Raw genomic sequence first — 72089 nt, 5'->3', positions numbered from 1 at the left:
ACAGCAGGAGGACAATGTGACTGTACTGTAGGATAACACTACACATAATATACAGCAGAGGACAATGTGACTGTACTGTAGGATAACACTACACATAATATACAGTAGAGGACAATGTGACTGTACTGTAGGATAACACTACACATAATATACAGCAGGAGGACAATGTGACTGTACTGTAGGATAACACTACACATAATATACTGCAGAGGACAATGTGACTGTACTGTAGGATAACACTACACATAATATACAGCAGAGGACAATGTGACTGTACTGTAGGATAACACTGCACATAATATACAGCAGAGGACAACGTGATGGTACTGTAGGATACGACAACACATAATATACAGCAGAGGACAATGTGACTGTACTGTAGTATTAATCTACACATATTATACAGCAGGAGGACAGTGTGACTGTACTGTAGGGTAACACTACACATAATATACAGCAGAGGACAATGTGACTGTACTGTAGGATAACACTACACATAATATACAGCAGATGACAATATGACTGTAATGTAGGATAACACTACACATAATATACAGCAGAGGACAATGTGACTGTACTGTAAGATAACACTACACATAATATACAGCAGAGGAGAATGTGACTGTACTGTAGGATAACACTACACATAATATAAAGCAGGAGGACAATGTGACTGTACTGTAGGATAACACTACACATAATATACTGCAGAGGACAATGTGACTGCACTGTAGGATAACACTACACATAATATACAGCAGGAGGACAATGTGACTTTACTGTAGGATACACATAATATACAGGAGAGGACAATGTGACTGTACTGTAGGATAACACAACACATAATATACAGCAGCGGACAATGTGACTGTACTGTAGGATAACACTACACATAATATACAGCAGAGGACAATGTGACTGTATTGTAGGATAACACTACACATAATATACAGCAGAGGACAATGTGACTGTACTGTAGGATAACACTACACATAATATACAGCAGAGGACAATGTGACTGTACTGTAGGATAACACTACACATAATATACTGCAGAGGACAATGTGACTGTACTGTAGGATAACACTACACATAATATACAGCAGAGAACAATTCAACTGTACTGCAGGATAACACTACACATAATATACAGCAGAGGACAATGTGACTGTACTGTAGGATAACACTACACATAATATACAGCAGAGGACAATGTGACTGTACTGTAGGATAACACTACACATAATATACAGCAGATGACAATGTGACTGTACTGTAGGATAAAACTACACATAATATACAGCAGAGGACAATGTGACTGTACTGTAAGATAACACTACACATAATATACAGCAGAGGACAATGTGACTGTACTGTAGGATAACACTGCACAGAATATACAGCAGAGGACAATGTGACGGTACTGTAGTATTAAACTACAAATATTATACAGCAGGAGGACAATGTGACTGTACTGTAGGATAACACTACACATAATATACAGCAGAGGACAATGTGACTGTACTGTAGGGTAACACTACACATAATATACAGCAGAGGACAATGTGACTGTACTGAAGGATAACACTACACATAATATACAGCAGATGATAATGTGACTGTACTGTAGGATAACACTACACATAATATACAGCAGGAGGACAATGTGACTGTACTGTAGGATAACACTACACATAATATACAGCAGAGGACAATGTGACTGTACTGTAGGATAACATTACACACAATATACAGTAGAGGACAATGTGACTGTACTGTAGGATAACACTACACATAATATACAGCAGGAGGACAATGTGACTGTACTGTAGGATAACACTACACATAATATACTGCAGAGGACAATGTGACTGTACTGTAGGATAACACTACACATAATATACAGCAGAGGACAATGTGACTGTACTGTAGGATAACACTGCACATAATATACAGCAGAGGACAACGTGATGGTACTGTAGGATACGACAACACATAATATACAGCAGAGGACAATGTGACTGTACTGTAGGATAACACTACACATAATATACAGCAGAGGACAATGTGACTGTACTGTAGGGTAACACTACACATAATATACAGCAGAGGACAATGTGACTGTACTGTAGGGTAAAACTACACATAATATACAGCAGGAGGACAATGTGACTGTACTGTAGGATAACACTACACATAATATACTGCAGAGGACAATGTGACTGTACTGTAGGATAACACTACACATAATATACAGCAGAGGACAATGTGACTGTACTGCAGGATAACACTACACATTTTATATACAGCAGAAGACAATGTGACTGTACTGTAGGATAACACTACATATAATATACAGCAGAGGACAATGTGACTGTACTGTAGGACAACATTACACATAATATACAGCAAAGGACAATGTGACTGCACTGTAGGATAAAACTTCACATAATATACAACAGAGGACAATGTGACTGTACTGCAGGATAACACTACACATATTATATACAGCAGAAGACAATGTGACTGTACTGTAGGATAACACTACACATAATATACAGCAGAGGACAATGTGACTGTACTGTAGGATAACACTACACATATTATACAGCAGATGACAATGTGACTGTACTGTAGAATAACACTACACATAATATACATCAAAGGACAAGGTGACTGTACTGTAGGATAACACTACACATAATATACAGCAGAGGACAATGTGACTGTACTGTAGGATAACACTATACATAATATATAGCAGAGGACAATGTGACCGTACTGTAGGATAACACAACACATAATATACAACAGATGACAATGTGATTGTACTGTAGGATAACACTACACATAATATACAGCAGAGGACAATGTGACTGTACTGTAGGATAACACTACACATAATATACAGCAGAGGACAATGTGACTGTACTGTAGGATAACACTACACATAATATACAGCAGATGACAATATGACTGTACTGTAGGATAACACTACACATAATAAACAGCAGAGGACAATGTGACTGTACTGTAAGATAACACTACACATAATATACAGCAGAGGAGAATGTGACTGTACTGTAGGATAACACTACACATAATATAAAGCAGGAGGACAATGTGACTGTACTGTAGGATAACACTACACATAATATACTGCAGAGGACAATGTGACTGCACTGTAGAATAACACTACACATAATATACAACAGGAGGAAAATGTGACTTTACTGTAGGATACACATAATATACAGGAGAGGACAATGTGACTGTACTGTAGGATAACACAACACATAATATACAGCAGCGGACAATGTGACTGTACTGTAGGATAACACTACACATAATATACAGCAGAGGACAATGTGACTGTACTGTAGGATAACACTACACATAATATACAGCAGAGGACAATGTGACTGTACTGTAGGATAACACTACACATAATATACAGCAGAGAACAATGCAACTGTACTGCAGGATAACACTACACATAATATACAGCAGAGGACAATGTGACTGTACTGTAGGATAACACTACACATAATATACAGCAGAGGACAATGTGACTGTACTGTAGGATAACACTACACATAATATACAGCAGATGACAATGTGACTGTACTGTAGGATAAAACTACACATAATATACAGCAGAGGACAATGTGACTGTACTGTAAGATAACACTACACATAATATACAGCAGAGGACAATGTGACTGTACTGTAGGATAACACTGCACAGAATATACAGCAGAGGACAATGTGACGGTACTGTAGTATTAAACTACACATAATATACAGCAGAGGACAATGTGACTGTACTATAGTATTAAACTACAAATATTATACAGCAGGAGGACAATGTGACTGTACTGTAGGATAACACTACACATAATATACAGCAGAGGACAATGTGACTGTACTGTAGGGTAACACTACACATAATATACAGCAGAGGACAATGTGACTGTACTGTAGGATAACACAACACATAATATACACCAGAGGACAATGTGACTGTACTGTAGCATAACACTACACATATTATGCAGCAGATAACAATGTGACTGTACTGTAGGATAACACTACACATAACATACAGCAGAGGACAATGTGACTGTACTGTAGGATAACACTACACATATTATACAGCAGAGGACAATGTGACTATACAGTAGGATAACACTACACATAATATACAGCAGAGGACAATGTGACTGTACTGTAGGATAACACTACACATAATATACAGCAGAGGACAATGTGACTGTACTGTAGGATAACACTACACATTATGTACAGCAGAGGACAATGTGACTGAAATGTAGGATAACACCATACATAATATACAGCAGAGGACAATATGACTGTACGATAGGATAACACTACACATAATATACAGCAGAGGACAATGTGACTGTACTGTAGGATAACACTACACATAATATACAGCAGGAGGACAATGTGATTGTACTGTAGGAAAACACTACACATAATATAAAGCAGAGGACAATGTGACTGTACAGTAGGATAACACTACACATAATATACAGCAGGGGACAATGTGACTGTACTGTAGGATAACACTACACATATTATACAGCAGAGGACAATGTGAATGTACTGTAGGATAACACTACACATAATATACAGCAGAGGACAATGTGACTGTACTGTAGGATAACACTACATATAATATACATCAGGAGGACAATGTGACTGTACTGTAGGATAACACTACACATAATATACGTAGAGGACAATGTGACTGTACTGTAGGACAACACTACACATAATATACCGCAGGAGGACAATGTGACTGTACTGTAGGATAACACTACAAATAATATACAGCAGGAGGACAATGTGACTGTACAGTAGGATAACACTACACATAATATACAGCAGAGGACAATGTGACTGTACTGTAGGATAACACTACACATAATGTACAGCAGAGGACAATGTGACTGTACTGTAGGATAACACTACACATAATATACAGCAGAGGACAATGTGACTGTACTGTAGGATAACACTACACATAATATACTGCAGAGGACAATGTGACTGTACTGTAGGATAACACTACACATAATATAAGGCAGGAGGACAATGTGACTGTACTGTAGGATAACACTATACATAATATACAGCAGAGGACAATGTGAATGTACTGTAGGATAACACTACACATAATATACAGCAGAGGACAATGTGACTGTACTGTAGGATAACACTACATATAATATACATCAGGAGGACAATGTGACTGTACTGTAGGATAACACTACACATAATATATACAGCAGGAGGACAATGTGACTGTACTGTAGGATAACACTACAAATAATATACAGCAGGAGGACAATGTGACTGTACAGTAGGATAACACTACACATAATATACAGCAGAGGACAATGTGACTGTACTGTAGGATAACACTACACATAATATACAGCAGAGTACAATGTGATTGTACTGTAGGATAACACTACACATTATGTACAGCAGAGGACAATGTGACTGAACTGTAGGATAACACCAGACATAATATACAGCAGAGGACAATGTGACTGTACGATAGGATAACACTACACATAATATACAGCAGAGGACAATGTGACTGTACTGTAGGATAACACTACATATAATATACAGCAGAGGACAATGTGACTGTACTGTAGGATAACACTACACATAATATACAGCAGGAGGACAATGTGATTGTACTGTAGGATAACACTACACATAATATACAGCAGAGGACAATGTGACTGTACTGTAGGATAACACTACAAATAATATACAGCAGGAGGACAATGTGACTGTACAGTAGGATAACACTACACATAATATACAGCAGAGGACAATGTGACTGTACTGTTGGATAACACTACACATAATATACAGCAGAGGACAATGTGACTGTACTGTAGGATAACACTACACATAATATACAGCAGAGGACAATGTGACTGTACTGTAGGATAACACTACACATAATATACATCAGGAGGACAATGTGACTGTACTGTAGGATAACACTACACATAATATACTGCAGAGGACAATGTGACTGTACTGTAGGATAACACTACACATAATATAAGGCAGGAGGACAATGTGACTGTACTGTAGGATAACACTACACAAAATATACAGCAGAGGACAATGTGACTGTACTGTAGGATAACACTACACATAATATACAGCAGAGGACAATGTGACTGTACTGTAAGATAACACTACACATAATATATACAGCAGAGGACAATGTGACTGTACTGCAGGATAACACTACAAATAATATACAGCAGGAGGACAATGTGACTGTACTGTAGGATAACACTACACATAATATACAGCAGAGGACAATGTGACTGTACTGTAGGGTAACACTACATATACTGTATTAGAGGACAATGTGACTGTACTGTAGGATAACACTACACATAATATACAGAAGAGGACAATGTGACTGTACTGTAGGATAACACTACACATAATATACAGCAGAAGACATTGTGACTGTACTGTAGGATAACACTACACATATTATATAAAGCAGAGGACAATGTGACTGTACTTTAGGATAACACTACACATAATATACTGCAGAGGACAATGTGACTGTACTGTAGGATAACACTACACATAATATACAGCAGAGGACAATGTGACTGTACTGTAGGATAACACTACACATAATATACAGCAGAGGGCAATGTGACTGTACTGTAGGATAACACTACACATAATATACAGCAGGAGGACAATGTGACTGTACTGTAGGATAACACTACACATAACATACAGCAGGAGGACAATGTGACTGTACTGTAGGATAACACTACACATAATATACAGCAGAGGACAATGTGATTGTACTGTAGGATAACACTACACATAATATACAGCAGAGGACGATGTGACTGTACTGTAGGATAACACTACACATAATATACAGTAGAGGACAATGTGACTGTACTGTAGGATAACACTACACATAATATACAGCAGGAGGACAATGTGACTGTACTGTAGGATAACACTACACATAATATACTGCAGAGGACAATGTGACTGTACTGTAGGAAAACACTACACATAATATACAGCAGGAGGACAATGCGACTGTACTGTATGATAACACTACACATAATATACAGCAGAGGGCAATGTGACTGTACTGTAGGATAACACTACACATAATATACAGCAGAGGACAATGTGACTGTACTGTAGGATAACACTACACATAATATACAGCAGGAGGACAATGTGACTGTACAGTAGGATAACACTACACATAATATACAGCAGAGGACAATGTGACTGTACTGTAGGATAACATCTTACATAATATAAAGCAGAGGACAATGTGACTGTACTGTAGGATAACACTACACATAATATACAGCCGAGGACAATGTGACTGTACTGTAGGATAACACTGCACATAATATACAGCAGAGGACAATGTGACTGTACTGTAGGATAACACTACACATAATATACAGCATATGACAATGTGACTGTACTGTAGGATAACATCTTACATAATATACAGCAGAGGACAATGTGACTGTACTGTAGGATAACACTACACATAATATACAGCAGAGGACAATGTGATTGTACTGTAGGATAAAACTACACATAATATACAGCAGAAGACAAGGTGACTGTACTGTAGGATAACACTACACATAATATACAGCAGAGGACAATGTGACTGTACTGTAGGATAACACTACACAAATTATATAAAGCAGAGGACAATGTGACTGTACTGTAGGATAACACTACGCACAATATACAGCAGAGGGCAATGTGACTGTACTGTAAGATAACACTACACATAATATACAGCAGGAGGACAATGTGACTGTACTGTAGGATAACACTACACATAATATACAGCCAAAGACAATGTGACGGTACTGTAGGATAACACTACACATAATATACAGCAGAGGACAATGTGACTGTACTGTAGGATAACACTACACATAATATACAGCAGAGGACAATGTGACTGTACTGTAGGGTAACACTACATATACTGTATTAGAGGACAATGTGACTGTACTGTAGGATAACACTACACATAATATACAGTAGAAGACAATGTGACTGTACTGTAGGATAACACTACACATAATATACAGCAGGAGGACAATATGACTGTACTGTAGGATAACACTACACATAATATACTGCAGAGGACAATGTGACCGTACTGTAGGATAACAATACACATAATATACAGCAGAGGACAATGTGACTGTACTGTAGGATAACACTACACATAATATACAGCAGGAGGACAATGTGACTGTACTGTATGATAACACTACACATAATATACAGCTTAGGGCAATGTGACTGTACTGTAGGATAACACTACACATAATATACAGCAGAGGACAATGTGACTGTACTGTAGGATAACACTACACATAATATACAGCAGGAGGACAATGTGACTGCACAGTAGGATAACACTACACATAATATACAGCAGAGGACAATGTGACTGTACTGTAGGATAACACTACACATAATATACAGCAGATGACAATGTGACTGTACTGTAGGATAACATCTTACATAATATACAGCAGAGGACAATGTGACTGTACTGTAGGATAACACTACACATAATATACAGCAGAGGACAATGTGACTGTACTGTAGGATAACACTACACATAATATACAGCCGAGGACAATGTGACTGTACTGTAGGATAACACTACACATAATATACAGCCGAGGACAATGAGACTGTACTGTAGGATAACACTACACATAATATACAGCAGAGGACAATGTGACTGTACTGTAGGATAACACTACACATAATATACAGCAGAGGACAATGTGACTGTACTGTAGGATAACATTACACATAATATACAGCAGAGGACAATGAGACTGTACTGTAGGATAACACTACACATAATATACAGCAGAGGACAATGTGATTGTACTGTAGGATAAAACTACACATAATATACAGCAGAAGACAATGTGACTGTACTGTAGGATAACACTACACATAATATACAGCAGAGGACAATGTGACTGTACTGTAGGATAACACTACACAAATTATATAAAGCAGAGGACAATGTGACTGTACTGTAGGATAACACTACGCACAATATACAGCAGAGGGCAATGTGACTGTACTGTAAGATAACACTACACATAATATACAGCAGGAGGACAATGTGACTGTACTGTAGGATAACACTACACATAATATACAGCCGAGGACAATGTGACGGTACTGTAGGATAACACTACACATAATATACAGCAGAGGGCAATGTGACTGTACTGTAGGATAACTCTACACATAATATACAGCAGAGGACAATGTGACTGTACTGTAGGGTAACACTACATATACTGTATTAGAGGACAATGTGACTGTACTGTAGGATAACACTACATATAATATACAGCAGAGGACAATGTGACTGTACTGTAGGATAACACTACACATAATATACAGCAGAGGGCAATGTGACTGTACTGTAGGATAACACTACACATAACATACAGCAGAGGACAATGTGACTGTACTGTAGGATAACACTACACATAATATACAGCAGAGGAGAATGTGATTGTACTGTAGGATAACACTACACATAATATACAGCAGAGGACAATATGACTGTACTGTAGGATAACACTACACATAATATGCAGTAGAGGACAATGTGACTGTACTGTAGGATAACACTACACATAATATACAGCAGGAGGACAATGTGACTGTACTGTAGGATAACACTACACATAATATACTGCAGAGGACCATGTGACTGTACTGTAGGATAACACTACACATAATATACAGCAGGAGGACAATGAGACTGTACTGTAGGATAACATTACACATAATATACAGCAGAGGACAATGTGACTGTACTGTAGGATAACACTACACATAATATACAGCAGAGGACAATGTGACTGTACTGTAGGATAACACTACACATAATATACAGCAGAGGACAATGTGACTGTACTGTAGGATAACACTACACATAATATACAGCGGAGGACAATGTGACTGTACTGTAGGATAACACTACACATAATATACAGCCGAGGACAATGAGACTGTACTGTAGGATAACACTACACATAATATACAGCAGAGGACAATGTGACTGTACTGTAGGATAACACTACACATAATATACAGCAGAGGACAATGTGACTGTACTGTAGGATAACATTACACATAATATACAGCAGAGGACAATGAGACTGTACTGTAGGATAACACTACACATAATATACAGCAGAGGACAATGTGATTGTACTGTAGGATAAAACTACACATAATATACAGCAGAAGACAATGTGACTGTACTGTAGGATAACACTACACATAATATACAGCAGAGGACAATGTGACTGTACTGTAGGATAACACTACACAAATTATATAAAGCAGAGGACAATGTGACTGTACTGTAGGATAACACTACGCACAATATACAGCAGAGGGCAATGTGACTGTACTGTAAGATAACACTACACATAATATACAGCAGGAGGACAATGTGACTGTACTGTAGGATAACACTACACATAATATACAGCCGAGGACAATGTGACGGTACTGTAGGATAACACTACACATAATATACAGCAGAGGGCAATGTGACTGTACTGTAGGATAACACTACACATAATATACAGCAGAGGACAATGTGACTGTACTGTAGGGTAACACTACATATACTGTATTAGAGGAAAATGTGACTGTACTGTAGGATAACACTACATATAATATACAGCAGAGGACAATGTGACTGTACTGTAGGATAACACTACACATAATATACCGCAGAGGGCAATGTGACTGTACTGTAGGATAACACTACACATAACATACAGCAGAGGACAATGTGACTGTACTGTAGGATAACACTACACATAATATACAGCAGAGGAGAATGTGATTGTACTGTAGGATAACACTACACATAATATACAGCAGAGGACAATATGACTGTACTGTAGGATAACACTACACATAATATGCAGTAGAGGACAATGTGACTGTACTGTAGGATAACACTACACATAATATACAGCAGGAGGACAATGTGACTGTACTGTAGGATAACACTACACATAATATACTGCAGAGGACCATGTGACTGTACTGTAGGATAACACTACACATAATATACAGCAGGAGGACAATGAGACTGTACTGTAGGATAACATTACACATAATATACAGCAGAGGACAATGTGACTGTACTGTAGGATAACACTACACATAATATACAGCAGAGGACAATGTGACTGTACTGTAGGATAACACTACACATAATATACAGCAGAGGACAATGTGACAGTACTGTAGGATAACACTACACATAACATATAGTAGAGGACAATGTGACTGTACTGTAGGATAACACTACACATAATATACAGCAGAGGACAATGTGACTGTACTGTAGGATAACACTACACATAACATATAGTAGAGGACAATGTGACTGTACTGTAGGATAACACTACACATAATATACAGCAGAGGACAATGTGACTGTACTGTAGGATAACACTACACATAATATACAGCAGAGGGAAATGTGACTGTACTGTAAGATAACACTACACATAATATACAGCAGGAGGACAATGTGACTGTACTGTAGGATAACACTACACATAATATACAGCCGAGGACAATGTGACGGTACTGTAGGATAACACTACACATAATATACAGCAGAGGGCAATGTGACTGTACTGTAGGATAACACTACACATAATATACAGCAGGAGCACAATGAGACTGTGCTGTAGGATAACATTACACATAATATACAGCAGAGGACAATGTGACTGTACTGTAGGATAACACTACACATAATATAGAGCAGAGGACAATGTGACTGTACTGTAGGATAACACTACACATAATATACAGCAGAGGACAATGTGACTGTACTGTAGGATAACACTGCACATAATATACAGCAGAGGACAACGTGATGGTACTGTAGGATACGACAACACATAATATACAGCAGAGGACAATGTGACTGTACTGTAGTATTAATCTACACATATTATACAGCAGGAGGACAGTGTGACTGTACTGTAGGGTAACACTACACATAATATACAGCAGAGGACAATGTGACTGTACTGTAGGATAACACTACACATAATATACAGCAGATGACAATATGACTGTACTGTAGGATATCACTACACATAATATACAGCAGAGGACAATGTGACTGTACTGTAAGATAACACTACACATAATATACAGCAGAGGAGAATGTGACTGTACTGTAGGATAACACTACACATAATATAAAGCAGGAGGACAATGTGACTGTACTGTAGGATAACACTACACATAATATACTGCAGAGGACAATGTGACTGCACTGTAGGATAACACTACACATAATATACAGCAGGAGGACAATGTGACTTTACTGTAGGATACACATAATATACAGGAGAGGACAATGTGACTGTACTGTAGGATAACACAACACATAATATACAGCAGCGGACAATGTGACTGTACTGTAGGATAACACTACACATAATATACAGCAGAGGACAATGTGACTGTATTGTAGGATAACACTACACATAATATACAGCAGAGGACAATGTGACTGTACTGTAGGATAACACTACACATAATATACAGCAGAGGACAATGTGACTGTACTGTAGGATAACACTACACATAATATACTGCAGAGGACAATGTGACTGTACTGTAGGATAACACTACACATAATATACAGCAGAGAACAATTCAACTGTACTGCAGGATAACACTACACATAATATACAGCAGAGGACAATGTGACTGTACTGTAGGATAACACTACACATAATATACAGCAGAGGACAATGTGACTGTACTGTAGGATAACACTACACATAATATACAGCAGATGACAATGTGACTGTACTGTAGGATAAAACTACACATAATATACAGCAGAGGACAATGTGACTGTACTGTAAGATAACACTACACATAATATACAGCAGAGGACAATGTGACTGTACTGTAGGATAACACTGCACAGAATATACAGCAGAGGACAATGTGACGGTACTGTAGTATTAAACTACAAATATTATACAGCAGGAGGACAATGTGACTGTACTGTAGGATAACACTACACATAATATACAGCAGAGGACAATGTGACTGTACTGTAGGGTAACACTACACATAATATACAGCAGAGGACAATGTGACTGTACTGAAGGATAACACTACACATAATATACAGCAGATGACAATGTGACTGTACTGTAGGATAACACTACACATAATATACAGCAGAGGACAATGTGACTGTACTGTAGGATAACATTACACACAATATACAGTAGAGGACAATGTGACTGTACTGTAGGATAACACTACACATAATATACAGCAGGAGGACAATGTGACTGTACTGTAGGATAACACTACACATAATATACTGCAGAGGACAATGTGACTGTACTGTAGGATAACACTACACATAATATACAGCAGAGGACAATGTGACTGTACTGTAGGATAACACTGCACATAATATACAGCAGAGGACAACGTGATGGTACTGTAGGATACGACAACACATAATATACAGCAGAGGACAATGTGACTGTACTGTAGGATAACACTACACATAATATACAGCAGAGGACAATGTGACTGTACTGTAGGGTAACACTACACATAATATACAGCAGAGGACAATGTGACTGTACTGTAGGGTAAAACTACACATAATATACAGCAGGAGGACAATGTGACTGTACTGTAGGATAACACTACACATAATATACTGCAGAGGACAATGTGACTGTACTGTAGGATAACACTACACATAATATACAGCAGAGGACAATGTGACTGTACTGCAGGATAACACTACACATTTTATATACAGCAGAAGACAATGTGACTGTACTGTAGGATAACACTACATATAATATACAGCAGAGGACAATGTGACTGTACTGTAGGACAACATTACACATAATATACAGCAAAGGACAATGTGACTGCACTGTAGGATAAAACTTCACATAATATACAACAGAGGACAATGTGACTGTACTGCAGGATAACACTACACATATTATATACAGAAGAAGACAATGTGACTGTACTGTAGGATAACACTACACATAATATACAGCAGAGGACAATGTGACTGTACTGTAGGATAACACTACACATATTATACAGCAGATGACAATGTGACTGTACTGTAGAATAACACTACACATAATATACATCAAAGGACAAGGTGACTGTACTGTAGGATAACACTACACATAATATACAGCAGAGGACAATGTGACTGTACTGTAGGATAACACTATACATAATATATAGCAGAGGACAATGTGACCGTACTGTAGGATAACACAACACATAATATACAACAGATGACAATGTGATTGTACTGTAGGATAACACTACACATAATATACAGCAGAGGACAATGTGACTGTACTGTAGGATAACACTACACATAATATACAGCAGAGGACAATGTGACTGTACTGTAGGATAACACTACACATAATATACAGCAGATGACAATATGACTGTACTGTAGGATAACACTACACATAATAAACAGCAGAGGACAATGTGACTGTACTGTAAGATAACACTACACATAATATACAGCAGAGGAGAATGTGACTGTACTGTAGGATAACACTACACATAATATAAAGCAGGAGGACAATGTGACTGTACTGTAGGATAACACTACACATAATATACTGCAGAGGACAATGTGACTGCACTGTAGAATAACACTACACATAATATACAACAGGAGGAAAATGTGACTTTACTGTAGGATACACATAATATACAGGAGAGGACAATGTGACTGTACTGTAGGATAACACAACACATAATATACAGCAGCGGACAATGTGACTGTACTGTAGGATAACACTACACATAATATACAGCAGAGGACAATGTGACTGTACTGTAGGATAACACTACACATAATATACAGCAGAGGACAATGTGACTGTACTGTAGGATAACACTACACATAATATACAGCAGAGAACAATGCAACTGTACTGCAGGATAACACTACACATAATATACAGCAGAGGACAATGTGACTGTACTGTAGGATAACACTACACATAATATACAGCAGAGGACAATGTGACTGTACTGTAGGATAACACTACACATAATATACAGCAGATGACAATGTGACTGTACTGTAGGATAAAACTACACATAATATACAGCAGAGGACAATGTGACTGTACTGTAAGATAACACTACACATAATATACAGCAGAGGACAATGTGACTGTACTGTAGGATAACACTGCACAGAATATACAGCAGAGGACAATGTGACGGTACTGTAGTATTAAACTACACATAATATACAGCAGAGGACAATGTGACTGTACTATAGTATTAAACTACAAATATTATACAGCAGGAGGACAATGTGACTGTACTGTAGGATAACACTACACATAATATACAGCAGAGGACAATGTGACTGTACTGTAGGGTAACACTACACATAATATACAGCAGAGGACAATGTGACTGTACTGTAGGATAACACAACACATAATATACACCAGAGGACAATGTGACTGTACTGTAGCATAACACTACACATAATATACAGCAGAGGGCAATGTGACTGTACTGTAGGATAACACTACACATAATATACAGCAGAGGACAATGTGACTGTACTGTAGGATAACACTACACATAATATACAGCAGGAGGACAATGTGACTGTACAGTAGGATAACACTACACATAATATACAGCAGAGGACAATGTGACTGTACTGTAGGATAACACTACACATAATATACAGCAGAGGACAATGTGACTGTACTGTAGGATAACACTACACATTATGTACAGCAGAGGACAATGTGACTGAAATGTAGGATAACACCATACATAATATACAGCAGAGGACAATATGACTGTACGATAGGATAACACTACACATAATATACAGCAGAGGACAATGTGACTGTACTGTAGGATAACACTACACATAATATACAGCAGGAGGACAATGTGATTGTACTGTAGGAAAACACTACACATAATATAAAGCAGAGGACAATGTGACTGTACAGTAGGATAACACTATACATAATATACAGCAGAGGACAATGTGAATGTACTGTAGGATAACACTACACATAATATACAGCAGAGGACAATGTGACTGTACTGTAGGATAACACTACATATAATATACATCAGGAGGACAATGTGACTGTACTGTAGGATAACACTACACATAATATATACAGCAGGAGGACAATCGAACTAAAGAAGGTAGAAGCAGCACTCCAGTATCAAGTGAAAAAACGGTAAATTTAATCCACCATAGATGCGACGTTTCGCCTGATCATTACAGGCATTTTCAAGCATGCTTGAAAATGCCTGTAATGATCAGGCGAAACGTCGCATCTATGGTGGATTAAATTTACCGTTTTTTCACTTGATACTGGAGTGCTGCTTCTACCTTCTTTAGTTCGATTGTCCTGAGCGTGTCACGTCAGATCCGCTGAGAAGACCTGCACCCGACTTTCTACACGGTGCCGTTCCAACCTGCCTTTTTTCTCTGTACAGCAGGAGGACAATGTGACTGTACTGTAGGATAACACTACAAATAATATACAGCAGGAGGACAATGTGACTGTACAGTAGGATAACACTACACATAATATACAGCAGAGGACAATGTGACTGTACTGTAGGATAACACTACACATAATATACAGCAGAGTACAATGTGATTGTACTGTAGGATAACACTACACATTATGTACAGCAGAGGACAATGTGACTGAACTGTAGGATAACACCAGACATAATATACAGCAGAGGACAATGTGACTGTACGATAGGATAACACTACACATAATATACAGCAGAGGACAATGTGACTGTACTGTAGGATAACACTACATATAATATACAGCAGAGGACAATGTGACTGTACTGTAGGATAACACTACACATAATATACAGCAGGAGGACAATGTGATTGTACTGTAGGATAACACTACACATAATATACAGCAGAGGACAATGTGACTGTACTGTAGGATAACACTACAAATAATATACAGCAGGAGGACAATGTGACTGTACAGTAGGATAACACTACACATAATATACAGCAGAGGACAATGTGACTGTACTGTTGGATAACACTACACATAATATACAGCAGAGGACAATGTGACTGTACTGTAGGATAACACTACACATAATATACAGCAGAGGACAATGTGACTGTACTGTAGGATAACACTACACATAATATACATCAGGAGGACAATGTGACTGTACTGTAGGATAACACTACACATAATATACTGCAGAGGACAATGTGACTGTACTGTAGGATAACACTACACATAATATAAGGCAGGAGGACAATGTGACTGTACTGTAGGATAACACTACACAAAATATACAGCAGAGGACAATGTGACTGTACTGTAGGATAACACTACACATAATATACAGCAGAGGACAATGTGACTGTACTGTAAGATAACACTACACATAATATATACAGCAGAGGACAATGTGACTGTACTGCAGGATAACACTACAAATAATATACAGCAGGAGGACAATGTGACTGTACTGTAGGATAACACTACACATAATATACAGCAGAGGACAATGTGACTGTACTGTAGGGTAACACTACATATACTGTATTAGAGGACAATGTGACTGTACTGTAGGATAACACTACACATAATATACAGAAGAGGACAATGTGACTGTACTGTAGGATAACACTACACATAATATACAGCAGAAGACATTGTGACTGTACTGTAGGATAACACTACACATATTATATAAAGCAGAGGACAATGTGACTGTACTTTAGGATAACACTACACATAATATACTGCAGAGGACAATGTGACTGTACTGTAGGATAACACTACACATAATATACAGCAGAGGACAATGTGACTGTACTGTAGGATAACACTACACATAATATACAGCAGAGGGCAATGTGACTGTACTGTAGGATAACACTACACATAATATACAGCAGGAGGACAATGTGACTGTACTGTAGGATAACACTACACATAACATACAGCAGAGGACAATGTGACTGTACTGTAGGATAACACTACACATAATATACAGCAGAGGACAATGTGATTGTACTGTAGGATAACACTACACATAATATACAGCAGAGGACGATGTGACTGTACTGTAGGATAACACTACACATAATATACAGTAGAGGACAATGTGACTGTACTGTAGGATAACACTACACATAATATACAGCAGGAGGACAATGTGACTGTACTGTAGGATAACACTACACATAATATACTGCAGAGGACAATGTGACTGTACTGTAGGAAAACACTACACATAATATACAGCAGGAGGACAATACTGTAGGATAACATCTTACATAATATAAAGCAGAGGACAATGTGACTGTACTGTAGGATAACACTACACATAATATACAGCCGAGGACAATGTGACTGTACTGTAGGATAACACTGCACATAATATACAGCAGAGGACAATGTGACTGTACTGTAGGATAACACTACACATAATATACAGCATATGACAATGTGACTGTACTGTAGGATAACATCTTACATAATATACAGCAGAGGACAATGTGACTGTACTGTAGGATAACACTACACATAATATACAGCAGAGGACAATGTGATTGTACTGTAGGATAAAACTACACATAATATACAGCAGAAGACAAGGTGACTGTACTGTAGGATAACACTACACATAATATACAGCAGAGGACAATGTGACTGTACTGTAGGATAACACTACACAAATTATATAAAGCAGAGGACAATGTGACTGTACTGTAGGATAACACTACGCACAATATACAGCAGAGGGCAATGTGACTGTACTGTAAGATAACACTACACATAATATACAGCAGGAGGACAATGTGACTGTACTGTAGGATAACACTACACATAATATACAGCCAAAGACAATGTGACGGTACTGTAGGATAACACTACACATAATATACAGCAGAGGACAATGTGACTGTACTGTAGGATAACACTACACATAATATACAGCAGAGGACAATGTGACTGTACTGTAGGGTAACACTACATATACTGTATTAGAGGACAATGTGACTGTACTGTAGGATAACACTACACATAATATACAGTAGAAGACAATGTGACTGTACTGTAGGATAACACTACACATAATATACAGCAGGAGGACAATATGACTGTACTGTAGGATAACACTACACATAATATACTGCAGAGGACAATGTGACCGTACTGTAGGATAACAATACACATAATATACAGCAGAGGACAATGTGACTGTACTGTAGGATAACACTACACATAATATACAGCAGGAGGACAATGTGACTGTACTGTATGATAACACTACACATAATATACAGCTTAGGGCAATGTGACTGTACTGTAGGATAACACTACACATAATATACAGCAGAGGACAATGTGACTGTACTGTAGGATAACACTACACATAATATACAGCAGGAGGACAATGTGACTGCACAGTAGGATAACACTACACATAATATACAGCAGAGGACAATGTGACTGTACTGTAGGATAACACTACACATAATATACAGCAGATGACAATGTGACTGTACTGTAGGATAACATCTTACATAATATACAGCAGAGGACAATGTGACTGTACTGTAGGATAACACTACACATAATATACAGCAGAGGACAATGTGACTGTACTGTAGGATAACACTACACATAATATACAGCCGAGGACAATGTGACTGTACTGTAGGATAACACTACACATAATATACAGCCGAGGACAATGAGACTGTACTGTAGGATAACACTACACATAATATACAGCAGAGGACAATGTGACTGTACTGTAGGATAACACTACACATAATATACAGCAGAGGACAATGTGACTGTACTGTAGGATAACATTACACATAATATACAGCAGAGGACAATGAGACTGTACTGTAGGATAACACTACACATAATATACAGCAGAGGACAATGTGATTGTACTGTAGGATAAAACTACACATAATATACAGCAGAAGACAATGTGACTGTACTGTAGGATAACACTACACATAATATACAGCAGAGGACAATGTGACTGTACTGTAGGATAACACTACACAAATTATATAAAGCAGAGGACAATGTGACTGTACTGTAGGATAACACTACGCACAATATACAGCAGAGGGCAATGTGACTGTACTGTAAGATAACACTACACATAATATACAGCAGGAGGACAATGTGACTGTACTGTAGGATAACACTACACATAATATACAGCCGAGGACAATGTGACGGTACTGTAGGATAACACTACACATAATATACAGCAGAGGGCAATGTGACTGTACTGTAGGATAACTCTACACATAATATACAGCAGAGGACAATGTGACTGTACTGTAGGGTAACACTACATATACTGTATTAGAGGACAATGTGACTGTACTGTAGGATAACACTACATATAATATACAGCAGAGGACAATGTGACTGTACTGTAGGATAACACTACACATAATATACAGCAGAGGGCAATGTGACTGTACTGTAGGATAACACTACACATAACATACAGCAGAGGACAATGTGACTGTACTGTAGGATAACACTACACATAATATACAGCAGAGGAGAATGTGATTGTACTGTAGGATAACACTACACATAATATACAGCAGAGGACAATATGACTGTACTGTAGGATAACACTACACATAATATGCAGTAGAGGACAATGTGACTGTACTGTAGGATAACACTACACATAATATACAGCAGGAGGACAATGTGACTGTACTGTAGGATAACACTACACATAATATACTGCAGAGGACCATGTGACTGTACTGTAGGATAACACTACACATAATATACAGCAGGAGGACAATGAGACTGTACTGTAGGATAACATTACACATAATATACAGCAGAGGACAATGTGACTGTACTGTAGGATAACACTACACATAATATACAGCAGAGGACAATGTGACTGTACTGTAGGATAACACTACACATAATATACAGCAGAGGACAATGTGACTGTACTGTAGGATAACACTACACATAATATACAGCGGAGGACAATGTGACTGTACTGTAGGATAACACTACACATAATATACAGCCGAGGACAATGAGACTGTACTGTAGGATAACACTACACATAATATACAGCAGAGGACAATGTGACTGTACTGTAGGATAACACTACACATAATATACAGCAGAGGACAATGTGACTGTACTGTAGGATAACATTACACATAATATACAGCAGAGGACAATGAGACTGTACTGTAGGATAACACTACACATAATATACAGCAGAGGACAATGTGATTGTACTGTAGGATAAAACTACACATAATATACAGTAGAAGACAATGTGACTGTACTGTAGGATAACACTACACATAATATACAGCAGAGGACAATGTGACTGTACTGTAGGATAACACTACACAAATTATATAAAGCAGAGGACAATGTGACTGTACTGTAGGATAACACTACGCACAATATACAGCAGAGGGCAATGTGACTGTACTGTAAGATAACACTACACATAATATACAGCAGGAGGACAATGTGACTGTACTGTAGGATAACACTACACATAATATACAGCCGAGGACAATGTGACGGTACTGTAGGATAACACTACACATAATATACAGCAGAGGGCAATGTGACTGTACTGTAGGATAACACTACACATAATATACAGCAGAGGACAATGTGACTGTACTGTAGGGTAACACTACATATACTGTATTAGAGGACAATGTGACTGTACTGTAGGATAACACTACATATAATATACAGCAGAGGACAATGTGACTGTACTGTAGGATAACACTACACATAATATACAGCAGAGGGCAATGTGACTGTACTGTAGGATAACACTACACATAACATACAGCAGAGGACAATGTGACTGTACTGTAGGATAACACTACACATAATATACAGCAGAGGAGAATGTGATTGTACTGTAGGATAACACTACACATAATATACAGCAGAGGACAATATGACTGTACTGTAGGATAACACTACACATAATATGCAGTAGAGGACAATGTGACTGTACTGTAGGATAACACTACACATAATATACAGCAGGAGGACAATGTGACTGTACTGTAGGATAACACTACACATAATATACTGCAGAGGACCATGTGACTGTACTGTAGGATAACACTACACATAATATACAGCAGGAGGACAATGAGACTGTACTGTAGGATAACATTACACATAATATACAGCAGAGGACAATGTGACTGTACTGTAGGATAACACTACACATAATATACAGCAGAGGACAATGTGACTGTACTGTAGGATAACACTACACATAATATACAGCAGAGGACAATGTGACAGTACTGTAGGATAACACTACACATAACATATAGTAGAGGACAATGTGACTGTACTGTAGGATAACACTACACATAATATACAGCAGAGGACAATGTGACTGTACTGTAGGATAACACTACACATAACATATAGTAGAGGACAATGTGACTGTACTGTAGGATAACACTACACATAATATACAGCAGAGGACAATGTGACTGTACTGTAGGATAACACTACACATAATATACAGCAGAGGGAAATGTGACTGTACTGTAAGATAACACTACACATAATATACAGCAGGAGGACAATGTGACTGTACTGTAGGATAACACTACACATAATATACAGCCGAGGACAATGTGACGGTACTGTAGGATAACACTACACATAATATACAGCAGAGGGCAATGTGACTTTACTGTAGGATAACACTACACATAATATACAGCAGGAGCACAATGAGACTGTGCTGTAGGATAACATTACACATAATATACAGCAGAGGACAATGTGACTGTACTGTAGGATAACACTACACATAATATAGAGCAGAGGACAATGTGACTGTACTGTAGGATAACACTACACATAATATACAGCAGAGGACAATGTGACTGTACTGTAGGATAACACTACACATAACATATAGTAGAGGACAATGTGACTGTACTGTAGGATAACACTACACATAATATATAGCAGAGGACAATGTGACTGTACTGTAGGATAACACTACACATAATATACAGCAGAGGGCAATGTGACTGTACTGTAGGATAACACTACACATAATATACAACAGGGGACAATGTGACTGTACTGTAGGATAACACTACACATAACATATAGTAGAGGACAATGTGACTGTACTGTAGGATAACACTACACATAATATACAGCAGAAGGACAATGTGACTGTACTGTAGGATAACACTACACATATTATACAGCAGAGGACAATGTGACTGTACTGTAGGATAACACTATACATAATATACAGCAGAGGACAATGTGTCTGTACTGTAGGATAACACTACACATAATATACAGCAGAGGACAATGTGACTGTACTGTAGGATAACACTACATATAATATACATCAGGAGGACAATGTGACTGTACTGTAGGATAACACTACACATAATATACAGCAGAGGACAATGTGACTGTACTGTAGGATAACACTACACATAATATAGAGCAGAGGACAATGTGACTGTACTGTAGGATAACACTACACATAATATACAGCAGAGGACAATGTGACTGTACTGTAGGATAACACTACACATAATATACAGCGGAGGACAATGTGACTGTACTGTAGGATAACACTACACATAATATACAGCCGAGGACAATGAGACTGTACTGTAGGATAACACTACACATAATATACAGCAGAGGACAATGTGACTGTACTGTAGGATAACACTACACATAATATACAGCAGAGGACAATGTGACTGTACTGTAGGATAACATTACACATAATATACAGCAGAGGACAATGAGACTGTACTGTAGGATAACACTACACATAATATACAGCAGAGGACAATGTGATTGTACTGTAGGATAAAACTACACATAATATACAGCAGAAGACAATGTGACTGTACTGTAGGATAACACTACACATAATATACAGCAGAGGACAATGTGACTGTACTGTAGGATAACACTACACAAATTATATAAAGCAGAGGACAATGTGACTGTACTGTAGGATAACACTACGCACAATATACAGCAAAGGGCAATGTGACTGTACTGTAAGATAACACTACACATAATATACAGCAGGAGGACAATGTGACTGTACTGTAGGATAACACTACACATAATATACAGCCGAGGACAATGTGACGGTACTGTAGGATAACACTACACATAATATACAGCAGAGGGCAATGTGACTGTACTGTAGGATAACACTACACATAATATACAGCAGAGGACAATGTGACTGTACTGTAGGGTAACACTACATATACTGTATTAGAGGACAATGTGACTGTACTGTAGGATAACACTACATATAATATACAGCAGAGGACAATGTGACTGTACTGTAGGATAACACTACACATAATATACAGCAGAGGGCAATGTGACTGTACTGTAGGATAACACTACACATAACATACAGCAGAGGACAATGTGACTGTACTGTAGGATAACACTACACATAATATACAGCAGAGGAGAATGTGATTGTACTGTAGGATAACACTACACATAATATACAGCAGAGGACAATATGACTGTACTGTAGGATAACACTACACATAATATGCAGTAGAGGACAATGTGACTGTACTGTAGGATAACACTACACATAATATACAGCAGGAGGACAATGTGACTGTACTGTAGGATAACACTACACATAATATACTGCAGAGGACCATGTGACTGTACTGTAGGATAACACTACACATAATATACAGCAGGAGGACAATGAGACTGTACTGTAGGATAACATTACACATAATATACAGCAGAGGACAATGTGACTGTACTGTAGGATAACACTACACATAATATACAGCAGAGGACAATGTGACTGTACTGTAGGATAACACTACACATAATATACAGCAGAGGACAATGTGACAGTACTGTAAGATAACACTACACATAACATATAGTAGAGGACAATGTGACTGTACTGTAGGATAACACTACACATAATATACAGCAGAGGACAATGTGACTGTACTGTAGGATAACACTACACATAACATATAGTAGAGGACAATGTGACTGTACTGTAGGATAACACTACACATAATATACAGCAGAGGACAATGTGACTGTACTGTAGGATAACACTACACATAATATACAGCAGAGGGAAATGTGACTGTACTGTAAGATAACACTACACATAATATACAGCAGGAGGACAATGTGACTGTACTGTAGGATAACACTACACATAATATACAGCCGAGGACAATGTGACGGTACTGTAGGATAACACTACACATAATATACAGCAGAGGGCAATGTGACTGTACTGTAGGATAACACTACACATAATATACAGCAGGAGCACAATGAGACTGTGCTGTAGGATAACATTACACATAATATACAGCAGAGGACAATGTGACTGTACTGTAGGATAACACTACACATAATATAGAGCAGAGGACAATGTGACTGTACTGTAGGATAACACTACACATAATATACAGCAGAGGACAATGTGACTGTACTGTAGGATAACACTACACATAACATATAGTAGAGGACAATGTGACTGTACTGTAGGATAACACTACACATAATATATAGCAGAGGACAATGTGACTGTACTGTAGGATAACACTACACATAATATACAGCAGAGGGCAATGTGACTGTACTGTAGGATAACACTACACATAATATACAACAGGGGACAATGTGACTGTACTGTAGGATAACACTACACATAACATATAGTAGAGGACAATGTGACTGTACTGTAGGATAACACTACACATAATTTACAGCAGAAGGACAATGTGACTGTACTGTAGGATAACACTACACATATTATACAGCAGAGGACAATGTGACTGTACTGTAGGATAACACTATACATAATATACAGCAGAGGACAATGTGACTGTACTGTAGGATAACACTACACATAATATACAGCAGAGGACAATGTGACTGTACTGTAGGATAACACTACATATAATATACATCAGGAGGACAATGTGACTGTACTGTAGGATAACACTACACATAATATACTGCAGAGGACAATGTGACTGTACTGTAGGATAACACTACACATTATATACAGCAGGAGGACAATGTGACTGTACTGTAGGATAACACTACAAATAATATACAGCAGGAGGACAATGTGACTGTACAGTAGGATAACACTACACATAATATACAGCAGAGGACAATGTGACTGTACTGTAGGATAACACTACACATAATATACAGCAGAGGACAATGTGACTGTACTGTAGGATAACACTACACATAATATACTGCAGAGGACAATGTGACTGTACTGTAGGATAACACTACACATAATATACAGCAGGAGGACAATGTGACTGTACTGTAAGATAACACTACACATATTATATACAGCAGAGGACAATGTGACTGTACTGCAGGATAACACTACACATAATATACAGCAGGAGGACAATGTGACTGTACTGTAGGATAACACTACACATAATATACAGCAGAGGACAATGTGACTGTACTGTAGGGTAACACTACATATACTGTATTAGATGACAATGTGACTGTACTGTAGGATAACACTACACATAATATACAGCAGAGGACAATGTGACTGTACTGTAGGATAACACTACACATAATATACAGCAGAGGGCAATGTGACTGTACTGTAGGATAACACTACACATAATATACAGCAGGAGGACAATGTGACTGTACTGTAGGATAACACTACACATAACATACAGCAGAGGACAATGTCACTGTACTGTAGGATAACATTACACATAATATACAGCAGAGGACAATGTGACTGTACTGTAGGATAACACTACACATAATATACAGCAGGAGGACAATGTGACTGTACTGTAGGATAACACTACACATAACATACAGCAGAGGACAATGTGACTGTACTGTAGTATAACATTACACATAATATACAGCAGAGGACAATGTGACTGTACTGTAGGATAACACTACTCACAATATACAGCAGAGGGCAATGTGACTGTACTGTAGGATAACAATACACATAATATACAGCAGGAGGACAATGTGACTGTACTGTAGGATAACACTACACATAATATACAGCCGAGGACAATGTGACTGTACTGTAGGATAACACTACACATAATATACAGCAGAGGGCAATGTGACTGTACTGTAGGATAACACTACACATAATATACAGCAGAGGACAATGTGACTGTACTGTAGGATAACTATACATATACTGTATTAGAGGACAATGTGACTGTACTGTAGGATAACACTACACATAATATACAGCAGAGGACAATGTGACTGTACTGTAGGATAACACTACACATAATATACAGCAGAGGACAATGTGACTGTACTGTAGGATAACACTACACATAATATACAGCAGAGGACAATGTGACTGTACTGTAGGATAACACTGCACATAATATACAGCAGGAGGACAATGTGACTGTACTGTAGGATAACACTACACATAATATACAGCAGAGGACAATGTGACTGTACTGTAGGATAACACTACACATATTATATAAAGCAGAGGACAATGTGACTGTACTGTAGGATAACACTACTCACAATATACAGCAGAGGGCAATGTGACTGTACTGTAGGATAACAATACACATAATATACAGCAGGAGGACAATGTGACTGTACTGTAGGATAACACTACACATAATATACAGCCGAGGACAATGTGACTGTACTGTAGGATAACACTACACATAATATACAGCAGAGGGCAATGTGACTGTACTGTAGGATAACACTACACATAATATACAGCAGAGGACAATGTGACTGTACTGTAGGATAACTATACATATACTGTATTAGAGGACAATGTGACTGTACTGTAGGATAACACTACACATAATATACAGCAGAGGACAATGTGACTGTACTGTAGGATAACACTACACATAATATACAGCAGAGGACAATGTGACTGTACTGTAGGATAACACTACACATAATATACAGCAGAGGACAATGTGACTGTACTGTAGGATAACACTACACATAATATACAGCAGAGGACAATGTGACCGTACTGTAGGATAACACTACACATAATACACAGCAGAGGACAATGTGACTGTACTGTAGGATAACACTACACATAATATACAGCAGAAGGACAATGTCACTGTACTGTAGGATAACACTACACATAACATACAGCAGAGGACAATGTCACTGTACTGTAGGATAACACTACACATAATATACAGCAGAGGAGAATGTGATTGTACTGTAGGATAACACTACACATAATATACAGCAGAGGACAATGTGACTGTACTGTAGGATAACACAACACATAATATACAGCAGAGGGCAATGTAACTGTACTGTAGGATAACACTACACATAATATACAGCAGGAGGACAATGTGACTGTACTGTAGGATAACACTACACATAATATACAGCAGAGGACAATGTGACTGTACTGTAGGATAACATTACGCATACTATACAGCAGAGGACAATGAGACTGTACTGTAGGATAACACTACACATAATATACAGCAGAGGACAATGTGATTGTACTGTAGGATAACACTACACATAATATACAGCAGAAGACAATGTGACTGTACTGTAGGATAACACTACACATAATATACAGCAGAGGACAATGTGACTGTACTGATAACACTACACATATTATATAAAGCAGAGTACAATGTGACTGTACTGTAGGATAACATTACACATAATATACAGCAGAGGACAATGAGACTGTACTGTAGGATAACACTACACATAATATACAGCAGAGGACAATGTGATTGTACTGTAGGATAACACTACACATAATATACAGCAGAAGACAATGTGACTGTACTGTAGGATAACACTACACATAATATACAGCAGAGGACAATGTGATTGTACTGTAGGATAACACTACACATAATATACAGCAGAGGACAATGTGACTGTACTGTAGGATAACTATACATATACTGTATTAGAGGACAATGTGACTGTACTGTAGGATAACACTACACATAATATACAGCAGAGGACAATGTGACTGTACTGTAGGATAACACTACACATAATATACAGCAGAGGACAATGTGACTGTACTGTAGGATAACACTACACATAATATACAGCAGAGGACAATGTGACTGTACTGTAGGATAACACTACACATAATATACAGCAGAGGGCAATGTGACTGTACTGTAGGATAACACTACACATAACATACAGCAGAGGACAATGTCACTGTACTGTAGGATAACACTACACATAATATACAGCAGAGGAGAATGTGATTGTACTGTAGGATAACACTACACATAATATACAGCAGAGGACAATGTGACTGTACTGTAGGATAACACAACACATAATATACAGCAGAAGACAATGTAACTGTACTGTAGGATAACACTACACATATTATATAAAGCAGAGGACAATGTGACTGTACTGTAGGATAACACTACACATAATAAACAGCAGAGGGCAATGTAACTGTACTGTAGGATAACACTACACATAATATACAGCAGGAGGACAATGTGACTGTACTGTAGGATAACACTACACATAACATACAGCAGAGGACAATGTCACTGTACTGTAGGATAACATTACACATAATATACAGCAGAGGACAATGTGACTGTACTGTAGGATAACATTACGCATACTATACAGCAGAGGACAATGAGACTGTACTGTAGGATAACACTACACATAATATACAGCAGAGGACAATGTGATTGTACTGTAGGATAACACTACACATAATATACAGCAGAAGACAATGTGACTGTACTGTAGGATAACACTACACATAATATACAGCAGAGAACAATGTGACTGTACTGTAGGATAACACTACACATAATATACAGCAGAGGACAATGTGACTGTACTGTAGGATAACACTACACACAATATACAGCAGAGGGCAATGTGACTGCACTGTAGGATAACACTACACATAATATACAGCAGGAGGACAATGTGACTGTACTGTAGGATAACACTACACATAATATACAGCAGAGGACAATGTGACTGTACTGTAGGATAACACTACACATATTATATAAAGCAGAGGACAATGTGACTGTACTGTAGGATAACACTACACATAATATACAGCAGAGGACAATGTGACTGTACTGTAGGATAACACTACACATATTATATAAAGCAGAGGACAATGTGATTGTACTGTAGGATAACACTACACATAATATACAGCAGAGGACAATGTGACTGTACTGTAGGATAACACTACACATAATATACAGCAGGAGGACAATGTGACTGTACTGTAGGATAACACTACACATAATATACAGCAGGAGGATAATGTGACTGTACTGTAGGATAATATTACACATAATATACAGCAGAGGACAATGAGACTGTACTGTAGGATAACACTACACATAATATACAGCAGAGGACAATGTGACTGTACTGTAGGATAACACTACACATAATATACAGCAGAGAACAATGTGATTGTACTGTAGGATAACACTACACAATAGTAATACTGCATACACTGTATATTAGAGGACAATGTGAGAGTGTGGTGTATACACGCCCAGTAGTGGGCGGTCCCCTGGTTGTGTAACGTGAATGTGCTGTGTCACTGGAGCACAGTGGAGGGGTCTGCTGTTCCCGCCTATGAGAGGAGGGGGTCGGGGCGGCAGGTAACGGGAGCGGGAGCTGCTGGTAGGTGACCACTGGCAGCCCCGGGGTAGTGCACTGGCATCAGGGACCTCGGAAGCTTCTGTAGCGTGATAACATCCCTTGTAACCCCGCCCCTCGTCACTCTCTAGAGGGCGGAGCCTCCATTCATAACAAGATGAGTAGCGCCCGGCTGCCAGTCTAGTGCCCGGGCACATCTTACACTGCTGCCCCCCGCCAGCCATGCGCGACTATGATGAGGCGACCTCTTTCCTGGGGGACTGGGGGCCCTTCCAGCTCACCATCTTCTTCCTGCTCAGCGCCAGCACCATCCCGAATGGCTTCAATGGTATGTCTGTAATGTTCCTGGCTGCCACCCCCGAGCACCGCTGCCTGGTGCCCGATAGTGCCAACCTGAGCCAGGCGTGGAGTAATGCCAGCATCCCCTGGGAGGAGAGGGACGGCCAGCGGGTGCAGAGCAGGTGCTGGAGGTACAGGCTGGACATCCTCACCAACTACTCTGCCCGGGGACTCATGCCGGGCGTGCACGTCAATGTCAGCAACATAGAGAAGGAGAAGTGCCTGGACGGCTGGCACTATGATCAGGACGTCTACCAGTCCACCGTGGTCACCGAGGTCAGTCTCTGCACCTACCTACCAATCCATGTATATGCTATCTATCTCTATCTGTCTGTCTATCCACCCATCTAGTTCCAATGAAGAGGCAGCACATAAAAATGTGATAAAAAGAAGGGCAGAACTTTAATTCCATAGCGACGTTTATGAGACAAAAATCACCTTTTTCAAATATGTCACCGAAAAGTCTCTTTGGAATATTAGTTCCACCCTTCCTTTTGATCCCATTTTGCAGCGCAGCCTCTTTATTGGAACTATGAATGGGACCCAAGCCACAGGATCTATGGCTGTGCACCCACTGACTGTTGTGCTGCTCAGGACTTTACTATCTAATGATCTATGATGTAACTCTTATAGAAATGTACCATATCTGAAATAGCACTGTGTGTCAGTCTGCTTGCCCCTTACACATTACTAGTATTTTACTTACTGGCAGTTTTGTAGCTTTTTGGCTGTCATACACGTTGTAGGAAGGCGCTGGCAGAGTCCTACATGTTTATAACCATTATAAAAGACCCAGATAGTAATGGGATTTACACTGTGTGTCTCATTCAAGAGCTGCCCACACCTTCTGACGTTACATATGGCAAAGCTGACATTTCATTGCAAAAGGGGAAGGTGCCTCAGGACAGATCCTGGGTGGTGCCTTGACACCCATGTACAGCAGGAAGATACAGATCTAGTATTACAATATTTGGTTTCTCCCTCCATTTTGCATTGTGCCAACTTCTCTCCAATCTTATTGCTTGATAAACTGCTGCATGGGTACAGGGTCATCTAAGTACAGGGTCATCTAAGGATAGGGCATCTATATTCAGGTCTCATAAGCCCCTATAAAATTTGCGTTCAGTGTCAGATGTGCTTGACATGTTTTGTGATTTTACCACCCATAGATTAATTACACATATTTTTGCGTGCGTTAGGTGTATTTTCTTAAAGTGTCTGTCTTCTTATATTTTTTGGCAGTGGATTAAAGGGAAAAAAGTGGAGCTTCCTCAGTGCGCTGCTACATCGGCTACAATCTAAAGTGTGGCTGATGTGTTGGTGCGGGGTTGGCCCTGGAGAGAGAGGGTTTGCTGCTGCAGTGGAAGGTGGTAAGCCGTGTACCCTGCACCAACACATCAGCCACACTTTAGATTACCACTGCTTTTCAGTCAGCAATATTCCTCCTCCAACTAGATCACGAATATTTAAGAACCTGACAAAGGGAGCGTTGTTCATTAATCGATACTTTGTGAATAAAATGAATTTGTGATCAAACATTGGTTAGGCCTGAAATTGATGTAGCAGCGCACTGAGGAAGCTCCACTTTATTCCCTTTAATCCACTGCCATTTGCAATACGGTCCTTCCAGGAGGAACCGTTAGGAGCACTGTAGCGCTACATCATCTCTTGACATACTCTGAGTAGTTATGCACTGAGTATAACTACCCCAGGTGAGAGCATAAGTAAACCTGATCTTAGACTACATTCACATTGCCACATGGGGGATGTATATACGACATACGTCCGATATACATCCCCCATAGACGGCAATGGGCTCACGGCGCCCTACGGAAGCAGTACCCTGACCCTTCTGTTCCAGCATTTATGGCACCATCTGGCATGCAAACTTCTGCAACCTCTGAAAACTGTGGATCTCTTTGCCCTGGTTACAATACAGAACCTGTATATCCAGTCTTGTATCCAGGCTAGAGATGGTCCCATATTAACCTGGAATCCTCTTTCCATTTCCCCCCAAAATCCTATCCATTCGATGTAATATCTCTCACACATTCCTTTAGATTCCAACAACTTCTCTGCAGCTTATGCAGCTCATCTCCGTACCATGGTGTAGATAACATTGTATACAAGAACATAATAACATACACATGTATGACAGTTATGACATAGTAATAAAATAACACAGACCTGCATGTCACAGTATGACGGCACACAGCATACAGACCACCGGGGCTTTGGATCCCTAATGTACGTTTTGGACAGCTCCTGGGCTCTGTATGCTGCATTGTGTTGTTATACTGTGACATGTGGGTCGGTCACATGTGTGTTTTACTATGTAGCATGCTATTGCATTACAGTGTGTGAAAATATTATGTTGTTTTATTCAATGTTATTTCTAAAAAAAGATTACATGTATGTATTCTATTACAGTCTTATCTTTTTGTTGGTTGAGGTTATATGCTCAGTGTTTTTTGCCCCATAGATAGATGTGTTGTACATCAGTATCAGTGACTCGATGGTAACCAGATAGCTGAGGCCTAGAGCAGGGGACATGGACCATGCTGCGGTGTGGTGGATGTGTTATGTCACTAAGACATGAAGTGCTGAAGACAGGATTTAGACTTTCTGGTTATAATCTCGTACATGACGTTCAATAATTTGGTATGAGACAGTGGATGGAAAAGAATTATTGTTGCGTGTGTATAAAGTATAGAGGGGAACAATGCAATGCCTATAGTTCCTCTGAAATTGTATGGAGAGGGTTGTGTGTCTATGATGTTGCTACACATTGTGTTACATTGTGATACTTGTGACATGACCAACGATGTTACTGTGCAATTGTAATGCTGTAATGTAATTGAGCATGATGTCTTTGTTACCTAAGGGGGTCATAGCCATGACACTCAGTTGCGATTGTGGGACTATTTTCTTGGTAGTGATAGTTATTGGTCGCTTGATGAATGTGTTTCTCCTGTCTTTGGCTTTACTCTAGTTTGCATTTGTTGTCTCTGTCAGGGCATTCAGTTCTATTAGACAGATAGAGAGGCACAACATGAAGCACTATGAAGGGCGCAGCACATGTCCGGCATGTTAGATATAGCACTACACCATGTTTTTTGTTATTCTGCTGCTCTGGTCATAGGAGTAAGGCAGAAAAGTATTGAATCTGCCTTACATAAGGTAATTGTGGACACTTCTCTAGAGATTGTCACATTCCCTGGAGAGAGGACCCAGGTGTGATGACCCCAGTATACATCCAGGTACTCATCACAATTCCAGTAGAATAATATGTCACTTATATCATCCACACCATAGATACAACACCAGGACCCAAAGGACCATATTATAAGTCAGTTGGATGTACCCTAAGTTGCATGAAGTAATAGCAGCCATGTATCCTGCTTCTATGTCAACAGATGTGTGTAATGTGTCTACCGTTACTATGGTTATGTCTTCTAAGATTCTAGATGTTTAAACAGTTGAGTATCCAAAATGAGTCAACAAAAACAGTATAAATTGACAGTTTATAGAGGTAACCCCCTCACAAGAACAATGTTTATGTAAAGAGAACCTAAGGTAGAGATAGCTGTGTTCCATGTTCTGCAGCAATCCCATAGACTTTGCTTTGGGGGGGGCTCAGAACCCTATTATAGTAATTGTTGGGGGATCCCAATCACCAGTCTTCTGGGAGAACCAATTTAAAATGAATAAATAATAAATAGTCTTTTCATAATATCTTATAATATTCATTACTATTTTATTAGGACATATGGTATACGTTATATACATTATAACATTGCTGCACATTTATTATTTATCGGTAATGGATCCAAAGAGTGTGACAGTACAAGGATAACAGATGTACGCTATATAACCAGTAGTACGTGCACACCCCCTGTAATGAATGGCTTCAGCCGCACCCTTTTCTTACAGGTACATATAGCCATGCAGTCACTATATAAATATTAGCAGGAGAACAGCCTGACATAAGATGCAGCTTAACAATACAAACAGTTCATGCAGTTAAGACCTGATAACTAGATCTGTCTAAAGTTCATTAGTATCCAATATGTCCCATACCATCCGTCCAGTACAATGCAGATCTGGTTATCAGGATCTTACTGCAGGCATCTGCTGGATTCGTCACAATGTAATACCTGGCAGAGTTTTCCAGTTTTCTTGGTGCCAGGGTGATGCTTTGTGCCCAATAGCTGCAACATTTTGAGAAGGAATAAAATGAACAGATCTTTACTATAGCAAAGTGGGATCTTAAAGGAACTGTGTCCATACCCCTGCAGGCCCTGCACTGTGTATGTATAGCTCTGTTACCATTGAAGTGAGTAGGAGCAGAGCTGTGGTAACCCAGCACGACCACTATACAGAAGACGGAGCCCTTAGCTTCAGTCTTCAGCTAGTGGTAGAAGTGGGAACAGCTCAATGATGTCATACACTAATACAGGACATACACTGATCACAAAGTGATACCTATCCTTATCAGTATTTATCTTGTCTGGGGGACAGTTGCTTAAAAGCAATACTGTTACCGGGAATGTCATTTTTAGCTGGTGGCAGGTTCCAAGTGCCTATCCTAAGTGCATTCCTTTGTCAGCATTCTGAATCATTTCTGTACTTTATAAAGCTTTATTTCACATTACCTGGCACACCAGCAATTGGTGAAGGGAGAAGGGGGTCAGCTGCAGCTGCTTGTGTGTCTATGTGTCTTCTCATGCATCCTCCCTCTACACCACACCACTCCTTCCCTCCTCTGCCTACTAAATGCACATTACAGGAAGTGGGATGCGGGGACGGAGACACAGGCACACACAGGCTGCTGCAGCTGCACTCCCTTCTCCCTGGGACTTACCACATGCTGGTGTGCCAGGTAATTTGAAAGTAAGTTTTACAAAGTACTGAAATCATTCAGAATGCTAACATGCACTAGCTACAAATGACATTCCTGTTGATAGGTTGGCTTTATGACATGATTTTATGGTAGAAAATTTTTTGGGGTGCAGCTCCCCATACAGCCCAATGCATAATACTTCAGACTTCTGAGCATGCATCTTTTAGACCTGCTCTCCAACACCTCTGGTGCGGAGTATCTCATACCGGCCAAACCAGGAACTTCTATAACCGGACATATTTGGGGCGTTTGTAGCCTGAACCTCATCAGTACCGAGAAGGGCTATTGCACATTGAAAAATTGCTGTATATAGATGGGTGTCTCTGATGTTAATTTGCAGACTTTTTCACATAAAGCATTGCTAAAGGTCAAGGACTACAATACAATGTAGTGTCTTCTCAGTTATATACAGAACTTACTAAGAAGCATAATTTACCCCTATCTAGAAGGCTGAAAGGTCTTTTATAATCTTCACAGAAATAAGATATCTGTGTAAAACCAACACATAGTATGAATTTTCATCCAAAATGTAAGACGACTTTGTTATTTATACGGTTTACCGCCTTTCTTAAGGGCTTGTCCACATTCCAAAACGAGGAGCTACCAGATCATGTGTCGTCTGCGCATCAAACACACTACAAGCTGATCAAAACAGGCGAGACAACAACTTCCCCGGCTGTTACATGTACAGTAAAACACCACTGAAAAACACTTTCTGCAGCTTTCAACATCTGGCAGTGCCCATTTATGGACCGCAACTGCACTTGTTTCAGAGGAGTTAAGATGCACTGGGCCAGGACCTGTTCTCATCTGTGTTTTGTCCATATTAACAGATTGGTCAGTTAAAAAAGATATAAAAGCATTGTATTCAATGCTTTGGTATCCCTTCAGTAAAATATACCTGTCCTAGGGTGATTGGTGCCACCATATAGCATCTTCTTAACAGATACCTCAACATATATTGCGTCTATACATTGGTGTTTGTTGGAGATATATGTTATGATATATGTTATGACAGCAGTCCCCAACCTCCGGGCTACGTCCCAAGACCAGCCAGGGTGATGTAAATCTAAAAGGGAAAAAAGGGAAAGTTGGCATTTAAAGGAGGGGTTCCTGAAAAAAAAATACTCTGTTCAGCCGATCCACATTTTCAAAAAGGTTGGAGACTACTGAGATATGATATATATTCCTCTTCAGCTAGATACATCATATAACTGTGGTCCTAATAGATTAGAGATTCCAGAACAATATATATGTGTGAAGGACACATTGTAGATGTATGGAAAGATCTGCAATGTGTTCTTCACACACATATATATTGTTCTTCACATGCTATTTTGTTCGCACCGTTCCGCGCGTATCTCCCGGCAAGTAAGCAGATGTGCCGAACATCTGTAATCTATTCTTCACTGTGTTTTTCACTGTGTCTTTCACTTGAATGATCCTGTGGTCACTGTGTTCACTGTTTTTATTCTATTCTTCACTGTTCTTCACATCTGCTAACTTGTCGGGAGATAATATATGTGCGGAACAGTGAAGAATAGATAGTCTCCCATTGACTTAAAAAACTAATGACCCCAAGGAAAAATGGAACAAAAACGCAGCCAAAAACATCAGTTTTTCACGCATTGCACCCTGATGTGAAATGCAACGCTAGTGTGGAAGGGGCCTTAGGGGCAACATGGTGTGGCATCAGGAGCAACAATGAAAGCACACAGTGTGGCCCAGCAAGTGTGCTATATTTTTCAGTGGGATTTAATTTTCTGGCATAAGGCATTAATGATTTGGTGCATAAACAAAAAGGAATAGAAATGTCTCCCCACTCATGAAGGTAAAATAGAACTCTCTTGACCAGCTTTTAGATGCTCTAATTTTGCGCCAAAAACTGTGCCACAAAAGGTGTCAGAAAACTAGGAAGTGCCAGAAAAGTAACAAATTCACAAGCGACGCCACAATTTTTCTCCCAAAAAAAGAGCAAGTTGTGAGTGTTGGAAAAACCACCAATATAATAGCGCCAACACTTTATAAATAAGGTACAAAAGCTGCAGCATGGAAGAAAAAAAATTGTGTACCGTTCATGTGCGGCGTTTGGTACCATTTTTTTTATCTTGTCACATTTTTGCATAGTTTTTTAAATTAGATTCTTACACTGTAATATTGAAATAAAATAGTAGAGCTGTTCCCTTAAACAATTAAGAGATTTTGTACAACAGTTGCAGACGTTTATATGTGAATTAGCTCAAACTTGCCAAGAGGGCGGTAACCTTTTATGATGTCTGTGCTGTGTGAAAGTGAAAGGTACCTTCCCCTTGGCTACTTTCGCTAATTCATTTAGAACTTTTATTGGGCCATAACAGGTATATAGATTTGGAAAAAAAGACCTACCGTAAGTATAAGTGTATGTAGGATAATATTTCCAACGTATTGCGATGACATATATGCCATTATATAGAGATGGTTCCCATTATGGGAATAGACATGGACCTTGTGGATTACATTTCTTGTGGGATGCCTCATTATAGCAATGCTCTATACCAGTGATGGCAAACCTTTTAGAGCCTGAGTGCCCAGACTTCAACCAAAAGCCACTTATTTATCGCAAAGTGGCAGGGTAGCAATTCAAGCAGTAATTTATTTCTCCTTGTTCTTTGACAACTGTTAGTCGTTCAGCCTCCTAAAGACACCAACGCAGTTGAAAGGAGGAGGGCAAATTGGTCTATCATTGTAGGAAGATTCTGTAGGAAGATTCTTTGAGTCCTGTCTGGTGAACTTCATTCTGGGGTGATGGCCTTTGTGGCCACAGAGAGGGCTCCGAGTGCCGCCTCTGGCACCAGTGCCATAGGTTCGCCACCCCTGCTCTATACAGTTAACAGAGCAAAATGAAGTATACAGACATGTATACTCAGTGCTGAGTATGGTGGAAATAGAACCGTGTGTGAACACAAGCTTAGTTTTGTGTTTCTTTCTATGGTCATTCAGATAATGTCCTCCGTGTATTCTAGGAGTAGCGTCACATGAAATCCCTATGCTGTTTGTGTGCTGGACTTGGTTTGTTTCAATATTTATTAGTAAATGAGTAATAAAAATCTATTTTTGGCTGTGGCGACATCTCTTCCTCTTTACCAGGTTGTAAATGCAGCCAAAATGCAGATGTCCCCTCCCTCACCACCCGCACCGCAGCGGGGGATATAAGTAGAAACCTTCATGAGAACTGGCCTGGTTTTCCCATTACTGAACATTTAATGACTAGTAAACCAGGTCTTCAGCAGTTGTTATGTTCAACACTACCGATTCTGTGTTTAGACTATTTTGATAAATAAGAAGGAAACACAAAAAATCATCAGGCAGAAATTCTGGGGTATGTACTGCAGCAGGCAGGTAGAAATTCTGTCTTACATACAATTCCTGACTGTCCTGGAGACCAAACCTTCCCCAACAACAAGTGTAGCAACAATGACCTCTCCAGGCTGTATGTAGTACTACACCATCACTTTATGTTATACAAGACCTGGCTTAAAATTGGTAGCGGTACACTTTCCTCCTAAGTGTTATAAGGCTACCTTTACACGACTGTAGGGGGACGTATGTGCAGACGCAAGCTTGTGGGCGTACATACATCGCCAATAGGCTGGAAATGGGTGCACGGAGCGATACATGTACCGCTCCGTACACGGGGAAAAGCTAGGGCATGTCCTATCTTTCCCCTTGTTACGGCACCGTGCATCACTATGGAGAGGGGTCACCACTCCTCCTCTCCAATGGGCGAACGTATGCCCGCCCAGCTACGGCCCGGTGGGCATACATTCGTGTGAATGTAGCTAAAGCACCAACTACTGTTAAGTACATTTCTCAAAAAGTTAAACATTTTTTTAAAAAAGCTATTTTTCATTCATAACCCCGTCTTCCAAATGTATTATGAAGGGTTATTCCCATTGCCCACAAGAAAATTTGGTCTTACAAACTCACTCCAGACACTTGATTGATTTACTGAAGCAGGAAACTGCTGTATAAGTGATTTTCCTCTTCACACCATCGGCCAGGTAGGCACAGAGGAGGCAGGAGCTATGTTATGTTACAGTTAGCGACTGTTCAAGCTGAACGTTCACTAATTAGTTGCGCCATTCTATACCACCTAGGAATTGGTGTATAGGTGTATAGGAAATATGCGCTGCACTGCGGGCGCTGGATACAGCCTCTTCATGTATCTGGCTGCGCTTTGTCAAATGCCGGCACAGGAACACCAGCGTATGATAAATGTCACCAGATGAACTCATCCTCTCGCTTGTGGGTAACAGGTGTTTTTCAGTTTCATAACATGGTAGCACATTGTAAGGATACACTTTCACCTCATGATCCATGGGATCTACCTATGAGGGTGCGACCACAAGTCCACATTTTCAGATGCAGTTTTTGATGCCCAACCCAGGAATGGAGTAAAAGTAGGAGGAGCAGCACGTTTCAATAATTTCTCTCAACCCATTATCATCCACATCTGCTTTTGGCTCCAAAAACTGCATCTGAAAAACTGAAGGGTAAGTTACCACATTATGTATTATGTGGAGATTGGCTGTGCAGCATGTCCGTGAGGTAAATCCGCAGCACAATACAGTAGCACTGGAGTTTATAGGCTCTATGGCAATCACATAGACGCACTGCAATGCAAAGGCTGAACTATGGCCAGAAACTAGATGGTTTTGTCTGGTTTCTAAAGCATTGGTAATGGCAGTGGATTTTCCACTGAGGTAAATTCTGCAGACATTACACAATGCGTGCAGATAACCTAACACCCCTCGTAACCCTGCTCTTGGAAACCCGCCAGTACCATTAATGTGCCCCTTTATTCTCAGTGTTCAGGGATGACATAATAATAACATATACCAGTGAAATGTGAATCCTGCCTTATGGTTCCTTCTTATCTAAGTACTTCACCTATTTTCATCTGTCACTGATCTCGCATCGTATGTTGTAGTTTATTTGCCATTTTATTTTACAGTGGGATATAGTCTGTGACAATGACTGGAAGGGGCCGCTCACATCGTCTTTGTTTTTTGCTGGTGTTCTTACTGGGTCATTTGTTTCGGGACAGCTCTCGGACAGGTAATGTGGTTAGCTCCCTCCCCTCCACTAATCTTATGTCTTGTAAGTATCAACGGAGGGAAGGGTATAAACTGACCTATCTCATCTCCAGCTGCTTTCAGAAGATGGTTTACAGATACTGCCAAGACTTCTTCTTGTGTATACAAAATTTCAGATCTTTATAGGGAATAATGCATCCTGCCCAAATGTATTAAAAAGGAAGAAAAAACGAAAAAAAACAACACATTTTCCCTTTATTTATGTGCTAAATTGATGGGTGATAGACTTATGCACACTTTGGCCACTTTCACACAGTCAGTATTTCATCAGTATTTTGCATTAGTTTTTGAAGCCAAAACTAGAGGTGGAACCTATAAAGAGGAAAGGTAAAATGGAAAGTTCTGTGTCTCTTCAGTGTGTTGATCTCACTTCTGTTTTTGTCTTACAAATGCTAGTGGAAAATACTGACAGTGTGAAAGTGGCCTTAGTGGAACTCTTCATTCCACATATAGAATGGCCCCAAATTATTTTGGGGATTTCCCTGGGAATATAACCACATTTACATTTGTAGACAATAAATGTTAAACATTTACTTTTTTAACCAAATATAGAGTACTAGTTTAAAATATATTCTCTAATAATTATGCTGTTGATAGTATTTTGGTTCTCTGTCATTGTATATGTTTATGAATGCAGTAACTTTCTATGGTGTTGCACGGAAACACAGACATTTGAATCTTTTTTAAATTCTATATGTTAATAAAGAGCAACATTAAGAGTACATTCAGATTTGCAGAAGTGGCAGCCGTAAGCTTGCCCCAAAGACGGCAGCCAGCTCATGGCCGCCATAGTCATGCATTGTGCACGTACACTGTAAATTAAAAATATACCTTGACTATTGATCTGTCCATTGTTAGCGAGAAATTCCTATTTTAATCCATATTCTAATGCGGCAGTTGGTGCATCATGGTTGTGTCCTCAGCTCCCGGAGCACCCTCCTTGTATGATAAGCAGGAGATTTACCTTGTTAGAAGTATGGGGAGACACTCGAAGAAGTGGGGTGTTCTGGGCAGGAACAGCCGCATATGGATTAAACTTGGAATATCTTAGAAATGTTAGAATGCACAGAAATAATATTAAGTGTTGGAAATCATAGAGCATTGTCACAACCTCAAAGGAAATCTGAAGAGCTCCTGGGGCTGCTACCGGAGCCCTTCTGTACTGTAGCTTCACAGGCTGTCAAACCGTCTCCCTCTTGGCTCCCTCAGCACTGTCTAATGTAATCTCATGACATCAAAGAAAGTTTCAGCACACGGTAGAAGGGGGAAAATGCTCCTGCACAGAGTAACAGCCTATGAATCTGCAGCATGGAGGGGCTAAGGTTACACCCTCAAGGCTTTTCAGGCACATTAGCATAATAAAAAAATTAGATTTTTAGAAGGCCATGGATAGCAAATATAAGAAGGTTACCACAGTGTCTGGATCTATGAGTAAGTGCCAATGGTTTATCATACTGGATTTTGATAGTGGATTTCTTTTACCACTTGGTGGAGGTGGTAGACTTTCTTTTAAGGTTTTAGTGTCTTTAATTTTTTTATTTTAACCTGTTCCCTGGTTAGCGGGCTCTAGTAGTAATGTGCCGTGTTGAGATATGATCCCTGCAGGTTGTCTTATTCTCAGATTACTCATTACCAGGGGCAGAGCCACTAATACTGGGAAGTCTATGTAATTCACCACACGGACATTATGCTATGTGCAGCTTTGCTGTAATGGACAAGACGTTTTTCGTGGCTTTCATGATGGATGAAGGCATGTCCAGTGTTTATCTGGTAGATGCTTCGGTAGCTTGTGGCATTGTGGCCGCTGATCTGTGTCTTTATTCTGTATATATTTCTCAGTTTAATGCATTTCTTCCATTTAGTTCAAGAAATGATCTCTTGGGTCAGCCTGTATATAGAACATACTTATGGCTTTTATCTGATTTAGGGCTGAAATATCCTTACTATTTAGAGGGTCTGCTTATGTATCATGGGCACTAGTGTCTATTGGCTGTTCCTTGTACTATAACCTACTTATCTGTGACAATCCATTTCCTACACAATGGGGCATATTTACTTACCTGGTCCCTGCGCGATCCCCGAGGTGCATTGTCCGTCGGAATCCACATCTGCCGCGATTCATGAAGATTGTGTGCCCGAGTTCCTGCATGTGTCGCTTCCCTGATCAGGTCCGCCAGAGTTCACCATCTTCCTCCTGGTGCATGTAAGTGCGTGGCTTGCGACACAAATTGCTTTGTTAAATCCTGCACGTAGTCCAAATCTGTCGGATTGTCCGACAGACGTGAAAGCTAGCGCAGATGCGCCAAAATCCGATTGTGTGTGCCAAAAACCCTTTCTAAATGCGGCGCACATCGGAAATCACGGGTATTCCGATGATAGTGTGGACTGAGGACCCTTAGTAAATGATCCCCAATCTGTTCTCTTTGCACTTTAATAGGCAGCCGCGTAGCAATAGTGTTACAACTATTCATTCCCTGCCCAAGGCCACCTTGGATGCCGTTTTTCTCTACCTGTCCTTGACCTCAAATAAAAATTCTAACCCCTTAACCGCCTTGGAGATTGATGTGGAAAATAATTACAGACCTAGGCATGGATAGTAGGTGGCAGTAGGTTAAAATGTTTTATTTCTGTGTTGCCCGGCTTAAAGGGAGCAGTACCAGGTTGCCCTTTTCATCAGCTACAATGTCTTATAGGGAACGTAGCTACTTGCATGTAAATAAACATAATAGAGAGTTGGTGCACCAAGGCTTAATCCATACATCTTTGACATGGGGGAGGGTCAGATACAAGTCCCAGATTTCCAATTAAGTATGGGACATTATTCACACATTGTTATGTATGTAAACATACTATGTAGGGGACATTATTCACACAATGCTATGTATGTAAGCATACTATGGAGGGCATAGTATTCACATAATGTTATGTATGTAAGCATACTATGTATGGGACGTTATTCACACAATGCTATGTATGTAAGCATACTATGTAGGGCAGTGATGGCAAACCTTTTAGAGGCCGAGTGCCCAAACTACAACAAAGACCCGCTTATTTATCACAAAGTGCCAGCACAGAAATGTAATTTGTGATTTATACTCCCTTCTCTGTCACAGTTTTCATTGATATCAGCACTCTGAGGACACCAATAAAGCAGAAAATAGTCCCAGGTACAGCTGTCACTTTAAAATAGATCTGTGCACAGCAAGTCCTGGGCTGTCTGGGACTGCAGGAAGATACCTGGAGTCATCTCTGGTTATGGCCGGAGTGCCCACAGAAAGGGCTCCGAGTGCCACCTCTGGCACCAGTGCCATAGGTTAGCCATCACTGATGTAGGGGATAATATTCGCACAATGCTATGCATGTAAGCATACTATGTATGGGACGTTATTCACACAATGCTATGTATGTAAGCATAATATTTAGGGGACATTATTCACACAATGATATGTATGTAAGCATACTATGTAGGGGACGTTATTCACACAATGCTGCGGATGTAAGCATAATATTTAGGGGACATTATTCACACAATGATATGTATGTAAGCATACTATGTAGGGGACGTTATTCACACAATGCTACGGATGTAAGCATACTATGTAGGGGATTAAGTCACACATTGTTGTGCAATGCTATGTAAGCATACTATGTAGGGTATGTTATCTTGGGGTCAGGTTCAAAGTGTTTGTGGAATGAGGCCTATTGAGGTGGTATCTTTTTTCACAGATAAGTGGTGGCTTTTATTGCATACAATGTTCCTTTACATGATTTTTTATCATGTGTTTCCAGGTTTTCAGGTTGCTATGAACACTTTATTGACTTCTGTGTAAGGAAAGTCAAGCATCAGTTCCTCCTGACTTGAAATGAGGGATCTACGCAGCCCCTATGACATACTATAATTGTCTTATCAAAGACCCTTTGTGTTGTCAATTTGAGGCTTCAGTGCCGATAGGAAATATATACAAACAAAAAGACATCACAGAACAATAATATTGTCAGATGGAACAATGAGAATGTGGACCTGGTTCGCAAGAACTTACAATCTATGATGTGTATTTATGTAAATACATATGTGTTTTTATACTTTGTCTAGTTGAGGCTTATACCACCAGTAGGCCGACTTACTTCATGCCACAATTTATCAGCCCGGTGTCACATAACCATGTCCTTAGAGTACCTAGAAAACAAGATAAAAGGTGATATGAAATATTAATAATAAGTTCCTGTAAGTGGTTATAACAATGTCAGCTGCAGGGAATGTCACGATCATTCGATTTATAACATTACTTATTTCTTCTCTGTAGCTTTGGAAGAAAGAAGATCCTCTTTGCTACGATGGCTATACAGACCGGCTTCAGCATTGTGCAAGTCTTCTCCACCAGCTGGGAGATGTTTGCCATCCTCTTTCTCATTGTGGGGATGGGGCAGATCTCAAACTATGTAGCTGCCTTTATATTAGGTATGGATTGTGTTTGTTTATTTGTACAGTAAGAATTGTTGTATTTATAAATAAGATGGATATTCCTTTACATATCACATGTATCAGGGAACACACCTTGGTGCAGATGGGTGGTGACTGCAGTCTAGACATAAATATATTTTTATTGCATATGATTATACAACAAGAACAACATGTACTGTGCAAATTGCATCTATAGATTGTCCCACAAATTACATAATCCTCTACAGGAAAAACAAGCACTACATTCCAGAGAAATCGAGCACTTGTTATGGCACCCCCTGGTTTGTATCTTATTTCCCCTTGGAACATCTACAGAACAGGATAAAGGGGTTGTCCACTTACAGCAAATAATTGATTTAGTTTGTGTAAGGAAAAGTTATACAATTTTCCAATATACTTTCTGTGTAAGAAAGATCATGGTTTCCTAGATCTCTGCTTGCTGTCCTTCTATAGAAAGCTTCTGTGTTATCTTTCAGCAGATATAAATCAGTCCCTGGTCATGCGATGAACACGCATGTGCACAAGCCGTTAGTATCACACAGCTCTGATTACTCTGCAATAATAACATGACCATTGACAGGTTTCCATCCACTGCAAGTAACCATAGAAGCTTTCTATAGAATGTCAGCAAGCAGAGATCTAGAAAACCATGAGGAATTGATACAGAAAATATATTGAATACAGAAAGTGTAAGGTTGAAAACTGTTAACCTAAATTGTAAATGTGGCCCCACATGGTAAAATGCCCCACTTTCTGAGACACCCCCAATCTGTATAATGCTGCTTTTCTTTTCCCTACCATGTAACAAAGTTCCCATCCAGCCCCTACTGTATAATTTTTTTTCCATCTTTTGAATCCCCCCACTATGTGTAATATATGTAATACTCATTTGGCTCACCAATTAATTATTCCCTCCAGTCGAAGACTTATAATGCCAACCACTTTTCTGCCCTCCCCCCTTAATTTGCCTTAATTATCTATGACACTCCCTTGCTTTAATCTCCAATTATAACACTGTAATAATTACATGTCCTGCTTCCAGTTGCCATGAAAAAAAATCTTCTAAAGCGAATATATACTCTAGTTCCCTCACAGAAGCTCTTCTTTCTTTCCGCTGCTTTTCTTTTTGGCCTTGGGGTCTTGCCACGGGTGTCCTGCGACCCCTATTTTGGGTCGCAGCGCACCCATATGCCTCCGTGTGCCCCTCTGCCTCACTTACCTCTCCGGTCCCAGCGGCATCTCCCGTGGCTTGCGCACATGTCCCCATCACCTAGGGCGCGCACACGCCAGCTCTGTAAAATTTAGAGGCCCAGTGCGCCACTAATTGGCGCTGGCCGCTGCCAATTCTGTTAAATAGCCAGTCCCTTCCTGTGTCCCCTGCCGGATCTTTGTGCCTTGTGCCCTATGTCCTCTGCGTTTATTGTGATTTCCCGTTGTGACATTGATTCTGTTCCTGACTTTGCTCCTGTCCTGACCTTTTGCTATGCCCTGACTCTGATCCTGTGCTTTTTGCCTGACCTCCTGCCTTTCCATGACTCAATCTCTGCCTTACGATTCTGCACCTTGCCTTGGCTGCCACCACGGACAGAGTCGTACCAGAGTCATACCTGGTGGTATCTCGCCACTGCAAGTCCAACCCGCTTTGCGGTGGGCTCTGGTGAAGACCGAGTCTCAATTAGAGTCTGCTCACAGGTGTCGGCTTGCGTCATCGTCCACGGTGGTCCAGTTGGTCCACTACCCCTGGTGCCTGACATGTCTGCTGGCACCATGGTATCATCACATCATCCAAAGGAAAGGAGAAGCGAACTTGTGATCTAGCACAGCACTCCAAAAAAAGATTCCTATATTAGTTAAAAGGTATTTTTTATTCCATCCATTAAAAAAGGTAAGACATCATCAGATGCTTCCTTCTGGGGAACTAATAGGAAAATTAGTCATACCTGGTGGTATCTCACCACTGCAAGTCCAACCCGCTTTGCGGTGGGCTCTGGTGAAGACCGAGTCTCAATTAGAGTCTGCTCACAGGTGTCGGCTTGCGTCATCGTCCGCGGTGGTCCAGTTGGTCCACTACCCCTGGTGCCTGACATGTCTGCTGGCACCATGGTATCATCACATCATCCAAAGGAAAGGAGAAGCGAACTTGTGATCTAGCACAGCACTCCAAAAAAAGATTCCTATATTAGTTAAAAGGTATTTTTTATTCCATCCATTAAAAAAGGTAAGACATCATCAGATGCTTCCTTCTGGGGAACTAATAGGAAAATTACATCTCAAATAGTCCACTGACCTGCATAATCCTAAGAGGTGCCTAACCTTTAATTTATTGAATGTTCTGCTAAGGCCCTTTTGAGGTCTACACAAATCTTGAGTCAGTCCTCAGCACATTGGGGCACATTTACTTACCCGTCCGGAGGAGTTCACCGAAAGTGCATCGTCCGGCAATCATGCACTGTGCCGCGATTCACTTTGTGCGCCCGATATCTTGCATGTGTCGCTTCCCTACTCAAGTCCACCGGAGTTCACCTTCTTCTTCTTGGTGTATGTAAATGCTTGATCTTGCGACACAATTTGAGCGTTAAATCCAGCGCTCAGTCTGAATCTTTCGGATCATCCGATGGCACACCCCCTGATTTGCAGCGCATCCATGACACAATCCCCTGTTAAAATCCCGAAAAAGTGCGGCCTAGTAAATAACCCCCATTATCTTTCTGATAAAACTGTTTTTAAAGTTGTTCTTAGACTTTCTTCCTTTCCCTTCTGCTTTAATAGGTTCTGAAATCCTTGGCAAGTCTGCTCGGATCCTCTTCTCAACGTTAGGAGTTTGCATATTCTTTGCCATTGGATATATGATTCTACCCTTGTTTGCCTTCTTCCTCCGGGACTGGAGGACATTACTGCTCGCCCTGACTGTCCCTGGACTGCTTTGTGTTCCCCTGTGGTGGTAAGTGTATTATTGAAAATTCTCTTTCTCACCATATCTTTGCTCATGTTATCCCTCCTATCTTTAAAGGGAACCACATTTTACCCCACTAAACTACCAACCCACTCAGGTAGGGTATACATTTTCCTTTCTAGAAATCCCTCCACTAAATCTCCACTGTTTACCTAGAAAAAAATCAAAGTCAGTTGCAAATTCTCACCTATTTCTATAATCCCTGGATCTACAGTTCTGTAGCTCATAGAACCACAAGCCTGTAATGAGTCTGAAAAGCATGGTTCTAGGTGCTGTAGAGCCCCAGTTATGGTTTGTCTAAAGTAAGAACACCCCTTCCAGCATTTCAGTATCTCGGGCAAAAAGTGACTCAATTCAGCTCATTTGCATATGGCTAAGGAAGGGATTTTTTTTTTATAGGTAAATGAGGTAATTCTAAAAAGAACATTTTATAACATACCTGAGGGGCTTGAAGTTTAGTGGGTTAGAAACTGGTGACAGGTTCCCTTTAATCCCTTCGCGCACCAGGTCGTACTATAACGTCCTGGTGCTGCAGGGGGTGTATTGACAGGGCCCACAGGCTGAGCTCTCTCCATACACCGTGTGTGTCAGATGTATAATACAGCTGACACCCGCCTGGCACTGATCAACCGGTTGCCATTCCATGGGCCACCTTGAATGACCGATCAATATTCAGAGATGGAAGCCAGATGAAATCTCTGAGCTGGAAATCAGCCACGGATTGGGTCCTTGTGAGAAACTCATGAATGGAAAGTAAAAGGAAATACAATAATCCTAATGTGTTGTCTTCTAGGATTATCCCAGAATCTCCACAGTGGCTGGTCACACAGGGGAGGATAGAAGAAGCTGAGGCTATAATAAGGAAAGCTGCAAAACAAAATAAAGTTCCTGCCCCAGCAGTCATCTTTAAAACGGCTGAGGTAAAGTGTGTCCTAGAATCTTTGTGGAGCTGACACCTTCCTCCATGTTAGACAGATTTATGAACGTACAGTCTATTTTATACTCACAGCAGGAAACCAAGCAGCGTCACATCAGACGATACACCATCTTGGATCTCATAAGGACCCACAACATACGAATCATCACAATTCTCACGATCATGTTCTGGTGAGTTATGTTGTCAGATAAGATACTGTGATAAGGATTAGATACGTCCTAGGACAGTAGTGGTGAACCTATGGCACGGGTGCCAGAGGTGGCACTCGGAGCCCTTTCTGTGGGCACTCAGGCCATCACCCCAATTTCACCAAACAGGACCAAATCCACAAAATCTTTCTGCAGTCCCAAACAACTTGAGGGATGCTGCTCTCAGCACTATTTTAAAGCAACACTTCATTGGCTGTTTGAAACTGCAGGAAAAGTGAAACGTGTGCACTGAACTGCATTGTCTTTGGAGGTCATCCTGCTTGACCCACCATTCTTCCTGTAGAGAAGCTACAATGATGGTCTGAATGTGCCCACCTTCTTTCAACTGCATTGGTGGCCTTAGGAGAGCCAATACAATTGGATGATGTTGAAAAACTGGCAGCGATAAGTTACTGCATGAAATGCCATGTTGGCACTTCATGGTAAATAAGTGGATTCTGGTTGTAGTTTGGGCACTCAGTCTCTAAAAGGTTCGCCGTCACTGTCCTAGGATATAAAACATTTATATGATAGGACTGTTTTGCACAGCTCAGCCTGTGTTTGTTGCCGCACTTGCTTGGTTTATAATGGGACGCTGTATTCTCACAAAAAAGTAAAGCACCAGAATTGACCAGAACTGCCACAATTGCCTTAATATATGGGATGTGACTGCAGTGAGTGAATACACTCTTATGTTGATTTTTTTTCCATGAAATCTTTCATATTGATAACAGTAGTCACCACTACATAATTAACCACTACCAGCAATTGTATCAATATAATACCCTGTTTGCGTGAAAATGAAACATCCTCAAAAATAAGACCTAGGGCAATTTTTTTCACACATAGAAATATAAGGCCTGCCCTTAAAAATAAGACCTAGCGGCGGGCCTATTGCTACATCTCCACCACACCATACATTAATATGAGTAGACCAGTTAGGTACTGGAAGAGGTTGTGACATGGGTGAAGAATTCATGGGATAATATAAATGCACTATAAGTAGGCAGTATGGACAAGAATTGCTGGGAAACAATGGGGCAGATTTTCTTACCCGATCCTGTCGCGATCCCCGCTGTGCGTTGTCCAACGAGGTTTCGGGTCTGCTGCGATTCACTAAGGTCGTGCGTCCAATTTCCTTCATGTGTTGCTTCCCCGCTGAGGTCCGCCGGAGTTCACCTTCTTCTTCCTGGTGCATGTAAGCGCTTGATCTTGTGACACAATTTTGTTTTTAAATTCCGCGGTTAGTCCGAATCAGTCGGGTTGTCCGATGGCGTCCCCCCCCCCATTTCTGTCGCATGCAAACCGGCGCCGATGCGCCACAATCCGATCGCGTGCGCCAAAAACCCGGGGAAATTCAGCGCAAAAAGGAAATATTCTGGAAACCCCACAGAATCGTGGTCCGCGGACCCTTAGTAAATGTGCCCCAATGATTCTAAAAGAAATATAGTCAAAAGAAATTCAGCATGAAACTTTTGGAGCGTTATATTGAGGTCCCAGAAGATGATCATACAACTGGCTTATTATAAAGGGATCATCAAATGTACAATACATTGTTGTCCATGGAAATACAGTCAAACTAAATTCTTGATGGAAGTGCCAGAGGCGAGTCAGAGAACATGAGAACACCAGGAGTCAGGTGGAGAGTAGTCAGGAACAGTCCAAGTTTGGGGCAGGCTGCAGTCAGACAGAATCCAGGATACAATCTGTCGCTCAGGGTGGGCAGAATACTAGTCCAGAATAAAGGTTTAAGTCATTATCAGAAGCTGAGTACAGAGTTGTATAATACAAAACGAGGTTGTTTTCATAAAACACCAATACACTGTATCTAAGGACAGACCAACACGTTTCAAGTGTTTACACAATACTGTTACTCGTGATTCATGAGTAAGAGCGCCACATGAACGCATGAAACTCGTTGGTCTGTTCCCTTGCTGATGAATACAGTGGGGCTCATTTAATAAGGGCCCAGCAGACTGTACTTTCGTCGGGCATCCCGGCGATATTTGTTTTGCGCCGCTGGGACAGGTATTTAGGTCAGATTTTGGTGCAATCACCACGACTATCGTGGGGCGGCCCGTCGGACAATCCAACGGATTCGGACAAACCGTGGGATTTAACTTCAAAATTGTGTCGCAAGCCATGCACTTACATACACCGGGAAGAAGTGGGTGAACTCCAGCGGACCTGATCGGGGAAGCAACACAAGCAGGATATCGGGTGCTCGATCTTCATGAATTGCGGCAGACTTCATCCTTGTCAGACAGTCCGGATCGGGGATTGCGCAGGGACTGGGTAAGTAAATCTGCCCAAGTGTGTTGTGATTTTATGAAAACATGAAAATAAAAGAAAAGTTGTAATCGTGAAATAGGATTTTGTGTGCTTGATTAAACATCACTTTTTATTCTACATGCTAAAACAGTCCATGTGTGAGATCCATGGGGACAACTAGCTGGTGAGCTTAAAAAGAAAAACTGTTACAGAGGTGTATTCCAGGGTCAGAAATCCAGGTATCAAACAATAGCTGAAAGAACAACTTCACTGAACACTAGAAAACTATGGACATAAACGCTCAGGTTATCATCAAGACTGTGCGCTGATTGGAGGGTGGACCAATAGACCCAGTCTGCCTCTGTCTCTGAACATGGGAAATGGTGATTGATTATTACTGTACATAGTTTTAACAAATTTTGGTAAAGGTTTATACCAAGCTCAGTGTGTTATAGCCGAGTACTGCCAGGATGCATAGCCAGCTGGCTTAAGACATTGCGCAGCCCCACGGACACTAACCAAACCCTGGGACTACCATCAGTGGATTGGGCCCGGCGGTAAGCGCCGTGCGGGGGTTCCGATACACTTTATAAGTCTCTTGCACACCGCGGTTAACACCCACGGTTGGAGGAATCTCTGATTGGCGGGTGTTAGAGGCGGGTGTCAGCTGTAATATACAGATGACACCCACAGCTTCTGGTGCCGACTGCGTTCAGAAGCTTGACTTAATAGTATGGTACGCTACTGTAAGTCCCTGCTGCCGGCAATGTGCTATTACAGCAAATGCCGGGAAGGGGTTAAGAATGAACAGAACTGCTAAATTTGATCTGGTAAAGGTAAAGCACTGGTGTCTTTGATCCGGTATGTTCATACTTACTTTACAATCCTGCTTGATTATTTATTTTATTTGACTTCTCCGTTTTATATGTAAATCATTATTCCATTCCAGGTTGATTGTGTCCATTGGATATTTTGGCATTTCCCTGAATACTCCAAATTTGAATGGGGATCCATTTCTGAATTGCTTCCTTCTTGCTGCCATTGAAGTTCCATCATATATAATAGCATGGCAGCTTCTGAGGCACGTGCCCAGGAGATATTCAATGTGTGGAACTATGCTGCTTGGTGGAATTGTGCTGCTTCTTATACAACTTGTGCCACAAAGTGAGTATTAACTAGTATTTACCATATCTCAGCTTTGTGTTGGCATCATGTTATAAGTGTCCTTTTGTTTTATTACTATGCTAGAAAGATTTTTCAAAGTCTCCAGAAAATTTTAGAATCAATTATTTTTGGGACCATTTTATTTCTATAGGGATTTAGGAAGTCCTGTTGATAGAAACCTATTCAAAATCTTGCATAGACTGACAGGCAGACTGCCCAGTCATGCCAAGGGTCATGCCAAAGGCAACTTCATTCGGCTCCCAGCTGTCCAGATGAGCAGAAGGCACCCCACAATCTCCAGCATTGACCGTGAGATCTAACGGGTTAACAGTCTGGTCATTCCAATCCGGACTGTTAGAGCAGAGTTACTGCTCTTCCCTACACGGAAGACCTATTTAGAACTTAGGTGGTGCCGATGGACAAACCCATTGGCCTAGCCTGAGACCCCTTAGTGACCAGCGGCAAAAGCCTTATAGGTGGTCACTAAGGGATAAGGGTGTTTTCATAGCGAAGTATTCCAGGAACAGAGTTTAGATACCAGCCCAATATATCTATGACTCACTATATCAAAGCCAAGCGTTGTACGTGGGACATGTAAAATAGATCTATGGTAGAACATCTGGATCTTTAAGAAGTTGTGATCTGTTTGATTGTGGATAAATTAAATTAATAAAATAACGATTCTTTATTTATATGGCGCACACAGATTACGCAGCGCTGCACAAAGCTTGCCAGATCAGTCTGGGTCCCCAATGGGACTCACAATCTCATCAACCTACTAGTATGTTTTGGAGTGTGGGAGGAAACCGGAGGACCCGGAAGAACCCCACGGAATAGTAGATAGTGGTTAACAATCTTACCAGTGGAGTCTAATCACGAGAATGGGGGTTCTGTTCTGTCTAATGGTTGGAGCAGCGATATACATCCAGCAGTAGTTTCTGAAATTAAATCTTTATACTATTAACGTGATCAGGTGGTAACTGCAGCATTTGCTTGTATTTCAAGCCACATTTAGATAAATGAGAACCAAAAAACCAACAAGATCTGGTGTTATGATGAGGCCCATTCAATAAAAAACACTGTAGGTAAAACTAATACATATTTATAGGTATGCGTTAAAAGACATTAAAAAGCAGTAAGAATGATGTGTCTATAGATCCAACCACCAGTAGCAGGTGGCTGGTAACGCACCCCCACTAAGGTCCAAATGTGGACCGCATTTAAACACACTTGCAACAGGTATGTATAGTAAAATAAAATTTTATGAAGATAGATAAACCATTCAACATCACCACCATGCGTTTAGCTGAGCGGAGCCACCGCCCTCCCCCCCTCACGTATCACCACCACTCTGTGACTTTGTCAGGGCTTAACGCATACCAATAATTATGTATTAGGTTTACCTACAGTCTTTTTTATTGAATGGGCCTCATAATGACACCAGATCTTGTTGTTTTTTTGGTTTGATACTTAGTTTGCTGGTGTTGGGCTGCATATTTTGGGTGTATATGGTTGACACAGACAAACTTGTGTAACTTTGGATGGGAAAAAAATAGATGGGAACCTTCACAATAATAAGAAACGCTACATGTGAAATTTTGTAGATTTGAAGGAAAATTCCTTTTGCAGATCTAACTATTTTGACTGATGGAAAGTCACATCTTTGTGGTTTGAATCGGTCCAGTCATGTCCGTTGTAAGACTGATATATAATGTGTATATTATTTGATCTTTTATGTCTTTTCAGGTCTCCATATTTTGTCCACTGTTATGGTGATGGTGGGAAAATTAGGAGTCACAGCCGCTTTCTCTATGGCATATGTATACACAGCTGAACTATACCCCACTGTCATACGAAATATGGGAGTGGGTATTGGTTCCATGTCTTCTCGAATAGGAAGTGTCATCTCTCCGTACTTTGTTTACCTTGGTAAGATTATTATAAAACTCTACAGTTTGAGCTCTTCAGCTTCATATAGAAAAAATGAATTCTACTTCTGGGCAGTGATGGTGTATCTTTTAGAAACTGAGTGCCCAAACTGCAACACAGAACCCACTTATTTATGGCAACTTGCCCACACAGCATGTAAGGCAGAAACTTATGGTCTCCACAGATTTCAAATGTATAAGCGGCATGAGGACACCACTATAATTCATAGAAGGAAGGGAAATTCCAATTATTATTGTAGCTTCCCTCCAATGCGCCTCAAACAAGAGCTGCAATAATGACCCGGCCCTATCTAGACCTTCTCACTGTTCCTGCAGCCTCAGACAGCCCTGCATGTGTTTCACTATGCTGATGCTGTGCATGTACCAGGTTGCTGGGGACTGCAAGAGGATGCCTTTTGTCCTATCTGGTGAATCCTGAGTGCCCACCTTGGGCACCTGTCCCAATAGTACAAAACTACTGTTGTAGGGAATGCTTACACGTATTGGATATGCCATTAGAAAATCTGATGGACACCTAGATGTTCTGCAGTATCATGAGATGGATAGGAATTGAGGTGTGTAAACCAAGTCATTCACTTGTCGTTTTGCATTTATTGATTTATTTGGTTATTGGTTAATTATTAATTTATTAAAAAAACATGATAAGGTCTAAGTTAACAATATTGGGGCACATGTACTTACCCGGCCGCTGGAGTTCACTGAAAGTGCATTGTCCAACAATAATGCCCTGTGCCACAATTCACTAAGATTGTGCGCCCGATATCCTGCATGCGTCGCTTCCCCAGTCCGACAGAGTTCACCATCTTTTTAGTGGTGCATGTTAGGGCTTGGGCAATTTGAAAGTTAAATCCTCGCTTAGTCCGAATCAATTGGATCGTCCGACGGCACGCCCCCTAAATTGTGTTGCATGGAAGCCAACGCAGGAGTGCCAAAAAAGGATAACAAGCACCAGAATCCCAACACAGGCACTTCTAAATACCTGTGCAAGCCGTGTAATCCCTGAAAAAAGTGCACAGTCCGACGAAAGTGAGCATCGCGAACCTTAGTAAATGAGCCCCATTATGTGCAACGAGCCCCATTATGTGCAACGAGCCCTAGGGGCCAAAGCAATCTGTTCCTCTTTCTCATGTATCAAGTCTGTTGACATTTCTAAATTTGGTTTTCAAAAAGCCCCTTGTTATGTATACCACAAGTTAATAATCGAGTACAATGGATAATAATAGTACCTATTTTCCGGACTATAAGGCGCACTTAAAAGCCTTGGATTTCCGTGGAAATCCAAAGTGCGCCTTATAGTCCGGTGCGCCCTATCTATGGCACAGGGCACAGGGCAGCGGACCATACTTACATAGGTCCCCGCTACCGGAGACCGGAGATCTCCAGCGGGAACTGCAGACCACGCGGCACGAACAACTTCTGCCGCGTGGTCTGCAGTTCCCGCTGGAGATCTGCTGTCTCCGGTAGCGGGGACCTATGTAAGTATGGTCCGCTGCCCTCCTCCACCTCCCGCTCACCTTCCCCGCGTTCCGCGTCTCAGCGTGGCGTCTCGGCGTCGGGTCTCCGCCACGCCCCCGGACCTCCGCCACGCCCCCGGACCCCGCGCCTTATAGTCCGATGCGCCTTATATATGTAATTATTACATATATAAGGCGCATCGGACTAATGCGCCTTATAGTCCGGTGCGGCTTATAAGCCGCAAAATACGGTACAATAAAACATGATGCGTTCTATCACTTTTCTTCCAGGTGCTTATAACAGGCTGCTGCCATACATCCTAATGGGAAGTTTAACAGTTATTATGGGACTTCTCGTGTTGTTCTTCCCGGAAACATTTGGTAGACCTCTACCAGAAAATGTGGACCAGACACAGAATGTAAAAGGGTAAATAGTATTTTATTTGTATTCATTTGAAGGAAAAAGTAGTAGAAAAATGTCAATCAGAGTCATGACAGGTAATTCTGGGTAATGTGGACCTCCACTTACTGTATCCCAAGAACAGTCTGGACAAAGTGCCAACCTGCAATAAAATAAAAGGGTTTGATGTACGTCGGATATATACCCAAACTGTGTTTGATAAAAAATGGATGTGATGGATAATCAGATCGATTCTTAGTCAGGTTTCCAAAATTTTAATCAGTAGCTACTATGGTCTTCTGCACTTTCCCTCTGTATTAGATAAACAGCAGATAAATTTACCATCGGGATTCTATTTTCTAAAGTAGTTGCCATCTGGGTCGGCTCTAGGTTTCAGTAGGACCCCGGGTGACAGAACCTCAGTGGGCCCTTGCCAGTGAACTCACGTGTCAGCATTAAAAATTCAGAAACTAACAGTCTCCTGTTCCCTAAAATATTCCCTAGTTTATCATACCAAACAGCCCCTTCATGCTTAATTTATATACAGCCCCCTTATGGTTATTTTATATAAAGCTCCCCTCACCCTATGAATTCATTAGATACAGCTCCTCTCACCCTCATGGTTTCCTTATGTTCAGCAGAACTTGCCCAGGCATGCCCAGTGCTGGCACCGGCCCTGGTTCCCGTGGTAGATTCCCCCTCCCTGCACCATCCCCAAACACTTTTTATCTAATCCTTTAATGTAACCCTTCTACAAACTAACTTTATTTTATCTATATGCAGATTATCTCCAGGAGCTGCTGGGGGCGTGGAGTAACCCCTTCTAACTCTGGGAGCAAAGGCTACTCCAGGCCCCCAGAAGCATTTGTAGATCTGCCTAACTGCTTGTCCTCTACTATGTGGATGAGGCCGATGTAATGCTTGCGCCACATTACATATGCGACAGCGCATATAGATAGATTAAAGTCCCCATAGTAGAATTTTTCTTTTTCTTTATAATAGAACCTTAAAGTGTAACTGCCATTTGAGATCCTTTTTAATATTGTTAAAATTTTTTGAATATACTTCATTAACAAATTGGGGTTTGTTTGTAAAAAACAAAACGAGCTACTCCATTCCATTCAGATGTGTAATCCAGACTGTATAGAGTGTGGCTATGGGGTCTCCATGAGCTCACATCTAATCTCCTTGTGTGTGTTTAAACAGCTCTGTCAGTGACGATTTACTCTTTTACTTTCAGCTTGATGTTTGAATATAGTGCTCATAGCATACTGCAGCCAGGGAGAGAGCAGGATAGGTTAACACTCGCTCATAGCTGTGTAAACAACAGGAGAATAGAGGAAAGAAAGACCCATCTTCAATATTGTAAACTACAAAAGAAAAAAGCAGGTTAGTTCACCCCGTCTTGTAAAAAGTAGCTGTTCTCAGGAACAATGGAGCAAAGAAGAATTTTTTCAGGCACCAACTTGTAAGAGTATGGAAAACTCCAATCTTTATTTGTCCCAAATCTACATATTAAAACATGCCTTGACCATACATATGTCTGAAATATCAGTCTACATGTTTCAGCGCACTTAAAAAAGACCTGGCGCCAAAATTTTACCACCATGACTAACAACACCTGCTGATAAAGGGTTTCAAGTTCTCCCCATATAATGACTGTTTAAATGTTAATTCAAAAAGCAGATATACCCCAGGCTTGGGAAACTCCACCCAAGTTAAGGACTCCAAAATCTGTCCTGGAGTAGGCCGCAGAAAGAGATCAAAATGCATTAAAACACATAAAATAAATACATATATAATACACTAACATCACATACCTGTAAACTATTGTTTTGGGTATACAGCTTCCGCGTGTGAGATGTTAGTTCTTTCTATATGTATTTATTTTATGTGTTTTAATGCATTTTGATCTCTTTCTGTGGACTACTCCAGGACAGATTTTTGGAGTCTGTAACTTGGGTGGAGTTCCCTGAACCTGGGATATATCTGCTTTTTAAGATCAATATTTAAACAGTTATGATTAAGAGCTCTTAAAGGGAACCTGTCATCAGAAATTGGCCTAATAAACATTGTGTTTCTTTCAAAGCCCATCTTGGTGGCATCATCCAGAAAATCTACATTGAAGTGAAATCTAAATAGGATGTTTTAGGTCAGGGAGGCAGAGAATTTAACACTGAAGCCAAGCTCTTGCTGCCACTGACCATCTGAACACTCCCATGTAATTGAAATCACGCATATACTTCAGTAGATCTGATCAATGATGGATCTAGACGCAGGACCATCAATTACAGTGCGCATGGGGGCATTTTAAGGCAGGAAAATCTTGACTTTAGTGTTAACCCCTTCCCGCCACAGCCCTTTTTCGTTTTTGCGTTTTCATTTTTCACTCCCCACATTAAAAAATCTGTAACTTTTTTATTTTTCCATGTACAGAGCTGTGTGACGGCTTATTTTCTGCGTAACAAATTACACTTCAAAATGGTTGTATTTAATATTCCATGCTGTGTACTGGGAAGCAGGAAAAAAATTCCAAATGCAGTGAAATTGGTAAAAAAACGCATTTGTGCCGTATTCTTGTGGGCTTGGATTTTTTACGGATTTCACTGTGCACCCCAAATGACATGTCTACTTTATTCTTTGGCTCGGTAAGATTACGGGGATACCAAATTTGTATAGGTTTTATAATGTTTTCATACATTTAAAAAAATTAAAACCTCCTGTACAAAAGTTTTTTTGGGGATTTTGCCATCTTCTGGTGCTTATAACTTTTTTATACTTTAGTGTATAGAGCTGTGGGTGGTGCCGTTTTTTGCGGATTTTGATGACGTTTACAATGTTATCATTTTTAGGACTGTACGACCTTTTGATCACTTTTTATAGAATTTATAAATTTTTTTTTAAATGGCAAAAAAGTGCCATTTTCGTCTTTGGGCGCGATTTTCCGTTACGGGGTTAAACCCATTGAAAAACCGTTATCATATTTTGATAGATCGGGCATTTTCGTACGCGGCGATACCTAATGTGTTTATGATTTTTACTGTTTATTTATATTTACATCAGTTCTAGGGAAAGGGGGGTGATTTGAATTTTTAGGGTTTTTTATTATAAATTTTTTTTAAACTTTTTTTTATTTTTACTATTTTTCAGACTCCCTAGGGTACTTTAACCCTAGGTTGTCTGATCGATCCTACCATATACTGCCATACTACAGTATGGCAGTATATGGGGATTTTACTACTGATACATTACAATGTGCTGATAGCACATTGTAATGCATGGGTTAACCCGAAGTAGCTTCAGGTCTTCGTGAGATCTGAAGCTACCATGGTGATGGATCGCCACTCCCCGATGACGTCACGGGGAGCAACGATCCTCAGAAAGATGGCGATCAGCATTAAAACACCCGCGACACCGATCGCGGGTGTTACCGGTAAGCCTTTGCTGCAATATGCAGCAAAGACTTACCGGCTATGGAGAGGGCTCGGCACATGTCAGGAAGGGGTTAAACTCTCTGCTTCCTTGACTTCATAACACTAATCTCACTTTAAAGTTAGTTTTCTAGATGATGCCACAACATTGGACCATGAAAGAAACATGATGTAGAAGATGCTCAACTCCTTGACAACATAGTGGTAGTGGTTTATTAGGCCAATTTCTGATGACAGGTTCCCTATAAAGGGTAAAATTCTGGCGCCAGGTCTATAAGTGCGCTTGAAACGCGTAGACTGATATTCCAAACATACGCATGGTCAAGGCATGTTTTAATATGAAGATTTTGGACGAATATAGATTGGAGTTTAACCCCTTAACGCTCTGCGCCGTAGCTCTACGGCGCAGAGGTATAAGGGATGTATGAAGAGGGCTCACGGGCTGAGGCCTCTTCATACAGAGGTGGGGGTTTTTGCATAATGCATAAAACCCCCACCGCTAATAACCGCGGTCGGTGCTAGCACCGATCGCGGCTATTAACCCCCCTGTTGCCGCCGGCAAAGTCGCCGGCGGCATTTAAAAGACGGCGGTCGGTTGCCATGGTAGCCTCGTGTCTTCTTTTGACACGAGGCTATCTGGCAGCCGCAGATTCGTTACAATGAGCCAGTGGCTCATTGTAATGAATGTGCTGCAAAATGCCATATATTGCAATACAGAAGTATTGCAGTATATGGTAGCAGTGATCTGACCATCTAGGGTTAATGTACCTTAGATGGTCTAAAAGATAGTGAAAAAAAAAAGTTTAAAAAATTAATAAAATATTAAAAATTCAAATCACCCCCCTTTCCCTAGAACTGATATAAAACATAATAAACAGTAAAAATCACAAACATATTAGGTATCGCCGCGTCCCAAAATGCCCGATCTATCAAAATATAAAACCGGTTACGGCCGGCGGTGACCTCCGAGGCGGGAAATGGCGCCCAAATGTCCGAAATGCGACTTTTACACCTTTTTACATAACATAAAAAATGAAATAAAAAATGATCAAAATGTCGCACAGACCTCAAAATGGTAGCAATGAAAACGTCGCTTCATTTCGCAAAAAATGACCCCTCACACATCTCTGTGCGCCAAAGTATGAAAAAGTTATTAGCGTCAGAAGATGGCAAAAAAATCTTTTTTGTACACATTCTTTTAATTTTTGAAAATGTATTAAAACACAATAAAACCTGTATAAATTTGGTATCATTGCGATCGCACCGAACCAAAGAATAAAGTAGGCGTGTTATTTGGAGCGAAGAGTGAAAGTCGTAAAAACTGAGCCCACAAGAACGTGACGTTCTTGTGGGCTTTTTTTTTCAATTTTTCCACATTTGGAATTTTTTTTCAGCTTCGCAGTACACGGCATGTTAAAATAAATAACATTACTGGAAAGTAAAATTTGTTACGCACAAAATAAGACCTCACACAGGTCTGTACACGGAAAAATGAAAAAGTTATGGATTTTTGAAGTTGGAGAGCGAGAAATGAGCCGAAAAACCCTCCGTCCTTAAGGGGTTAAATACTTTTACAAGCTGGTGGAAAAAAAATTCTTTGTTCAATTTTGCAGACAGATTTACCATAGCAACATAGTAACTAAGGGGCCTTCAGCAGTCTGCTTTTTGTACAAACTAAGGTTACATTCACACAAACCCTTTTCCTCCCTGGCATTAGGCCACACATCGGCATGCTGGAGAGGAGGAGGGATGAGCGCTGCTCACCCCATCCCTCTACATAGAGGTGCCATAACACGGCAAAATATAGGACATGGTGCAGTGAGACAACGTGTACTAACTACACCCTGACCAGGCGCCACAGTCGTCAATGGGGACGGATATATGGCTGCATATAGGTTCTCATTACGTCCATGTGAATGAGCCATAAGAAGAATTTCTTTTCTTTTTTAATTTAAACTTTTTAATGTGAAGTTTTTCTTTATTTTTTCACATTATAAACAAGACAACACTAAATGCTAGAAAAATACCCAACACAGCCAATATAAGGAGAATTTCTAATGATAATAGAAAAAATATAATAGCAAAATGTTCACATAACCCCCCCCCCCCCCACAAACAAAGAAAAATACAAAAATAACCTGGAATGAACATATTTGCTCATATTTGCTGAGGCTTATTCACTCAGCTCTATTAGCGCTGTAAAATACAGACCTATGTCTGGACGGACTATGATCTTTAAACTGGTATTTTTCTATTTTTTACAGACTGTGTTGTACAAAGAAATCTGAAAAGGATCATGAAAACTCAGAAGAATTAAAAAACGGCATCATATTAATGACCACAAAGCTATGATGTTCCCATATATTCTTTTAACCAACAGTGTATATGATTATATCTATTGCAGAGTGTACTGTGCCTTTAAGAAAACCGGCCAGCAGCTCTTATGAACAAATCAAAGACCGTACAGAAGGCGCTGAAACTGCTGCCTAGAAGGCTAGACAACTATCTTTATTAGTGTATATTACTCTTTCTAATAGGAATAGTTGTTGGGGCAGCCATTCTGTATCTTTGATTCAGCAGACAATTCCTACCTAACATTAGTAATTTCTGAATACACAGATGTCTTGTAGAGCATTGCCTTCATATATCTTTCTGGGGCTCTGCTGGGAGTGGATATGGCATTATTCATGTATTTTCTTATGGATTTTTATATTTGTATATTAGCACTTTGATTTTTGTTACCAATTTGTGATACATTATTGAATTTCTGTAATTGAGATTATGTTGATATTCAGATCTTTTGGACGTGTGTTTCTCAGCCAAGAACTTAGCACTGGATAACTGCAGGACCAGCGAGCTGAAGCGCACAATTTTCTTGATTTCATGAATCACATGTTCTTAAAGATTGTGAAGGTTTTCCTACTGTAAAGCCTATATTAGGCTGAGACAAATTGTGACCAAAAATCAGTTCTGTTCAATGAACGATTTTAAAAAACATCTACCACCAGGTTCAAGGATTTTAAACCTTACATGGTGGTGGGTGCCATTTTTGCAGGATCCACTTTTAGCTTCTTATGCCCTGGTTTTTACTTAAAAAAAAAAAAGGCTTTTATAATTATGCAAACGAGCCTGAGGAGCTCTGGGGCTCGCTATGTCCTCAAGGGGTTAAAGAGGAGAAAATCATGCCAATGTGTCAGTGGGCTTGGTTTACAATCCTTCATCATGGTGGTAGATGTCCTTTAAAACGTTTCCTATAGAAATAAAACATTTGAGTTGTGTTTGTTGTCTGTTTATTTTAACACAAGGACGTACCATATAAACCATATCACCATTACAGAGACAGCCTAGCCTAAGACAAGCATGTACGCACCATGTGGGGGTGTCACAGGCTGATCACTGCCTCGAAAGTTATATATGATGCAAGGCGTCCCTGCATTCCACGTGGGAGAACCTTGTTGATCCTGGAAGGACTAGAAATATGATGTAGTCATATGATGTATGATGTACCATTGATGAAGGTTTGATTTTAATGGCGTAGAGGTTCTGCAGACCTGGTCTCTGAGCACCCTAATGGCTGGCCAAGGCCCACTTACCGCTGCAGTGAGGGACACTATTCTACACAATACCAAAAAACACAGCACCCATAGCGTAGTCAGTACCTGCCATGGACTTCTGCAACTCTGTAGATAGATATTTGATAATTATATGGATATAGGCAGTCCCCGGGTTACATAGGTTTACTCATAAGTTGAATTTGTATGTAAGTCGAAACTGCATAGTTTGTAATTGTAGATCCAGACAAAATTTTCTTTTGCTCCAGTGACAATTGGAGTTTCAAAATGTTTTGCTGTAATGGGACCAAGGATTATCCATAAAGCTTCATTACAGACACCTTACAGCTGATCATTGCAGTCTGGGACTATAGTAAAGCATTCAGAGAGCTTCACCAGAGGTCACAGTGGGCATAGGGGTTTGTCTGTAACTAGGGGTCATCTGTACGTCAGCAGTCCTAAAGTAGGGGACCGCCTGTATACTGTAGATAAAATCTCATTAAGCATTACAGAAGTTTTAGCACACATGGAAGGTTATTTATTGTAATTCTGTATTTCATTATGTGCATCTACACTCACCGGCCACTTTATTAGGTACACCTGTCCAACTGCTGGTTAACACTTAATTTCTAATCAGCCAATCCCATGGGGGCAACTCAGTGCATTTAGGCATGTAGACATGGTCAAGACAATCTCCTGCAGTTCAAACCGAGCATCAGTATGGGGAAGAAAGGTGATTTGAGTGCCTTTGAACGTGGCATGGTTGTTGGTGCCACAAGGGCTGGTCTGAGTATTTCAGAAACTGCTGATCTACTGGGATTTTCACGCACAACCATCTCTAGGGTTTACAGAGAATGGTCCGAAAAAGAAAAAAAATCCAGTGAGCGGCAGTTCTGTGGGCGGAAATGCCTTGTTGATGCCAGAGGTCAGAGGAGAATGGGCAGACTGGTTCGAGCTGATAGAAAGGCAACAGTGACTCAAATTGCAACCCGTTGCAACCAAGGTAGGCAGAAGAGCATCTCTGAACGCACAGTACGTCGAACTTTGAGGCAGATGGGCTACAGCAGCAGAAGACCACACCGGGTGCCACTCCTTTAAAGGAAACCTACCATTTCAAATGGTCGGTGTAAGCTGTAAACACCGAGCACCAGCTCAGGGTGAGCTGGTGCCGGTGCTTAGTTTCGTTAGTGTTAAAACCGCGGTATTGGTGTTTTAGTATCATATGATGTTTGCAATCAGTGTAGAGTCTAGGAATAGGTATTAATTGTATTCATTGGTTGTAGGCCCTACACCATATAAAAAATTATCCTGTAAAAAGAGCCTCCTGTAGTAGCCTGCCAGCCCCCTGTAGTAGGTAGTCTGCCCGTAAAAAAAATAACTAGGTACTCACCATTCCGACATCCCGGACAGCGACAGGTCCGTGGCAGCTCCGTGGTCAGCACCTCTTCTTTTTTCAAACCGGCGCCAAGGCCGCGACGACTCCCTGTGTGCCACCCGGCCGCTGCTGGCATCACAGAGTGCACCGGCCCCAAAAAACATTGGGGCTCATTTACTAAGGGTCTGCGGAATATTTCCATTGTGCGCCGAATTGGCCCGGGATTTTGGCACACGCGATCGGATTGTGGCGCATCGCCACCGGCTTGCATGCGACAGAAATCAGGGGGCGTGGCCATCGGACAACCTGATGGATTCGACAAACCGCAGAATTTAAAAACGGAATTGTGTCGCAAGACACACACTCACATACACCAGGAAGAAGCAGGTGAACTCCGGCGGACCTCGTGCAGAAGTGATGGCTGCAGGAACTCGGGCGCACTGGCTTAGTGAATCGCGGCAGACCTGAATCCACGTCGGACAACGCACCACGGGATCGCAACAGGACCGGGTAAGTAAATCTGCCCCATTGAGTACACCAAATCTAAACACCATTTTGCCATCAAGAGGAGGAGCTCTACATGGGGTCAGTTTTGGTGCCTTTTCCCTTTATAAACACTAAACTTGCAGTGTCACCTCATCACACACAGCATAAATAGTGAACTGAAAGTATTCATACCCCTTTAAATTTTTCACTCGGTCTTATTGCAGCCAACAAAATGTAAAGGGGGCTGAATACTTTCATTACCCACTGTACAGTTCTTTTTGACAAGTTTATGTTTTATTATTTTTAGCAGAAGAAAAAAAGTGTATCATCAAAGGCATAACATTTTTACTTTTCAAAGCAGCTTATTTTTTAGTTTTTATTTTTAGCGTTTTTAGGGCCTTTATGTCACATGCTATGATATTTGTGTGAAACAATATGATGAAATATTATAATTTTTGGCAGTTTTTTATTTTGTGTGTGTGTGTGGGGACATGGATTATGGTGTTCACCCGAGCATGATAAACCAGGGGGAACCCTCATAGATCCAGGCACTGTGATTGTAGTAATCTTATAATATTTATTATCCATGGCCTCCTTCCTTCTAAAATCAACTTTTAAATTTATTCTAATGACCTTGAAAGGCTACAAGGGTGGTGTGAGAATTTGTTTCCCTGTCCTCCTTTCTAAAAGTGGTTCCCAGAGCCATTCTGTGCTGCAGCTTCACGAGCTGTTAGATAATCTCACCCGCCCGCTGCCTGATGTAATCTCACTGCTACACAGGAAGTTCCAACACACAGTGGAAGGTATAAGTGCTCCTTGTACACTGTAACAGCCTGTGAAGCTTCAGCACGGAGGGGCCTGGAAACCACTTTTAGAAAGAAGGAGGGCAGGGATACCAAATTCTCACAGTCATGGTGCCTACATCTCTAAGTGTCCCAGGTATATCCATGCTTCAACATCTGGCCCTATTTTACGTTATGGGAAATAACAGTTTTTTATGTTTTGATAGATCAGGATTTTTGGGACTCTGGGATACCTAAAATGATTTGGTTTGTTTATTTTCATATAAGTTCAGAAAGGCTTTCCAAGGGGGTTGACCGCTCCTACCATATACTGCAATTCTATAGTATTGGAGTACATGGAGAATTTGCTATAGTACTCCGAATCGCAGGTCCTGGAGTCCTGTAAAATCTCCAGGCTGTCAAGGGAATGGATCGTCGGTCCCTTGCAGCGACTATCCAATCCAAGATGGCGGTGGATTATAAAAAATGGATAGCAAGGGGACGCAAACAGCAAGGGCTCATTCACATGGCCGTCTGCGGGGACGTACATGCGACCGCGTGAGTATGTACCCTAAAATGTAAGAAATTATGGGAATTGCTTCTATGAGCAGCCCTTGTCCGTGCTGATTTTTTGTATAAAACACAAATTCTCTATCTGCCTCTGTCTCTATCTTTCCTTGCGGAAACTTGATTTTGTATCTGAAAGCGAAATCCTTGGAAATATTGTATAAGAAACTCTAATAAATTATAGCCCCAATTTTAAAATGACTGGTGAGATATACAGTAACAGAGCAGAGACTGCAAGAAAACACCTACCCAGATTAGGTTTCAGAAGGGAAAAGTGAAAGTAACTTCAGCATAAAGCCTGGACCTCTTGTATGATATGGGCAGATCAGAACAGGGGCAGGAAATAGCTACATCTCTGCGCCACCTGGGATTTTCAGTGGATTATTTATCAGGACAACACACCGTGACGTGGATGTGGATAATAATAAAAGAAGCGAAGATCTACCGATGGTATTTATTCAGGTTTATTTCTTGTTTCTATGAAGGTTATGCAGATTTTTGACAAGATACAATTGTATTTGGTTAAATCGTATAGGAATAACCAAATCTCTTTCTAAGTAAAAAAAATTGTTATAAAAAGACATTAGCAGCGATATGAATCCTGTAGTCCTGTCTATAAAAGGGTCTATAACATTCAGCCCTGGGGAAGGGGGGGACTAGGGGTTATTACAATCTTACCTAATCACCTAATCATCACATCTCATTACAATTCTTGTTATTGGTCTATTATATAATCGCTTTTCATATTTTCTTATTATATGCAGAATATTATTATGAAGAAAATTGTTTCGTAATCAGAATAACAAATGGTTTCAAATGACTCCAGTTGCTTTCACTTTCTATTCTCCTCCGTTACATAAACGTTGCCCTTTTTTTGTAGAATAAGGCTGTATTTTATGTTTATTATATTTGTATATAAGTTTACATGAAGAGAAAAAAAACATTTAATGTTAAAAATTCATGAAATGCGACCAGTTCTTAAAGTCAGTGATGATCAGGGTGGGCTAGTAATATGTCAGAGCCCTTCCGTTCTTTTTCACGCTGCTACATTTAGACCTCTTATTGACATTAGTCAACCATTTTTATGTGAAAGAGACCCATTGAGAGAGCGTTTTAGACAATAACACACATCAGATATTTGTGGGGTGCAGTCATAGTCAATGCTAGGAAAATCAGTTCTGCTAAACAACAGAAGGGCACCCATCACTAAAAGCCCAGAGGCACAGATGATCATCAGGGGAGAAAAGGCTGATCAAAGTCTCTAGTGTATTTGGAGCTGAAGCCTGGAATTTGGAAATATAATGTGTTCCCATGGATGAAACCATCACAATATTCCTGTATGACAAACAATATAACAATTATATAAATTCTTCGTCCATTTTAATGTTCCATGGCGTTAGATGTGTAAATCGCTTTGTAAAGAATATTCTGGATGAGCTTTTTTATGCTTCGTGTTCAGGCACATCGCTGGAAATTCCACCTATACAGCTGCAAATCATTATATATGACAGTCCAGGACTTCAGTATTTAAAGGGAACCCGTCACCACTATTTTCACAAATACAGGTAGTGGCAGGTTCCTATAGAGCTCTAGTAACTATCTGACACCCTGCTTGTAGCTAAAAATTATTCCCCCTCAGATCCCCATAAAATCAGAGTTATAATCTTGATGGTATCTATGCAGCTTTGGAGCGAGTCCACGGGGGCGTGGCCTAATGTGATGTGAACAGGGTGACATCATCAAAGGTCCTTGAACTACTTAATATGAAAACTATACCCCATGTACATATCTGACCACATAAAACCATCACAGCAGCCTCCATGGACTTATACTCCTCTCCATGCAGGCTGCTGTGATTTCATGTGATTAAATATACTGTGATTTCATGACATATATGCTTAGTGTACAGTTCCTAATGCTACTAAAGCTATAGGACCTGTGATGATGTCACCCTGGTCACATGACATTATAGCAGCATACAGCAATAGGGATGGGGAGGAGCTGCTGGATTCAGCCTGAGGAGGCCACGCCCACCTGGACTCCATGTAACCACGCTTAGTTACCAGATAAAACTATAAAGTTGAATATATGGGAATCTCAGGGGAATATTTTTTAGCTACAAGCAGGGTGTCAGATAGTTACTAGAGCTCTATAGGAACCTGTCACTACCTGTATTTGTGAAAATAGTGGTGACGGGTTCCCTTTAAAGGGAATCTACCATAAAAATCAAGCATGATAAACCAGGGGCACTGACCCATAGATCCAGGCACCGTGACTGTATTTATGTTATATTTGTTATCCATGCCCTCCTTCCTTCTAAAATTTATGCTGATGAATCTGAAAGGCTACTGAGATGGTTCCCAGAGCCCTTCTGTGCTGCAGCTTCACAGGCTGTTAGACTATCTGACCCTCTGCTTCTGCTAAGCACTTCCTCCTCCCTGGGCCTGATGTAATCTCACTGCAACACAGGAAGTTCCAGAACACAGTGGGAGGGGGAAGTGCTCTGCCCTCCCTGCTCCCTCAGCACTTGTGCAGTGAGCAAGAAGCCACATCACAGGGAGCAAAAGTGAGACACTTTAACAGCATGTGAAACTACAGCAGGAAGGGGCTCTGGAAACACCCCCAAGAGCCCTTCTCACTCATTAGCATAATTTTAAAAGTTGATTTTAAAGGGAAGGAGGCCATGGATAACAAATGAAAGAAAATCACCAAAGTCACGGATCTAAAAATTAGTGCCCATTGCTTTATCATGATGGAGTTTGAGATTAGATTTCCTTTAACAATATACCTCCTGTAGGTCACTTTCCATGTAATATAATTGCCTCTATATATGTGGAGGGACACTTTAAAAATGTTACACATTTAGGATAAGGCAACAAAAGGAATTATCACATCACTTGGTGGTAGATAACTCAGTACAGTGTCAGAATTACTATCGACCTTCAAACGGAAAACTGGCAGAATTTTCTCCCTAACTCCTTTATGAAGTTTTGGCGCCACAATTTTGATGGTTTTCCGACACTCATGACTTGTACTGTTTTTGGGAGCGCCACTTGTGAATCCGACACTATCCGACTGGTTTTGTGGCCAATTTTTTGGTGCAAAAAAAGAACAGCTCAGGTAAAAGCTGCTCTAGGGAGTTCTATTTCACCCTAATGAATGTAGAGACAGTTCTAATCCTTTTGTTCATACGCAAAATCATGAATCACTTGTGCCACAAACTTAAATCACACTGAATCACACCTGCGCCCAAATTAATAAATGCCCTCCTTGGTGCACTTGAAGTTCCTATTACCTGCCAGTGCTTTCCCTTTCCTGAGTAATCCTCCTTTTGCTAGGTAAGCATGGGTACCCTAGCAAAATCTTCTGGAGCCACATCCAAGATGTAATTGCATATTCCATAAAAGGGAAAGTTCTCAAAATCCAAACTGTGGGTGCATAAAAAAAAGGTAAGTTTGGACAAATCCGTGCCAGCAGTTTCATATACTGGGAGTAGGTAGTTATTCTCCATTAAAATCTGCAACATCTCAATAAAAGTTGCCGTGCAGAAAAAGTCTATTAAAAAATTAACACAGTACTCACCTTTCCAACGCCCCCTGCAGGTCCCGTTCTTGCTTTGGTTGCTCCGGTCCTCTTCCGAACATTATATATGAATTCTATATTTTGTTTTGGTCGTTTTGTGTAGTGGGGGATTTTTTTTATTATATGGGAATGTATTTATCATTAAATGTGAATGTATTTTTATGAATTTATAAATTGATTTATTAATATATTTGTGTGTGTCTTTTTACTTATTACTACTTATGTCCCCAATAATGTCTCCAGACCTGCACAGGCAGAGAGTAGTTAAACAATTTAAAAAGTTTTATTAACAAATTGGCCCTAGATCTGAGATGCAGCATGCTGCCACTTTAGGATGTAAAAGGAGACTTGAAGGAAATCTACCACATGGATGAAGTACCGTACACTAAGCAGGTTTGGAGAAAAAAGTCTTTTAAAATTTTGCAAATTAGCCTTTACGTCACGGAAGCCCATTCTGTGACTGTCTGACATGACCGGCTCTCTGGCTGGGGAGGGGTGAGAGGAGGCGGGTAGTAACACAAAACAGAGGCGTGCAGAATTAGCAGGAGGAGCCGGAAGGGGGTTCTGTGATGCAGACAGGTGAAGAACAGATCCTGTTTCAGTGGGGGCACAGCAGCGTGTAAGTACGCTTGGTGTACAATATGAGGTCGATTTCCTCCAAGGTATATGCACACATGGTTTCACATACAGTAGAAATGCATGTAAATCCACAAGGTTTTTATGCTTGTGTGTTATGTAGATTTGTATCCTCTGTAGTGTTGTTCTGTTTGCGAACCTCATGGGTAAATGCACACAAAAATAGGCAAATCCACCGATCACCGCTCCAGACCAAAGCTTCCAGTTTCTAATGAGTCTAACAATGCACCAGGTTTGCAATCCCTTAAAGAAGGGTCTGGAGCAGTCAGAAGCGGCTCTCTACCTGGAGACTCAGGAGCTGGACTGTGGGAGAGCCACAAGTGAGTGACACATGGCTGCTTAAAGTATTTTTCATGCTGGCAGGGAGAAGCCTCCAGTGGCTAGTGAGGGCCACCAAGTGTATAGTTAGAGCCGGACAGGCAAGGATTTTGTTTGATACTGGTATTTTTTTTCTGGAATAAATGAACAATTCATCCTGCTGTCTATGATAGTTTTGTCATTGCTGACC

The 72089-nt window shown here is 40.3% G+C and overlaps 1 protein-coding gene across 2 annotated transcripts; it reads left to right on the top strand.

Annotated features, from left to right (window-relative positions):
* Nucleotides 1–30935: 30935 nt before the first annotated feature.
* LOC140126473 (solute carrier family 22 member 4-like) lies at nucleotides 30936–63880 on the top strand. Of its 2 annotated transcripts, XM_072145978.1 has the most exons (11): nucleotides 30936–31631; nucleotides 41252–41355; nucleotides 45698–45852; nucleotides 48625–48796; nucleotides 49602–49728; nucleotides 49818–49915; nucleotides 53154–53368; nucleotides 55115–55297; nucleotides 57063–57198; nucleotides 58412–58560; nucleotides 62867–63880. In XM_072145978.1, exons 1-11 carry the CDS (start codon nucleotides 31239–31241, stop codon nucleotides 62917–62919), a joined length of 1785 nt encoding a protein of 594 aa, XP_072002079.1. In that variant the 5' UTR covers nucleotides 30936–31238; the 3' UTR covers nucleotides 62920–63880. The 2 variants fall into 2 exon arrangements, with proteins under 2 accessions (XP_072002079.1, XP_072002080.1); XM_072145979.1 differs by lacking the exon at nucleotides 58412–58560 and having other exon boundaries at nucleotides 30941–31631.
* Nucleotides 63881–72089: the final 8209 nt, after the last annotated feature.

Source organism: Engystomops pustulosus, chromosome 4 (assembly GCF_040894005.1).
Source record: "Engystomops pustulosus chromosome 4, aEngPut4.maternal, whole genome shotgun sequence".
In the NCBI taxonomy this organism is placed as follows: Eukaryota; Metazoa; Chordata; class Amphibia; order Anura; family Leptodactylidae; genus Engystomops; species Engystomops pustulosus.
Note: the sequence above shows the minus strand (reverse complement) of the source record. Positions and strands in the feature narration are given on the sequence as shown.

Excerpts from the sequence above, each read along its gene's own strand:
- LOC140126473 (XM_072145978.1), top strand. The coding sequence starts at position 31,239 with ATGCGCGACTATGATGAGGCGACCTCTTTCCTGGGGGACTGGGGGCCC. Across the intron at positions 45,853-48,624 it reads TGTAGCTGCCTTTATATTAG|GTTCTGAAATCCTTGGCAAG; the intron begins GTATGGATTGTG and ends CTGCTTTAATAG. Across the intron at positions 48,797-49,601 it reads CTTTGTGTTCCCCTGTGGTG|GATTATCCCAGAATCTCCAC; the intron begins GTAAGTGTATTA and ends GTTGTCTTCTAG.